A 72,089-nucleotide genomic window follows, 5' to 3' on the forward strand; every position below is an offset into this window, starting at 1 on the left:
GAAACTTCATTGACGGGAGCCATCACAAAATAGAAGTCAGGCTGGGTTACCTAAAGGGGTGTCTGAGAGAACCTCTCGTGGCTTTGAGACCATTTCTACGGCTGCAAGGCAATCATGTGTGATACAGCGGGGCTGTCTATCAGGGAGGGGTAGTAAAGTAGCTGGATTCAAACGGTTACAACGATGTAAGATGATGAGAAAGTCAGCTCATAAGTGGCCTGTCACCGTGTAGAGAGTTGCTGTATCCTTTGAACTTGTAGAATAGCTGACACCGCCTGGGGAACATAGAGATGAATAGGGGAGCCTAACATGCACACTGGCTTTGTCAATCAAGGCGGCAGCTGCAGCCACTGCACAGAAGCATGGGGCACACCTAATGCCGCAGGAGCTAACTGGCATGAGAAACATGCTACAGGGATGTATCTTGAGAAGCAGAAGATTGTCCTAGAATGCCTGCAGCAGTCCCATTATTTTCATGGCAGTATAGATGAACAGGTCTGTCAAAATTAGGTAAGCCAAGAATTTGGAGTGTGGACAAACCTAATATTAAAGCTTCAAAGGAGATTGATTAATGCCTCTGAAGGGCCAGGAAATAGACTCTGTGTTGTGATCTAGGAGAAGAGCAGACAGAGGTTTAGCAAAGGCTGCAAAATTAGGAATCCATTGGCAGCAGTAGCCAGCTGCCTCCAAAAGTCCACGTAACTGTTTTTTTCATTTGGGGGAGGGGAATGGACAAAATCGACTTAACCCCATCACATTCACCATTGTGAATGAATTCTAGGTCGAGCGATGATGTTAACCAGATATTCTAACCACGGTGTGCTGATGTGACTCCAAAAAAAAATGTTTTTAAAAAGTATTTGGCAAGACCTTTATTGAAATGAGAGATGTTTTTGTTTAACCACAAGAACCTCAGTAAAAATTGGGACTATTATTTCTGGAGATTCCAGAACTTCCTTTGGAAACATCCCCCAACTCAAAAGAAAGTCTGATGTAGCCTCGTAAAAATCCATGTTGCAATAGGTGCTGTGTCACTGAGAACCACCGAAAAGACAGAGTTAAGGGCACAAAACGAGCTGCAAACCATATATGGAGAAACCCTTTTCTTCACACTTGTGATGAACTCATGTTCTGCTTTCCGTTTTCTCAAAGCTGAAGTCGACTGTGCTTTGTAAAACCGGCTCACCGACCCTCGGGACCTGCAGTGCCTCTGGATTCCAGCCTCCGGGTCTCCATGCCAGACAGTCTGAGCATGCGAGTCACACTTGCTGTGACAGCCTGTGTGGTCTCCAGTTCTTTCTCTCCAGCAAATACTTTGCCAGATATCGAAAATGAAGATTTCATCAAAGACTGTGTTCGAATGCACAACAAGTTCCGATCAGAAGTGACTCCAAAAGCCAGTGATATGCTATACATGGTAAGAAAAACATGAGGGCTTGTGGCAGAAGTCAGTCAAAAACAACTAATGTGGATTGATTTTGGTGGTGAATCCTTGGTAATCCTGACCAGTGCTCTCGCGGTGATGAAGGTGTGCTTTAAATTCACCACCTGCGATCAAAACAAACCCAGTTTCTCTCTGCCTACTCAGTTCTTGTTATAAAGCAAGTATGTTTTACTTCTCTTTTTGGACACGTCCTTTGCACACGTCCTCAGGTGCAATTTATGTCTCTTTTTTGCCTGTTAATTTTTGTGAGGTTTTTTTGGTTTCGTTTTTTGTCTCTAAGTTGACTTTTTTTTGTTGCCGGCAGAGTACTGACTGTCTCAGGGAGGCCGCAGGGCGTCTGGGGGAAAGGCTAGGATTTTGATTCAGTCAGGCTTGGGTTTGAATCCTAGGTCTGTGGCTTTGGCCTGGTTTTTAACCTTTCTGAGCTTCTTACGATAGGGGCTATCGTAGGTATGAAATTACAGAAAATATGTGAAACCAGCATGTTATTTTGCAACATAATAGACCTTCAGTGAAATGTTGTTCTGTGTCACTCACTTTGATTCTAAATTCCTCGAAACTAGATTATCATGTCTCCCACTAACGCTAGTCAAAACTTGAAGACCACAGTATGATCCTCCACATACGGAGGACCTACATGTTCGTGGTCCTTCTCCATTCTGGACATCGTGCCTCACCTCCCATGCAAATTCCCACTTTGCTCACTGCGGTTACAGCGTTGGGTAACAGGCTCCATTCTTGACCCTCCTAGTGTTTCGTATTTATTTCTGCAGACTTGGGACCCAGTACTAGCCCAAATTGCAAAAGCATGGGCAAGGAACTGTCAGTTTGCACACAACATACAGCTGAAGCTACCCCACAAGCTGCACCCAAATTTCACTTCACTGGGAGAAAACCTCTGGACTGGGTCTCTGTACCTCTTTTCTGTGTCTTCAGCCGTCACAGACTGGTACAACGAAATTCAGTACTATGACTTCAAGACTCGGAAATGTGACAAGGTCTGTGGCCATTATACTCAGGTAAGTATCTGCCTTATATTCTCTGGAAGCCGTCGTTTCAAGGGTGAGGAGAAAGCTGGAATCTGGTGTTAAGAAAAATATAGAGTAAGCTAGTGTCCCTGTAAATATTAGAGAGTAGGGGTTACAGGCTTACTTTAAAAATAAATAAATGGAGGGCTTCCCTGGTGGCGCAGTGGTAGCGAGTCCGCCTGCCGATGCAGGGGACACGGGTTCGTGCCCCGGTCCGGGAAGATCCCACGTGCTGCAGAGCAGCTGGGCCCGTGAGCCATGGCCGCTGAGCCTGCGCGTCCGGGGCCTGTGCTCCGCAACGGGAGAGGCCACAACAGTGAGAGGCCCGCGTACCGCAAAATAAATAAATAAATAATAAATAAATAAATAAATAAATGGAACAGACTCCAATACCAGAGGAGATAGTGCTTGAAGAGTGTAGTTACATGGACATAGGTAAAATGTGAGGCCCACCAATCTGCACAGCCTTTGAATAATTTTGATCACACCTGTCTTCCCGTGGTATTTTGTGCCATTTGTGAGCAATCAAAGGACCTTATGAGTAAATGGATTTATTCCAGGTACGAGTTCTCTAGGAAATTTGAGTCAATTGTTCTGGGACTATAAAACTGGGAGAAATAAGCCTCTCAGACAGAAGCATCAATAAGAATTGAAGGGGACTTCCCTGGTGGTCCCGTAGTAAAGACTCTGTGCTTCCACTGCAGGGGGGCATGGGTTCGATCCCTGGTCGGGGAAGATCCGCATGCTGTGCAGTGTGGCCAGAAGAAAAAAAAATTGTGGTACTAATAGTTGATGCTTCCATATCCTCTTAGTCTTTCAAACATGGACTAAGAATCTATGATGTGCCACATGAAGACGAAAAAAAGTCCCAGACCCAGTGGAGAGGTCAACATATAAATTTGTACAAATAATCCTGTAGCTACCCTGTACCCACATCTACAGTATTAGTGTCAATAGCCACATTCAGAGCTTCTCGATGAGATTTTTTCTTTCTTGCTTTTTTTTTTTTTAAATTCAAGCTGTTTTTGGCTTCCTAACTCTAACTCACATTTGCAACATGGTGGAAACAAATCCCTAGGAAAAGTCTTCTATAATCTTCTTAATATACTGCCTCCCTGTACTGGCCACATTTTATTTATTTTATTTCCTGGCGGTCCTTGTCAAACCAATAACTAAAAGTAGTGAACCTATGTTTGACTGGTTTTAACGTAGAAAAAAATTGTTGAAATGATGTCTGAGAGCAAAAGCATTTCTAACAAGCCAGTTAACTTGGAATATTAGGTGTTTTTAAGAGCAAAATGTTGGTAGAAAAACTCAATATAGTTCAGCCTTATAAAGATACTGACCTCACTGGTGGTGGTATAGATGAAACACGTTTGGCACAGTTACAGGAAATTGTTAGAGGGAAAGGGTTGATGTCAGTGAAATTTTCATCTTAAGGTTATTGTAATCAAGGAGGAGCTATGAAATCATCAGTAGGCTTGGTCCCTTTCTTGGAAATATAAGTAAGGTCTCCCCTAGACTTGCCCAATAAGCCATCAATTTTGGTTTATATTAACAAATAAACCAGAAAATAAATTTCATTGGATTCCCACAAATCCTAAAGGGCAAGAAAGCTAAATCCAGAGTGCCTACAAGTGGTATCTGGTGCCATTATGCACTATGGTATTAATCTCCAGGAGTAATTGTCAGTCTGAAGGTGCTGACTCTCAGTCAGTGTTTAAGCTTCTCCCCTATTCTAGGCACTTTGTAAGGTACAGGTCATGCGTTTTAGTCCAGACTCCTGAAAAAACAGAGCCTGAGATAATAGCTTAACGTGCTAAGATTTTACTCGGGAGTACGATCGCAGAGAAGTGAGAGGGAGGAGAAATGGCTTGTGGGGCAGGGAATGAGGGACACAGCTGGGAATGGCCCCTGACCCTTAGGAGGTGACTTTTATTTGGAAGAGACGTGTGTAAGTGGATGTGTTATAGCGTATAGCTAGTGCAGCTCGGAGAAACTGACAAGGTGCCATGGGAGCAATGGGGACAGAGCAACTGACCTGGCCAAAGGGAGGTATGGAGACACAGGACTTGTTCACACAGCAGGAGACATATAAGTTGGTTCTTAAACTGAGTGAGAGTTTGTCAAATAAAAAGGAATGTAAAAAGAACTCCAGGCAAAATTAACAAGGTGTAGAAGGTGTACAATGTGTACAAATGAACTTGGCATTTCAGAAGAATGGCGAGCAGCTTAACCCACCAAATACACAGTGATCCAAAGACTGTTAAATTGACAACAGTCTCCTAAACCCTGCAAGTTAAAAGATACTTCATGTCCATCATTCCAGGAAGTCAAAACAAGAGGAGGAAACTTCATTATATGTCATAGAGGCCTGAGATCTCAGAGATGGCCCTTCCCAAGTTAACAGAGCTTACTTGTAAATCTTCCTCTTGCATCTAGGGGAAAAAAAAGAGGGCTAATATTTGGGACATAAAACATTTCCTAAAATCCAGTTCCTTTCAGACAGGTAGCAGAGCCAAAGTGAGTGATCCTAACCTGTTCTCTTTAAGAGACCACTACAGTCTACCCCCCAACTCAAATGAGGGAGAGGATGTCCAGGGACCTCTGGGTCTGGGAAGAGACAGCACCAGCAACTACTTTTTAAATGAATGTGGTACTTCGTTCTCTACATGTAAGATCTCATTCAACTCTCACCACACACCTCGAAGAGATGCTATTATCCATAGCTGAATAAACAGGCCCAGAGGGGTCAAGAAGTTGTTATCCCAGTGTCATTTAGCTAGTAAGAGGAAGAGTTGGGATTCAGATATAAGATATGTTGCTTATCTAGTAAAGTAGTAGTACTTAGTAGTCATTGAACAAAGTTTAGATTTCTTCCATGAGCTGTTTTTCCATCAATGGGAAGAAGGCTCTGACAGCTTGATTGAAGACTTCTTGTTTTTATCTTTGCAAGAAATCTTGCTAGGAGGTCCAAGATTACTCAGTTGCCATTTTAAATTCATGCTGGAAATTACCTCAAGTGGGTATTTATAACTTCCCACTTACCCTCATGTTAATTGTTAATAAAAAGCAAGCTATTTTCAGATTTTGGCCAGTGAGCAGTGGTTGTACAGAGTAAAGACAATAGATGCAGATGCATTTTTTTTTTTTTTTTTTTTTGGCTGCATTGGGTCTTCTTTGCTGTGCGTGGGCTTTCTTTAGTTGCGGCGAGCGGGGGCTACTCTTCACTGCGGTGTGCAGGCTTCTCATTTCAGTGGCTTCTCGTTGCAGAGCACGGCCTCCAGGTGTGTGAGCTTCAGTAGTTGCAGCACCCGGGCTCTGTAGTTGTGGCATGCGGGCCCTAGAGCGCACGGGCTTCAGTAGTCAGGGTGCGTGGGCTCAGTAGTTGTGGCGCACAGGCTTCAGTAGTTGTGGCACACAGGCTCTAGCTGTGGTGCACAGGCTCTAGCTGTGGCGCACGGGCTTAGTTGCTCCGTGCATGTCCACTGCATTGGCAGACGTATTCTTAACCACTGCACCACCAGGGAAGTCCCCAGATGCATTATTACTTCATTAAAGTGTGATATTTCTTGACATGTTAACTCAACGCTTTAGTTCTGTCTTCACTAGAGATTTAAATTGTGGAAGAATTCTGGTGTATTGATATGGAAGATTATTTAGCTTAGATATTTTGTTGCCGACAGTTCATCTTTGTAAAGTTTGGGAATAGTTTGACTTAAAAAGCTGGGCGGTGGACTCCTCTGGTGGTCCAGTGGCTAAGACTCCACACTCCCAATGTAGGGGACCATTTTAAATTCATGCTGGAAATTAACCTGCTCAGGGAACTAGATCCCACGTGCCGTGACTAAAAGATCCCGCGTGCCACAACTAAGACCTAGTGCAGCCAAATAACTAAATAAATATTAAAAAAAAAATAGCTGGGTGGGCAGCAGCTCAGGTTTGATAGTGCTAATAATGCCCACTAGATGGCACTATTGATCTCATTTCTTTTTATCCCCACCCGTTGAAATTTTTATTTTTACACCCTCCCAGAACGAACGGAAGTGTGCGATGTTTCAGTTTGTCTAGCTGATTTTGTACATGTTGCATATTACTGATAATGAGTCAGATGGACTCATACTGAGAATTGAAAGGGGAAGATGGTGTATAGGGGTTGTTAGCTAGAAGGAAGAGACATGCCTGCCCCCACTGGGTTGGGTTCCCCAGATGCAATGTTTTTGTTAAGTATAGTTTCCTGATTCTGCTAAAAAGGAGAGCACTCTGGAAGCATCTCGCTTAGGGCATGGACTGTCCTCACAGCACTTTGTGGTCAAGTAGCATTAAGTTCCACCCCTCATCTAGGAAAAATTGGGGCAGTATGTATTTATAGATTTGTTATGAGGTTAAACATGTTGCATGTAACATGCTGAACACTACCGGCCACTAGGAAAATTCTCAGTGAGTAGCTCTTAATTTTTTTAAATTCTTTTTGTTTACCATATGAAAAAATGAAAACATGCAACAGGAATCTACCTGATTAAAAAAAAGTTTCAAAAGTTTTAAAGCAGAAGAAAATTAGTCATAAGAGAATAAAACATGAACATCTGCTGAGAGCTTGCTATGTTCCATAAGCTGTTCTAATCACTTTCTTATTAGCCCATTTAGAATGTCAAAATAAGCCTGTGGAGTAGGTGGTGTTACCCTCATTTAATAGACGAGGAAGCTGAGGCCAAGGTCACACAGTGGGTGGCTGAGCTGAAATATAAACTTGGTCTTTGTAACCCCAGAGCCCACAGAGTTGAACCCAGAAACTGAATGCCCATAAAGCTATTAAAAAGAGGCCAACTTGAATGGATGGATAAACTGATAAATCCATGCAATAAATATTACTCGGCAATGAAAAGGAGAGTGACTAGTAATGAATTCAACAACATGAGTGAATCTCAAATGCTTATGCTTAGTGAAAGAAGCCAGATTGAAAAAGCTACATTTAAACTGATTCCACTTATGTAACATTCTGGAAAAGGCGAAACCACAAGGACAGAAAATAGATTAGTGATTGCCAGGGGCTGGGGGTGGGAGCTGACCACAAAGGGGCACAAGGGAGCTTTTGGGGAAATGTTCTAGGTATTGAATGTGGTGGTGGCTGCACAACTACATGCTTTTGTCAAAATTCATAACCTAAAACGGATGGCCTCTATGTTAATTACAACCTGATTTAAAGAGAGCCCAACTAAAACACAAGACGAATGGTAACTAACATTTGCACTGTCTTGGAAAAGAGAGATCAGAAATGTAAAAGAAAGTAGAATAAAAGAAATAACATAAAGCATTAAGTGTGTGTGGGAGGAACCCAAAGATTAAGAGTACTTGACACTTGAGATACAACACTGGAGGAAAGTGCTCAAAGACCAGAGGATCAGAATATAAAATGATTGACTCAGGCGATCGTACTCCCAACATGGCCCGTTAGCATGCATAAGAATCACCTGAGAAACTTGTTAAAATAGAGAAACTTTTTCGCTGAATAATGTTCCAATATGTGTGTGTGTGTGCCTGTGTGTATGTGTGTGTATATAAATATACTACATTTTCCTTAAGGAAATCCTGTCATTAGCATGGATAGATCTACAGGTATTATGCTAAGTGAAGTAAGTCAGACAGACAGAGTCAAATACCATATGATCTCATTTATGTGTGGAATCTTAAAAAAATAAAACGAACTCTTAGAAAACAGATTGGTGGTTGCCAGAGGTGGGGGATGAGTGAAATGGGTGAACGTGGTCAAAAGGTACAAACTTCCAGTTTTAAGATAAATAAGTCCTGGGGATGTAATGTACAGCATGGTGACTAGAGTTAACAATACTGTATTATGTATTTGAAAATTGCTAAGAGTATATCTTAAAAGTTCTCATCACAAGAAAAAACTTGTAACCATGTGTAGTAATAGGTGTTAACTAGCTATTGTGGTGGCCATTTTGCAATATATACAAATACTGAATCACTGATTCAGTATTGTACACCTGCAACTAATATAATTTTGTATGTCAGTTATATCTCAGTTTTTAAAAAATACAGATTTCAAGGACAATTCCAGTGACTCTCATGCAGTAGGACTGAGATGGGCACAGAAATCTGCATTTTAAACAAAGCACCCCAGAGGAAGTCACTTTGAGGATCTATTCACTATGCAGTGGATAGAAATGAAGAAATATAAAAATAAATACAAAAATGATTGGGAAATTAAAGTACAAGCATCAAACCTGAGAATGAATGGCCATAAAACTAGGTGCTCTCGGGGAGATAGAGGCCTGATTTACTTGGTTACCTGGAGTTCCCTGCAGGGGATTCCAGGGTGTGAGATGGGAAGGGAGACACCCCACCCACCTCAACCAGGGAGGGCCGTCCTTCACCAAAGGAGAGCACTGATCCTCTGTGGGAGACCAGTACCTGCCTCCGCAGCTCCTCCCCAGTTGTCACACAAGGAGGAGGACAGAATGGAAAGTGTCCCGGCCCCCCCCCCACCCCCCGACACTGCCCAGCCCTCTCTAGCTCCTCCCCCACCTCCTACTCCATCCACGAGCCTTGGAGGAGCTGCCTCCATCCTAACCCTCTTCCCCTACTCTACACTCTCTCCCCAGAGAGCTGTTCTTAATTGATTTTTTTTTTCTTTTTTTTGAGTAAATTTGACCTTTTTCAGCAGACACACCAGCCTTGTCTCAGTTCTGTGAGTCTTTCCCACCTCGGGGTTGGTTCGCACAGGTGTGCCCTCCGCTGGGAATCTTCTCTGGCCTCCCGGACCAGCTCACTTTCAGCTTCGGCCTCACTAACTCAGAGCAGGATCCCTGCTGTAAACTCCCTGAGCGCCCTCTGCTTCCCCTTCACAGAGCTCAAAACCCTAGCCTAATGGTTTCTTGACTGCTTTTCTCTACATTTTGTGAAGGCACCCACTGGCTCCAGCTCATTCATCTCCCTGTATTTGGTACAAGTAGTCACAAAGTTGCTAAATATATATATATGTAAAAATAATTTAAAATTCTATTTTGTATTACTGTAAAAAGGAGTGCATTTAATTGCTGGCTTAAATCCACACTAGATTTTTTTTTTTTCTTGTGGTACCCGGGCCTCTCACTGTTGTGGCCTCTCCCGTTGCGGAGCACAGGCTCCGGACCACACAGGCTCAGCGGCCATGGCTCACGGGCCCAGCCGCTCCGCAGCATGTGGGATCCTCCCGGACTGGGGCACAAACCCGTGTCCCCTGCATCGGCGGGCGGGCGGACTCCCAACAACTGCACCACCAGGGAAGCCCCCACATACTAGATTTTTAAAATACTTTTTTCTTCAGCCTTCTATTACAGCAGACAGTCTCAGTTAGGATGAGCTGTGTAATTTGTGTGGCCTAATGCAAAATGAAAACGTGGATCCCCTTGTTCAAAAATCATGGGAAAAGTGCCACTGAAAGTGCTAAAATGCGTGCAGCACTGAATTAAACCACGTATGGGGCCCTTCTGATCACAGGGTCCAGTGGGACAGCACATCCCTCTCCTGGAAGCTGGCCCTGTTCTTGCTTTCCCTCCTATGCCACTAGCCACTCCCTTTCAATGTTTTGCTGGCTGTTTTTTTTTTTTTTCTTTATCCCATGCTCTCATTTAGTTGTTTATTATCTTTGCTTACAAGATCTAATCCATTCCCACGTCTTCCAGGTTTGTGTCTCGAACCATGCTCTGTCCTCTGACCGGCAGATGGTCATCTGACAGGCATCTCAAGAGTAGCAGGAACTGAACAGAACCCCTTGTCTGTGTTCCCACCCACTTCCTCCTTCCCTCATTTTCCCCGTCTCAGCAAATGTTGTTCAGACCCAAACATTAACTTGATTTTTCTCTCTCCCTCTTACCCCACCCTCAAACCAAAAGCAAATTCTTTCAGCTTTGCCCCTAAGCTGAACCGTGAACCTGGTCAATTCTAGGGAACCCCACTACCATCACCGAAGTGAGAGTCACCATCTGCTCTTTCCAGTACCAGTGAAGCAGTCTCCCGAATTCCCTCCCTCTTTTCACCCTTGTTCTCAGTCCATCTAGTTTAGCAGCCAAAGTGACCTTCCTAAGACCTGAAAAAGGGACTCTCCCTCCCTCCACTACAAGATTCCCCATGAGCTGCTCCTCTCTGACCTCATTGCCTGTGATTTTCCCCAACTCCTGGATCCCAGCTCCGCTTGCCTTTATTTATTTATTTTTGGCTGCGTTGTGTCTTCGTTGCTGTGTGGGCTTTCTCTAGTTGCGGCGAGCGGGGGTTACTCTTCCGTTGTGGCGCGCGGGCTTCTCCTTGCGGTGGCTTCTCGTTGTGGAGCACGGGCTCTAGGCGCACAGGCTTCAGTAGTTGTGGCTCACGGGCTCTAGGCGTGCGGGCTTCAGTAGTTGTGGTAAGTGGGCTCAGTAGTTGTGGCTCACAGGCTCTAGCTGCACGGGCTTCAGTAGTTGTGGCACACGGGCTCCGTTGTTGTGGCTCGCGGGCTCTAGCGTGCAGGCTCAGTAGTTGTGGTGCACCGGCTTAGTTGCTCCGCGGCATGTGGGATCTTCCCGGACCAGGGCTCGAACCCGGGTCCTCTACATTAGCAGGTGGATCCTTAAGCACTGCGCCACCAGGGAAGCCCCTCTGCCTGCCTTCTTTCTGCCACTCTTGCACGCAAGCAAACTCCACGCCAGGGCCTTTGCCCCAAGGGCTCCCTCTGCACGGATGCTCTTCCTCCATCAGTTGGTCTCCTGCATGTTTTGAGCGCTGCCTCTTCATCATTCAGGCCTCACCTCAAATGCTGCCTCCACACTCGAGACGCCTTCCCTGCACATCCAAGTGAAAGCAGCCCTCTTTCTCCCCAGCAGTCACTCTCTATCCTGTTAGCCTGTTTTATTTCTTCATTGCACTAGCTGTCAAAATTAGCTTAGTTATTATTTATGTTTATCTCTCTCTCTCTCTCTCTCTCACACACACACACACACACACACATACACACTTTCCAACCAAATTCTGACTACCTAAAACTTCCCTGGCGGTAACTGCTTTGCCTAAGTAGAGTTAACATGCCTGTGTTTACGAAGGCCTAATCATACTCAAGTGTTCATTTTAGTATCTCTCTCTTCTTAACAATCTGTATTTTCTTTCAGATTGTTTGGGCAGATAGTTACAAAGTTGGCTGTGCAGTACAGTTTTGTTCTCGAGTTGCTGGCTTTGAAAGTCTTCGCAATGGAGCACATTTTATATGCAACTATGGACCAGCGTAAGTGCCCAAATTAACCTCTTTCTGGGAAAAGAAAAAACTATTTTAAAAGTATTTATCTTCATTATAGAAAATAAATCTGGGTAATAAAAAAAGTTTAAAAGAGAAAATTAACGTTACCCTTAATTCCTCTGCCCAGAGATTTACACTGATACCTTTTTCTTTGTATGTGCGTTTGTGTTTGTGTGTGTCTGTGTATACACCTTTATAAACACTACATAAACACACACACACGAACACATTTTTAAGAGTAGGAAAACTAAAATGTTTTCAGGGACATAGGTTAATTGGATATTGTAATAACACCACAAGATGGGAAGATTAATATTCCATTTAATATTTATTAACTTATTAAAAACTTTTCAAAGCAGAACAAAAACCCACTCTGAATTGAATTTCTCAATTTATATAACTTATTTCATTTACTTTTGACAGTTTTGTTTTTGAAACAGACATCATTTTTCTCCCTTTGGAAAATGGGAAGACACATGACATTCTCCTCCAACTTCCTTTATATATGTGTGCTTATGCATCGTACACATACTTAGAAAACGGAGATGATGGAAATACACGTTTTCTATTTTTTACTTAAAATTACATATGAGCACTTTCCATGGCACTGAAGTTTTAAACAGATTACAATAATTAAAAACAATGCCATAACGTTTGTATAAAGCTTACTATGTACTAAGCACAGTTCTAAGTGCTTCACATATATTAAACTTATTTAATCTTCATAAATAGTCTGTAAGTTCTATTACCCCTGTTTTGCAGATAAGACAACTGAGGCCCTGACAGGCAACCAGGGAAACTAAAACTTCCTACTTCTTTATTGGGCAGAATACTTTAGGTCCCTTTGTCTTTCTGTGTTTTTATTTTATTGAAGTATAGTTGATTTACAGTGTTGTATTAGTTTCTGGTGTACAGCAAAGTGATTCAGCTATACACGTATGTAAGTTTGCATCTGCTAATCCCAAACTCCCACTCCATCCCTCCCTGACATCCCCACCGGCTCTTGGCAACCACAAGTCTGTTCTCTTTGAGTCTGTTTCTGTTTTGTAGGTAAGTTTGTGTCATATTTTAGATTCCAAATACAAGTGATAGTATATGGTATTTGTCTTTCTCTTTCTGACTTACTTGACTTACTTTGATAATCTCTAGGTCCCTCCATGTTGCTGCAAATGGCATTATTTCATTCTTCTTTTATGGCTGAGAAGTATTCCATATATATAAATACACACCACATCTTCCATCTTCTTTATCCATTCATCATAGATGGACATTTAGGTTGTTTCCATGTCCTGGCTATTGTATATAGTGCTGCAATGAACATTGGGGTGCATGTATCTTTTCGAATTATAGTTCTGTCCAGATATATGCCCAGGAGTGGGATTGCTGGATAATATAGCAACTCTGTTTTTAGTTTTTTGAGTACCCTCCATACTGTTTTCCATAGTGGCTGCACCAATTTACATTCCCAGTGAGGGAATGTAAACCCTCACTGTTGGAGGGTTCCCCTTCCTCCACACCCTGTCCAGCATTTATTACTTGCAGACTTTTTAATGATGGCCATTCTGACCGGTGTGAGGTGGTACCTCATTGCAGTTCTGGTTTGCATTTCTCTAATCATTAGTGATCTTGAGCATCTTTTCATGTGCCTATTGGCCATCTCCATGTGTTCTTTGGAGAAATGTCAATTTAGATCTTCTGCCCATTTTTTGTTTTTTTTTGTTGTTGTTGCTGTTATTGAGTTGTATGAACTTGCCTTCGTCGGTTGCATCATTTGCAAATATTTTCTCCCAGTCCATAGTTTGTTTTTTCGTTTGTCTATGATCTCCTTTGCTGCGCAAAAGCTTGTAAGTTTGATTAGGTCTCACTTATTTTTGCTTTATTTCTATTACCTTGGGAGACTGTAGATATCTTTGTCCTAATCATTCCCATCTAGACAAAAATCAGGCCTTTCCAGTAGCATGTTTCTCCCAAGATGAATTCTATTTCCCTAGAAGTAACAACTGCCTTGTTTTTAGCTTTTTTTTGAAGTAGCAATTTTCCCCTCTTCTTTAAAGTATGGAATGCACAATTAAAGTATGAAGCAGCATAAATGACTGCATCAAAAACATTCTAGAATTTAACGACTCAATGAGTACTGTGCTTTTTAACAATGAAAGATACTCCAATGATTAATGTCCATTTTGGATATCTTTTATAATTATCAGAATCTCTACTAGATTCCTTTGACTATTTTCCACGGGGTAACATAAGCATAAGGGTAAATTTGAGACAACCTAAATTAATTTGGAGCCAAACGAGATTTGAACATATCTTTTTAGTTGGAAATGAGGTTTTAATAAAAATGTCTCAACTCTGAAGATTAACGCATAGTATTAAGGGAGAGGTGTCCATGAACTTGGATTAGAAAAAAGTTACATCTTTTTCAAAAGTAACTTCTATTGAAAGTAACGTTTATGAAGATAACACTCCAATCATTATCAGCAATAGCTGTGACTGTACTGCACTACCTGTATCTTTATCACAGATATGTTCATATCACTTTCTAGTTTGCTGCACCTCTCTCAAAATAGTTTTTATCACTACCTTGAAATTACTGTAATTATTAGACTCCCTGCTAGCTCTTACCTAATACTTGAGAAGTACATATTAGTATATCACAAATATTTTTAACATGTTAATAACTATTTCAACTTAATTTGTTTCCTTTATAATCCTATGAACTTTATTTTCGGTATTTTTAAACTATTTTGAGAAAGGGCCCATGCGCTCCACCAGGCTGCCACAGGGTACATGACATGAAAAAGTTAAGAACTCCTTTCCAAAAGTAGTGTTCCAAAAAAGATTAGAGCAATGGCAGGTTCACTGAAATAAATGTACAGCCTTTCATCATTACTACTCCAGAGATATTCATGGGGATATAAAATGTTTGGTTATTATTTCATTTTCTAATCTGTGATCTTGGTCAATTACTTACATTCTGTGCCTCAGCCTCTAGCTATGGGGATTAAAAAAATTATAGTATCTTCCTCATAGGGTTATTGTGAAGATTGATTCATTCGAGGATACTTAGAACACTGCCTAGGACACGAAGAGTATTCAGTAATTATTATCTATTATTCATATCACATCTTTTATGTGAAAACAAATTGCATTTTAGAAACTCCCCCATATTTCTTGTTATATATATATATATATTTTTGTGTGTGTGTGTGTGTGTGTGGTACGCGGGCTTCTCACTGTTGTGGCCTCTCCCGTTGCGGAGCACAGGCTCCGGACGCGCAGGCTCAGCGGCCATGGCTCACAGGCCCAGCCGCTCCGCAGCATGTGGGATCTTCCCGGACTGGGGCACAAACCTGTGTCCCCTGCATCGGCAGGCAGACTCTCAACCACTGCGCCACCAGGGAAGCCCTCTTGTTATATTCTTTTGGAAAGCCCTTTCCCCAGCCAAATGGCTCCCATCCAATAAAAACTATGGAGGTTTGCTAGACTGAGGAGAACAAAAATGTGGGTCATGATGGCTTTTCTAAGACGGACAGTTTTTTGGATGGCAGTGATCACATAGGCCAGACAGTAAGTAGAGGGAGTACTGCTCTGAAATCAGATCTAGGTTTCTTTCTGACTCTGACATCTGTACCTTGTGATTTTTGGCAAGTTACTTTATTTTTTAGAGGTTTAGTTTCCTTATCTGTAAAATAGAAATAAAAATAACTTCTTCCCCGAGTTGTCTTAAGAATTAACTGAGATGATTAAGACATAGGTTCCTAAACACAGGCACCTAGAATGAACTCTGCAAATATTAGCAGGCTTCCATTTCTGCTTCCCCCTCTCCTCTTCTCTTCCCAACCCTCTGAATCTGCAGACTTCCATCCTAGAATTTAGCCAAGGACCATAATAAATTGTAATTGGAAAAAAAAAAAAAAAAGAAACCAAAAACTCTCCTAATGGACAGTTTTCCTCTACTTCACAGAGGCAATTACCCAACCTGGCCATATAAAAAAGGATCCACATGCAGTGCCTGCCCCAGTAACGACAACTGTCTGGACAATCTCTGTGGTGAGTAAAAGGAGCAATCTACCAATAATACAATGTGTTCAAAACTCTTGTAACTTTCTACAGAGTTAAGAATGCAGACATTTGCTTTATCCTAACAGCTATTTTCAGGGAAAGTGGCATCAGGGTTGCAATCAAACCAGTGGCTTACTGTCCTGGGAATGAATATATGGTTCAAGAGAAATTTAAAGAAGCAAATAATATTCTTTAGTTAGCGCTAATCAGACAAACAACAAACGACTCTGATGCTGGGAAACTGTAGACCCAAGATTTGCTAATTTCAGCAAGATCAAAAATTTGTATAACAAAGTTAACCAAAAGAATTCTGAATTGTGTGATACTACCTGTCCAAGCACTCAAGACTTGCATTTTCATCTTTAGAATCAGATAAATAAAGCTGCAACGTGGCACTTTTTACTAGTTAGACAGCATTTAATGAGGAACAGTGTAGGCCAATGAAGCTACATTTCCAAGGATGTTTTACATAACTTTGAAATATTAATACACAATTGGCCAAGAGTCTATTTATGGTTCCTGTCCCAGACACATTCCTTTCCATCTCAGTATGTTTTTTCTTTACTTTTTGCCATGGTGTGAAGGAAAACCTCAATCAAGCTACTGCAGTTGTGCAAATCCTCTAGGACTTTTGTGTCCAGATCTGTAACTAACTGAACCCCTCAGGGCTGCAGGGCTGGGGCGGGGTGCTAGGAGCAGAAGGAGGGTAGAGTAGAATGAGTTTAACTGCATAAATTTTTGTTTGGCCAAAGTGTTGCATTGCTTACACATTTCCTAAGGTCCTTTCCGGGTTTAAAATTATAAAATTCTTTTCAACTGCTTTTCCCTTCCTCCTGATTTGTAAACAGTGAGTTCTCATTTTTACTCCAGCTACAGAGACGCTTTTTCTACCACCTTTCTGAGCCAGTCATTTCTCTCCAGTTCAACCATTCTTTCCCTCATAATTAGTTTTGTTTAGAGAACTCACTAACATGTAGCCATAGTGCAACAAATCCCTTCTCAGAGCACCAATGTTAACTGAATTTTTCATGTTACTCCAACACTACGAAAGCATGTCTTTTTTTTTTTTCCAAGTTAGGCAGTATGACATAAGAGTTAAAACCACAGATTTTAGAGTTCAATTTCCAGTTCCACCATTGTGACGCTGGGCAAGTGTCTGGACCTGTTTCCTCATTAATGAAATGTAGACGGTGGCACCTCTTCACAGGTTTCGTGAAACGAATGAAAAAAAATTATATCTAGACCAAGTGCCTGGCATACAGTATCACTCAGTAAATATTATCTATTATCCCCAAATTCATCCTTCCTGTAATCTCAGATCTTGAGTTTACTCTTGGTATTTTGGTGTCTTCTTTGTGCCCAAGTTTTAGATGATATGTTTTTATGCTCATGAACAAGACTCACTCATGCTTCTTTAGAATCTGTGATGAAAACTGAGACAATAATTTTAAATTATGTAAAAAGTAATTTAACTTGCCACTGGTTAGCTGTTTTTCCCACTAGACTCTGAATTCCAAACAGGCAGGAATTATGCCTATCTAATTCAACTTTGTAACCAAAGTGCCTAGTCTAGAAGGCAAATAATTGCTAATTTGCGTATTTCCTTAAAAAAATCATTCTCTATAAAAATCTAGACAGTAACACCACCACCAGCACAATGATAACAAGAAGAAAACTGCTGGAGTTTTAGCTTTTAATCTTAGAGATCTAGCCTGAAATGGTCTCTAACCTTGTGGGATAAAATTCAGAAAATTAAGGCTGTAGTCCAATAATGAAAAGCCCCTGGGCTCTTAAGAGAGACAAAGGAAAACGCACGCTAATTTGCAGGAGGGTAAGGGTTAGAGGATAAAAGCTTTTATTTATCAGATTTTGTCTCTGACAAATTGTGGCAAACACTGGAGGAAAAAAATCCCTTTGTGGTCTTCTAGATACTGGTAGGTTCAATAAATACCAATGGAGGCCAAATCAGGATGGTTCTGCAAAATGTGCTGGGCACACCAATGGTACACAAGCTGATTTTTAGCTAGTGCATGGATGACATTTGTTTCAATGTTCAAAAGTTGAATGTTTAACATTTTAAAAATATATATATGTAAGAAAAAATATAACTAGCAAGCATATCATTCCTTGATTTCATGGATATAACTGCCAGGAAAAGTTAAAGAAGCGGAAGCTTCATCGCAATTCACCACAGCAAAGCCCAGTCAGTCACAGGTATGATGACCAGGGATGCTCACGAGTACCAGAGGGTCAGCTCCTTGATGGATTCCACCATAGGAGTGCAACAGCAGCTGGCATAGAACCAGTGTAAAAGAGGTGTCTGACCATTTAAAAAGTATAAGGAGGCTATGGCAGATGTGGAATTCTCTTCCCAGTGCTCTGAATGTCAAAATCTTAATAAAGCTCAGTGGAAGGAGAGGAGTAAATACGACTTTGATATCCAAATGCCCTACTGATATACTAATGACAGACTGGAATGTATGAGAGAGGCCACTGTCTCTTCATTACTGACCATAGATAGTATCATTCTTCTCAGGAGAAACTTACTTTCAGGAAAATATTTTAATAAATTGCTCACACTGATTATTACTAATACTTATTTTTAAGTGTTTTATTTTAATTGCATTTATTTTATCTGCCAGTTACATTATGTAAAACGATTTTCCATTTATAGTAGTAGTATATAAAAAGTTTATATATAAAGGTTATATAAACAAGTTGATTGAAACAGTCAATGGTTATAATTAAGAGACTTGGCTTTTTAAAAGAAAACAAAAGCCTCACCAGTATCTATTCTTTTAATTCTTTTCTTTCTTATTTTATAGCTAACCCACAACGAGACAAAGTGACACGTATGTATATAAACCTTAAATTGTATAAGATCTATCTGAGCTATGTTACTGCATTATGAGGAATAACATTTAAGAGTATATTTTATGTTTGTTTCACAGGTTACTACTCTGTTGTGTTTCCAGACTGGCCAATATTTCCACGTAACAGATACACATCTCTTTTCCTCATTGTTACTCCACCAATCCTAATACTGAGTGTTACAATTATCAGTTTGGTCAAGCACAAATACCCTCATTTAGTTCTTCTGAACTAATACAATCCAGGGGGGGGGAAAAGCCTCATTCGTACATGGCTTTAAAAAATAAAATTGGGTGTTATTTCTAATTTGCAGCAAACCCTTACTCAAAAGAAGAAATGGTTCAATTTCCTAACATTAGAAGGTAAACTCATCTTTACTTTCCACTTTTTATGAAGAAGCATTGTTTTCATGCTGCCACAGCTGTGACTTTCAGTGAGTAACCTACTCCCCCGTGTGCCTTAGCTTCTAAATATGTAAAATCAGTGAGCTAGATTTAGGCGAGTCCTGGCCCTCATCAGTAAAAAGCGTTTCTATGTAACCTGTTGCCTGCTGCTTCAACTCCAAATATCTGGTTTTCCCTGTTCTCTTGCAAATTTGATGTCTTTCTGGTTTACTACTTCCTCAGACTCATATTGGAATAGTAGTTAAGGGAATTAATTTAAAAGGCCTTGCACTTTTGGATTATGGATTACTCTTGGAACAAAATGTAAAATAAGATTACAAAAAGGGATAAACCTAAATGTTTACTTGTTGCCATTAGAGCACTGAAAAATCTATTTTCCTCAAAACCAAATGCTGGGACATGATTATATTTAAAGACTAACCGATGGCCTCAGACATTGGATTTGATGGATAATTACAGTAGCTACATTGCAAAAATCTTTACATAAACAACCTTAAGAATTACCCCTAAAACCATGCCTAGATAAAACGTGCCTGGAATAGATTAGGTGCAATGCATATAAACACAGATATACCACCTTCTAGTATAAAAATTTTCAAAAAACATGGAGAATACAATAATTTATAAAGAATTGCTGTTTATGTAAAGAACAAAACAAACTCAGAAAAAAGTGATCAGGGTATTACTTCTCAGGGATAAGGCAACTAATGCCCTAGTATCTCAAAATCCTTTACAAAAGGAGATAGCTTAATAAATTCTAGCTCAGGGATTTTTGTTTGTTTTATGTATGTTACTTTTTTTTCTTCTTTTTCTTTTCATCTGCTTCCATTTTAAGCTTAACTTCTTCAGCTGTAAGGGCTCCCAGTTTCTTACTCTTCGCTTTCTTAACCTTTTCCTTGATGGCTGCCACATCAATTTTAGTTTCAGTAGAAGCTAAATAAAAACAATACATGTAATTCTTTAGATTATACCAAATAAAACAAAGAATGCATATATATAAGACAATAATTTCAGAGTACTGTTACAATTGAAAGATCATGTTATAAGATATAAAACACTTGCTTAAAGGGAAGTTAGAAATTTCTTCTAACTAGGAGAAAACAAAGTACTTTAAAAATACATTAGTGAAAATATACACGAAAACGGCATTACACTTTAACTTAACTATTTGAACCAATTACTGGATTCAACTATTAAAATTACATTTTCTCCCTTAAATTGTTTTAAGATTCTTTTTTTCCATATTGGAACTTTAGAGTATTCCTTAAAAAACTTAGTTTTCCGAATATTCAATTAATGACTAGTAGTATTTCATTTAACAAGATTTTGATAATAAAGACCATAATCTGAGAGTATCTGAAGGTCCTCCTAACAGAACCCAACCCCATGTATTTAACACAAAAAGTGTGAACAAAACAGAAAAGCAGTGGAAAAAAACACAACCTTTTCTTACTATTTAAAGAACAGCACTCAGGACATAAAGAACCACAAGATAAAATGTCATCAAACAACCCAGCAACTTGAGAGCAGACTTAAAGCCTCCACTAGAGTGGAATAGCTACACTTTAATCAGTAATAAACTGAGATTAAACTAGCTATTGAATACCTTCAGAGTACATAACTGACAGATTGTACAAACTAGAAAGTATAATGCTTATGATATTTTTATATAACCAAGGATCTGAATAGCAGAATACAATACTTTTAAAGCTGTTAACACTGATATAAATTAACAAACTAGTACTGTTACATCTGGCTTTGACCAACAGGTCATGTGCAATGCTGCTGGGTGACCTCCCTCCCCTCACTGTGCCACTGACTACTTTGGAGAGTTAGTTACCTTACAGAGGAGTACACGTGTTACTAGTGGAAAAGAAAATGCGAAAGAGAAGACGGATCAAAATGAGGCTAGGAATGAGAAGAAAAGGCATCAGCGTGTTTTCTCTTGAGTGTCTTTAAAAGCCCCTGAGTAAGAAAGATCGTCCTGCTATTTTGTTGGTATCTTTTAGCCCAAGTGATGAGAAATCCACGTTAACCATACAGGAATCAAATTTTAAGCCACAGATCACACAAGTAAAGAAAGTACAACTTTTGATAAGCTCTTTTTAAAGGGCATGATAGCAGAGCTCAGGGATCTTACTGTTTTATTTTTACAGAAGATTCACTGCTCTGGTTTATATCTTTCACAACAGAGTCCTTCCTCAGCACACAGGTCAGGAAGGGACTGTCAATCTGGGATACTGTTAAATAAGCATTAGCTGCTACTAAATTATAAATTATCTCAGTCACCACCGCTTTTCCCTAGGATTTGTGACTAATGAAATGCTAAGAGAATTGATGAAACGCATGGTTATTTCTTAACACTCAAAGAGCTTCAGACAAATCCACTATGGGTTTACTTTTCCTCTAACAGACTTACAGCATACCAAGAGTTGGAAAACAAGCATTACCTTCCTTAGGTTTCACAACTGGTTTTTCTTTAGGTGGAATAAACGCTTTGTTTCTTTCCTCTTGTCTCCTACTAAGAGCTTCTGCTTGTTTAGCCTACATCATTAAGAAAAAAAACTACATTAAAAAACGCTTTTGTAGTTAAATAAGAATTCAGGTATCTATAAACTTTGCAACTAGTGTTGTAAGCTAGACATGATCTTACCTTTATTGCTTCCATTTTCTGTCTCCTCTTTTGACTTGCCTTCAGAAAGTATTCACCAGTAGCCAATTCTTTATCAATCTGTTGAAATCAGTATTTACAATACATCATAAATAATGTAGATGAGAAGTCAATTCCTAAGAAATTCACAGTGACCCTGAGGTAAAGACAGTGGGGTCAAAACTGATTACTCTATAAAGGTAGCAACATAAAAAGAAGGAAATGTCCTCTAAGCTGAGGGGAATATATATGCACAAAGGCATGTAGGTAGGAAAGTAGGTGATGTGTTCATGGAATACACAACAGACTGCTTGAGGTGGGGTGGAAGGTCAATGATTCAGAAAAGTGTGAGAGGAAACTGGAAAGACAGTTTTGGGGAGGCATGAAGAAACATGAATGACAGGTAAGGGAAGTGGGATATGATTTAGAAATGACTGAAGGTTCCTGAGAAGAGTGAAGAGAGCAAAGTAGCACTTTATGAAAGGTACAGAAGAAAGGAGAAGAGAGAAAAGGCTGTTTTTAAAAAAAAGGCTGCAGCATACAAAATGAAAAGCAAGAACTGTCAGGATGTGGAGACTAAGTACTAATTTGCAGTAGCAAATTCATTAAGTAGTCAACATATAATTAATTGGTCTACCTAAGGCAGTGTTCTACTAAACTCTAATACTAAGCTCTCTACACTTCCTAACTCACTTAATCCTCATTAACAATTCTTTGAGACAGGAATGATCATTATCCCTATTTTCTGTACAAAGAAACTGAGGCATGGATGGGGTTAAATAAATTATGCCCATAATTACATAGCAAGTAAGTGACAGAATAAGTCAAATGAGACATCGCTGATTCAAGAAGCTTACAGTCGTTAAAAAAAAAAGATAAAACGACAACTACTTACAGTACAGGGCTATACAAAATATATCAGGTGTTACAGAAGCATGGTTTAGTAACTGGAATACTGGCTTTCCCCCAACTAACACTTTCCTTCTGGCTTCACTTTGTTTTCCAAAATAGACCTCAAGATCCAACACTTCCATTTTTACTATGATCATCATTCCTTTTTTACCTTTGACCTTTCATCAAACCTTCCTGGAAAACTACAAACACAGGGCTATGGGGAAAACAAGATATAGTACACAGAAAGAGATGGGTTTACATGCTAAGCACAAAGAACTCGTAAAAGGGAAGACTTTAACATACAGCCAAGGAAGGGAATAATGAAGCAAGACACCTCAGAAGACAGGTGACGACAGAATTCAAAGAACAGAAAAAGAAAGGATTGATGCAGATGGAAAAAAAAATTGAGATAAGAGGAAGTTGAAAGAGTTCTTGCCTCATAGTCTCAAATACTTCTAGTAGATGACATTGCATTTTATTTTACTGGAGTAGGAGGGTGGCTAAAGAATTAAGAGGACACAGAGATGCCAGAGAATACTGAAGACCTATCTGAGATTGGAAACGTGAATTTTTAAGGGATATAATCCAAAGATATGACTTTCTTCAGCTATGTTCAGTAGCCACGTTATGGGAAACAAGTCAAGTTTTAGGACTGATCTAAGTTTTAGTTTTGTTGGGCAGGTGTGATTGATAGAAGAAAAGGGAGTATGAAAGAAAACAGTGATGGGCAGGAGAGAAAAGGAAATTTTAGAAAGGGAATGATGCCAGAGGACAGTTGACAAAATTAGAGGCATTCATGTCTTAAAAAAAGGATAGATATTAGACTTAAGATTTCAAATCCAGAGCAATCCTGTAGTACATGGTCACATGAATGATGCTAAAGCAGAGCAGAAAGCATTGTGGACTAAATCGTTGCATTTTTTTTTTAACCATGGAACATTTATAGTGGCTACAGATACACAACTGACACCACCTACCTTGACGGAGTTTACACTCACAGTATGAAGCTTCCACTCACCACCCCCATACAATTAGTTCAAAATAAGCCTATTCACACTTACCTTCAGTTTCTTAAATCTCTACACACCCAAACGTACATACACAGAAATTCCACCCTCAAAGTTTCCGACAAAAATAGATTAAAATGGTTTCCCCCTCATGTAAAGAAATTCAACATTTAATACTGACCTGACTTTCTGGCTGTGGTGGTGGGAATGGTGTATACTCCTTCTTAACAGTTTTCTTCTTTGGTTCCTTGCGTTTATTCACGTTTTTGTGCTTGAACTGTGGCAAAAATCTTTCCCAACTTTGTGATCTTAACTCAGAATCTTTCGCCAACTCTCGTTTAATCATTAAGGTCTTCAACCATGGCAATATATGAACAAAGTAAACTTTTAATTAAAAAAAATTTTTTTTTTGATGTGGACCATTTTTAAAGTCTTTATTGAATTTGTTACAATATTGCTTCTGTTTTATGCTTTTTGGTTTTTTGGCCGCGAGGCATGTGAGATCTTAGCTCCCCAACCAGGGATCGAACCTGCACCCCCTGCATTGGAAGGCAAAGTCTTAACCACTGGACTGCCAGGGAAGTCCCAAACATTTTTAATTTTAGCAGTCGTATGTTTTGCAACCTAAGACATTATCAACATTGTTCCTATAAATAGTAAAATTAAAAGGAACAATTCTTAGTCTCTTCAGTAGGATTAAACCAATTCTGGAAACAAAAAATATATAATCTCAAACATGCATAATTAACCAAGCATCAGAAAACCATTAGAAATTTAGACAGAATTATTAAAATAAACTGAGATGAAAATAAGACTCAGTTTTTCAACCATTATTTCATTAAAACCTTTAAAATTCAACCTAACAATTAGCAGGGAGAGTTCTTAATTAGTGATGTTTCCTACAAGCAGGAAGCTAGCACCCTGAAATATGACGGAAAGAAAAAAAGTTTCTCATGATCAACAAAACGAAATGTTTTCACACTTCCCCTACTCCATCTGAATTTTATAGACACTGAAACATCAGAGGATGCAAACGAGGCATCAGATGCAAGATGTCCCAATGTAACTCAAAATCGTTTTTTCACCTCAATCTAAGAGTGACTTTTCAACTTAACTTCATTAAATTCAAGGATTGTTTAACAAATATCCATCATAAAACAACTCATTATACCGTGGTTACATTTCCAAGAATAATCAAGAACTTTATGCATACACGGATATAACAGATCTCTCTCGAAGAGCCTATAATTTGAGTGTTAAATTCCAAAATAGGTTTTAATGCAATCTCAAATATTCCAGACTTTACTTATAGAAAAAGGCAGAATTCAGAACTTCCCCAGTGGGCCAGTGGTAAAGAATCCACCTTCCAATGCAGGGGACACGGGTTTGATCCCTGGTCAGGGAAGATCCCATATGCCACTGGGCATCCCATATGCCACCGGGTGCCTCAACTAGAGAGCCCATGCGCCCTGGAGCTGGCGGCCACTAGATAGAAAACCCGCACACCACAACCACAGAGAAGCCCGTGCGCTGCAACAAATGATCCTGCGTGCTACAATGAAAGATCCTGTGTGCTGCAACGAAGACCCAACACAGCCAAACAAAAATCTTTTTAAATAAATTAATTAATTAAAAAAAGAAAAAGGCAGAATTGTAAAAGATCACATCTTTAAATATAATATGTGGGCTCAAACCCTAAGAAAACTGGATTGGTACCATCTACTACAAATCCTATGAAGCTTATTTTATTTGTATTGGAAGTGAATCACTACATTACACTGTCCCCTTCAATAGCTTTCAAACTGTACTCCAAAGAGGCCTAAACTTCCAAAGAAGTAACTATAGGACTGCGATAGAGTTGCGTGGGCTGAACTCTACCCCAATTTACCCCAAATAGCTCTGCTTTATCTGTTTTGTATATTAGGCTTTCATAAAAGATTTACTTTCAAGAAAGGTTTCTGTAGCTAAAAACAACTTTGTAGTAGTATACAGTGAACACTCACTTTAATGTTATAAATTGGATGAATATTCTTCATAGTGTCTAGGACTACTTTTCGAACCTGAAATTTGCAAAGAAAAATGAATCAGTCATGTATAAAGATTTTAGTGAACTAGGTAGACGAGGATTAATATATCACAAAATAGCCTATGAACCAGGCAATGGCTACCAAATTGGATACTGTAGTCCCTTCAACTGTTCTGAGTGGCTTCTAGGTCTTTCATAATAGTCAACCTCCCTTGGATACAATGAAGTCTCTCAACTTTACTGATAAAAAGCTATACACAGAATTAACACAACACTCTGGAGCTGTAAAATTTAGGGGGAAGAGGGCTGGATTTAGAGTTAGAATATATGCACTCAAATAGTGGGACTGCCACTTCATACGACAAAGGCACTTAATTTTCCTATTCCAGCTTTTTCATTTGTAATATGGAAATAAAACTACCTTAAGGATCTGTCATAAGAAGTAAATAATATACTTAGACTCTACAAAACTGTGACATATTCAAAATATTTAAGTTATTATTGCGCCATGAGAAAAAAGCAGATAACTTATGAGAAAGAGGTCCAATAGAATTAAGGTTAAAGGCCCTGGAAAGCAAGTAAGACCTCACTGCCAGATACAGATAACAAAAGCCTCAAAAGGAGTTAATAGAAAGAGTATCTGCTCCACAGATTTTCTCATAACATCTGACAAGCTAAAGAAGATGTTCATAAAAACATTAACATTCAAAGAAAATATATCTTAAAGGAAGTTTTCTGAGCCTGACCTCTACTGGCTGAATACATTACTGCAAAGAACAAGATCTGTTCAATTCTCCAGTCATTAAAATGCATGTAGGGGCTTCCCTGGTGGCGCAGTGGTTGAGAGTCTGCCTGCCGATGCAGGGGCCACGGGTTCGTGCCCCGGTCCGGGAGCATCCCGCGTGCCGTGGAGCGGCTGGGCCCGTGAGCCATGGCCACTGAGCCGGCGCGTCCAGAGCCTGTGCTCCGCAACGGGAGAGGCCACAACAGTGAGAGACCCGCGTACCGCAAAAAAAAAAAAAAAAAAAAAAAAAGCATGTAATTACTTCGTGTTTCTTATGTTTGCTACAGACTGAGACCTTAAATGCCCACTTAAAATTCGAGTGGAGGGAGTAATGACGTGCAGACCTCCTAATTCAGAAATGGATCTCTCTTCAGTTACCAAAGGTTGGCCGTAATATGTTAGGGTCCAGGAAATTACATGAATTCCCTCAAATTACATGAAGAATTTACCAATGGAAAATCAAACAAAGCATATTCTAAAAATATATATATAAAACTATATTATCCAATGAACTATTATATTATTTCATTTATTCTCTGTGGAAAATTAACTGAAGAGAATAAATAGTTCTCACCTCTTTTAAGCCACTAAAAGGTCCAATGGCTGAAACCGTGTTTCCCTGTACCATAATGTAACAGTTTGTTAAGAGTTCCAACGCCTACATCAAAAGAGCAATAAGTTGAAATTCAGTACACTTAAAAACTAACAAAAGAGGAAGACATACTTTTTCACTAATAAAAAGTACCTTCAACGTAGATCCTTTGGGACCAATAAGCCGTTGTCTTCTTTTTACAAATCTTTCTTTATTTCTTACTAAAGAACCTATTTTAATGATGTCACATGCAACATCATCCTGAAGAATTCGTACTGCCTTTTGGGAAAATAAAAAAGAAAACTCCATCAATATTCTTGACAAGTACATATCTTCTGCAAGCCAAGAAATTTAAGCACAGTTAAGCACAAAAATGAAAACTTTATGGTGCAGGAGGAGACGCAGTGTTATATGTTGTCTCTAATGTTGAGGCAAATAAAGCAAAGTCTCTGTAATTCTTAATTTACCTGTTCAAATGAAACACTCCTTGCTAACAGTTTTATTAGGTCTCTGGCCCTAATGATGATATATGGATCAAATGTCTTCTTTGTTGTACAGACAGTCATGCTGCCCTCGATCAGGTCCAGGGTTGCATTAACATGCTACAATACAAAAAGAGCAAACAAGCAGTTGTCTGAAAATGAATTCAATTTTAGATAATTACAGAGCCGATCCTAACCAAATTAATAGTTTGTCTGCCATTAAGCTATCTCAAAATTCATTAACTCTCTCCTTGAAGAAGCTAGAAAGTTAATGTAAATAACTGATTACTGTTAGACTTCAAAGAATATAAAAAACTCAGGCAATTGAAAACATTTATAATTGGCTTTAGAATAATTTATACTTATTGGAATAAAGATTATCTCTAGTTTAAAAAATATATATCAGTCAAAATGAGGCTACATTTTTAAATTAAGGTAAAAATGTAAAGCTATATAATTTCCCTACCTTGGCTGGATCCAGCTCTAATCTCTAATCTGCTCCCTAGAGTGAGAATGGACTTTCCCTTTCAAACTTTTTTCTAGCTGGTTTGTATTAGCTAAATACAAAGTAAAAACAAATTATCATAGGTTTAAAAATAAAAGCAGTGATTATGATTACTACAGTGATTAAAACTATGCATTAACTTTCAAATGGAAGAATCAGATTTCAACAAAGCAAATAAAAATGCTGTTTTCTAACTTGTGAGCATAATCTGAAGAATATTTCAATATAGTGAATGACGAACAATTAAACCTCAGGTTAGGTGTCTATAAGTTTACGAAAAAACCCCCAAAATTGAGTCTAATCTCCGATGTAGACAGCTGTAAAACACGCCTGCAGTTTGCTAAACCACCCTCATACCTAATGCACACAAATGACTCTAGAGCAGTGCCACAGCTGACAAATACATTTTCTATCAATCTAGTGTACATACACAGGTGAACCAAAAGCTTCATTAAATGATACTTATCCTTACCACATGTGATACACTGATGTATTTTTTTCTAAAGGCTCATTATATCCACTAAATTGACTTCTTGATTCACTAAGGGGTCTCAATCCAGTTTGAAAAATAAAATCAAATACACTGCTCTAGGGGCACGGCAGAGGAAAGTTAAACAATGCCAGGAGTATGCCTCAGCTCAAACTGTACGGGTTCGTGGCAACCATTATAGTAGCAGACATTCTGAAATTTGGAGTTCACAAGTGAGTTTCAGACCATCTGTGAATCCCCTAAATATTTAAAGGCATGTGAATTTTTCCAAGTAATCTATTATTCACAAAACTAAAAACAAATCAACTGTAAGGATAATTATCTAGTCTGTTTAAAATATCAAAGGAATCAAATTAACCAGCTATGGTAGCACCTTTAAAAAAAAAATCCATCAGCACACATTCAGTTACTTAAAAGATATAAGCAAAAACAAAATCTCAAAGAAATACATAAGATATGCATACATGTTCACTCAAGGCTTTCTGTACCAATGGCCAGCACTCTTTCAAGTAAGCCTCTCTATATTTTGGAAACAAAGTTGCAAAACTGCTCTCCTCCAAGAGTCCTCTGGGATTGTCCTCTTTGGAAAAAGCTGGCTCCTTCCAACCATCAGGAACAGTGAGGAGTTCTGATTCATCTACAAAGGGGGAAAAATCTATACATCAGATTTAACTTCTTTTGGACACTTTTTGAACACTTGTATGCATACATTCACAAGCTTCCCAATACTCTCCTCGCATTTCCTTTTCCCCTGCTTTTTATATTATTCAACAGTCCAAGAACGTGCCTCTGTCATTATCACCAAAATACTGTATTAAAATTGTATGTATTTCAGTCGCCTCAGAAGACAAAGTTCCTTAAGGGCAGGGACTCTTCTTCGATCCACACTTATTGGCATACACCTGGTACATATTCAACACTTACAAACTTCTACTGCACCACACTATCTTAGAGTTGAAGATCCAAACACCATTTTGTTTACATTACTATTTTAAATATAAGTAACCTTTCAGACTCAGTGAAGTGCAGCCTATGTGTATATATATACGTGCATGTGTGTGTACATAAAACTTTCAAAAGCTTGATCCCAGTGTACCCTTTCAGTTAATATTCACTAGTACAGGGTTTTAGGTTTTCCAAAGACCTTTCACGTGCGTTATTTCTGTATTCTCTCACTACTACAAAAGGAAGGAAGAACTGGTATTATTATTCCCATTTTATAAAAGATATTCAGTTCAAAAACTTTAAGTGACTTGTAAGGGAATATGAAGCTCAGTCTAGGTCTCCTCTCACTAGAACAAAATGCCTCCTAAGGGCTATAAATTATTTCCCATATCATTTATCAAAACTCCTGGTCCTGGATTTTAAGAACCTCTTAAATCCAACAGCTGTACTTTAATTCAGTACTACTCAAAGATATGATCCATAGGCCTGAAGCACCAGCATAAACTGAGAGTTTGTTAGAAATGCAGTTCTTGGGTTCCATCCAGACCTACTAAATGTGAACCTCTGGGATGAAGCCCAGGAATCTTTCTTAACAGTCTCATGACGAGATTCCTATGCATACTAAAGTTTAAGAAGCAGGTCTTATAGTTCATGTTATCCACTCCAGTCAGGTAAACTTGCTTTCTGTTTCTTAGGTAAACTTGCTTTCTGTTTCTTATACTCACATCCACTTTGTTACTTCTGGTTCAAATCACAGAGAATTAGCTAGTCTTTATTTATCGTTCACTTCTCAATATCCCCCCCCAAAACCCTCAAATTCTACAATAGTGATTACTTAAAATGCATATCTGACCAAGATCTTACCCAATTTAAACACTTAAATGATTATGAATTTTAAAAAAACAAAGAAAAAAAAAACCCACTGGCTAAGGAAATCAACAGGAGTTTCACAATGGAGGAAGTACAAATAGCCCCAAAACATGTAAAGATGTGTAACCTCATTAGTAATCAGGAAAGTCTGATTTAAAAACACAATCAGATATGATTTCACACTTAACAAAATGACAGAAATGAAAAATTCAGGTAACAGCAAGTGTTAGTGCTCATCTACTGATATCGGGAGTGTAAAGCAGCACAACTCCTTTGGGAAGATTTAGCATTATTTGCACATGCCCTACCCTACAATTCAAGGATTCCAATCCCATGTAAGGTACATAACCAGAGAAACTCTCTAACGTGTCAACAAGGAGGTATGTACACAGATATTTATACCATATTGTTTATAATAACAATGGGAACAATAAAATGTCCAGCAACATTAAAATGAAAATACAGAGATTGCCTCATCCACCAGAGGGCAGACAGCAGAAGCAAGAAGAACTACAATCCTGCAGCCTGTGGAACAAAAACCACATTCACAGAAAGACAGACAAGATGAAAAAGCAGAGAGCTATGTACCACATGAAGGAACAAGATAAAACCCCAGAAAAACAACTAAATGAAGTGGAGATGGGCAACCTTCCAGAAAAAGAATTCAGGATAATGATAGTGAAGATGATCCAGGACCTCAGAAAAATAATGGAGGCAAAGATCAAGATGCAAGAAATGTTTAACAAAGACCTAGAAGAATTGAAGAACAAACAGAGATGAACAAAACAAAAACTGAAACGAAAACTACACTAGAAGGAATCAATAGCAGAATAACTGAGGCAGAAGAACGGACAAGTGACCTGGAAAACAGAATGGTGGAATTCACTGCTGCGGAACAGAATACAGAAAAAAGAACGAAAAGAAATGAAGACAGCCTAAGAGACCTCTGGGACAACATTAAACGCAACAACATTCGCATTACAAGGGTCCCAGAAGGAGAAGAGAGAGAGAAAGGACCAAGAAAATATCTGAAGAGATTATGGTCAAAAACTTCCCTAACATGGGAAAGGAAATAGCCACCCAAGTCCAGGAAGTGCAGCGAGTCCCATACAGGATAAACCCAAGGAGAAACATGGCGAGACACATAGTAATCCAATTGGCAAAAATTAAAGACAAACTATTGAAAGCAGCAAGGGAAAAACGACAAATAACATACAAGGGAACTCCCATAAGGTTAACAGCTGATTTCTCAGCAGAAACTCTACAAGCCAGAAGGGAGTGGCATGATATACTTAAAGTGAGGAAAGGGAAGAACCTACAACCAAGATTACTCTACCCGGCAAGGATCTCATTCAGATTCAACAGAGAAATCAAAAGCTTTACAGAAAAGGAAAAGCTAAGAGAATTCAGCACCACCAAACCAGCTCTACAACAAATGCTAAAGGAACTTCTCCAAGTGGGAAACACAAGAGAAGAAAAGGACCTACAAAAGTGAACCCAAAACAATTTAAAAAATGGTCATAGGAACATACATATTGATAATTACCTCAAACATGAATGGATTAAATGCTCCAACCAAAAGACAAAGGCTTGCTAAATGGATACAAAAACAAGACCCATATATATGCTGTCTACAAGAGACCCACTTCAGACCTAGGGACACATACAGACTGAAAGTGAGGGGATGGAAAAAGATATTCCATGCAAATAGAAATCAAAACAAAGCTGGATTAGCAATACTCATATCAGATAAAATAGACTTTAAAATAAAGAATGTTACAAGAGACAAGGAAGGACACTACATAACGATTGGAGGATCAATCCAAGAAGAAGATATAACAATTATAAATATATATACACCCAACATAGGAGCACCTCAATACATAAGGAAACTGCTAACAACTCTAAAAGAGGAAATCGACAGTAACACAATACTAGTGGGGGACTTTAACACCTCACTTACACCAATAGACAGATCATCCAAAAGAAAATAAATAAGGAAACAGAAGCTTTAAATAACACAATAGACCAGATAAATTTAATTGATATTTATAGGACATTCCATCCAAAAACAGCAGATTACACTTTCTTCTCAAGTGAGCACGGAACATTCTCCAGGATAGATCACATCTTGGGTCACAAATCAAGCCTCAGTAAATTTAAGAAACTGAAATCATATCAAGCATCTTTTCTGACCACAATGCTATGAGATTAGAAATGAATTACACGGAAAAGAACATAAAAAACACAAACACATGGAGGCTAAACAATACATTACTAAATAACCAAGAGATCACTGAAGAAATCAAAGAGGAAATCAAAAAATATCTACAGAAAAATGACAATGAAAACACGACAATCCAAAACCTACGGGATGTAGCAAAAGCAGTTCTAAGAGGGAAGTTTATAGCTATACAAGCTTACCTCAAGAAACAAGAAAAATCTCAAACAATCTAACGTTACACCTAAAGGAACTAGAGAAAGAAGAACAAACAAAACCCAAAGTTAGCAGAAGGAAAGAAATCATAAAGATCAGAGCAGAAATAAATGAAATAGAAACAAAGAAAACAATAGCAAAGATCAATAAAACTAAAAACTGGTTCTTTGAGAAGATAAACAAAATTGATAAACCGTTAGCCAGACTCATCAAGAAAAAGAGGGAGAGGACTCAAATCAATAAAATTAGAAAGGAAAAAGGAGAAGTTACAACAGACACCGCAGAAATGCAAGGCATCCTAAGAGACTACTACAAGCAACTCTATGCCAATAAAATGGACAACCTGGAAGAAATAGACAAATTCTTAGAAAGGTATAACCTTCCAAGACTGAACCACGAAGAAATAGAAAATATAAACAGACCAATCACAAGTAATGAAATGGAAACTGTGATTAAAAATCTTCCAACAAACAAAAGTCCAGGACCAAATGGCTTCATCACAGGTGAATTCTATCACACATTTAGAGAAGAGCTAACACTTATCCTTCTCAAACTCTTCCAAAAAACTGCAGAGGAAGGAACACTCCCAAACTCATTCTATGAGGCCACCATCACCCTGATACCAAAACCAGACAAAGATGTTACAAAAAAAGAAAGCTACAGGCCAATATCACTGATGAACATAGAAGCAAAAATCCTCAACAAAATGCTAGCAAACAGAAACCAACAACACATTAAAAGGATCATACACCATGATCAAGTGGGATTTATCCCAGGGATGCAAGGATTCTTCAATATATGCAACTCAATCAATGTGATACACCATATGAACAAACTGAAGAATTAAAAACCATATGATCATCTCAATAGATGCAGAAAAAGCTTTTGACAAAATTCAAAACCCATTTATGATAAAAACGCTCCAGAAAGTGGGCATAGAGGAAACCTACCTCAACATAATAGAGGCCATATACGACAAACCCACAGCAAACATCATTCTCAATGGTGAAAAACTGAAAGCATTTCCTCTCAGATCAGGAACAAGACAAGGATGTCCACTCTCACCACTATTATTCAACATAGTTTTGGAAGTCCTAGCCACAGCAATCAGAGAAGAAAAAGAAATAAAAGGAATACAAATTGGAAAAGAAGAAGTAAAACTGTCACTGTTTGCAGATGACATGATACTATACATAGAGAATCCTAAAAATGCCACCAGAAAACTACTAGACCTAATCAATGAATTTGGTAAATTTGCAGGATACAAAATTTTTTTTCTTGTTTTATTTTGACCCCATTTACTTTTTAAATTAAATTTTCATTTAAGATCATTGTACATTCACATGAAGTTAAGAAATACAGAGGAGTCCTGTATTGTTCACCCTGTTCCCCCCAATGGTAAAATCTCACATAACTATAGTACAGGATATTGACATTGACACAATCCTTTGATATTATTCAGATATCACTAGTTTCATGCATGTAATCACCACCACAGTTATGACAAAAAGCAGTTTCACTGCTTTTTCACTGCAAGTACAAGCCATTGGTACTTGAAACAACTTGGATGTATCTTCAGAAAATACATCCAAGTTGTTGCAAGTACCAATGGCTTGTTCTGAAGATACATCCAAGTTGTTGCAAGTACATCTGAAGATACATCCAAGTTGTTGCAAGTACCAATGGCTTGTTCCTTTTTATTGCTGAGTAATATTCCATGGTATGGATGAACCAGTTTGTTTAACAATTTACCCACTGAAGGACATTTGGGTTGTTTCTAGTTCTAGGCTATTACAAGTAAAGCTTCTGTGAACATTCACATACAGGTTGCTGTGTGAATATAAGTTTCATCTGTCTGGGATAAATGTCCAAGAATGCAATTGCTGGGTCACATGGTAATTGCACATTTAGTTTTATAGGAATTTGCCAAACGCTTTCCCAGAGTGGTTGTATCATTTTTAAGGTCCTATTAGCAATGTATGAATGATCCAGTTTCTCCACATATTCTCCAGCATTTGCTGTTGTCATTTTTTTTTAATTTTAGTCATTTCAATAGGTATGCAGTGATATCTCTTTGAAGCTTACATGTGCATTTCCCTAATAGCTAATGATGTCAAACATCTATTCATGTGTTTATTTGCCACCTGTACATATTCTTTTTTTCCACACACACACTCTGTATTTTATTTTTACAAGAGAAAAATAAACTGACACCAAGCATTGTAAATGGATGACCACAACAAAAGCAACAATGATTGCAATTACCAAACATGAAACACACTCATACTATGTCATAATATTGACCTTCACTCCAGTAATCCTCCACTGTAACAGGTCCTTTACTTTGCAGTGAAAATTGATTTGTATATTTTTTGCCTCTGAGTCCTTGTGGGATTTTTTTTTTATTCAAACAGAAAATTAATGCACAGAAATCTCTTGCATTCTTATACACTAATGATGGAAAATCTGAAAGAGAAAGAAACCCTCCCATTTATCATTGCAACAAAATACCTAGGAATAAACGTACCTAGGGAGACAAAAGACCTCTATGCAGAAAACTATAAGACACTGATGAAAGAAATTAAAGATGATACCAACAGATGAAGAGATATACCATGTTCTTGGATTGGAAGAATCAACATTGTGAAAATGACTATACTACCCAAAGCAATCTACAGATTCAATGCAATCCCTGTCAAATTACCAATGGCATTTTTTATGGAACTAGAACAAAAAATCTTAAAATTTGTATGGAGACACAAAAGACCCCGAATAGCCAAAGCAGTCTTGAGGGAAAAAAACAGAGCTGGAGGAATCAGACTCCCTGACTTCAGACTATACTACAAAGCTACAGTAATCAAGACAATATGGTACTGGCACAAAAACAGAAACATAGATCAATGGAACAAGATAGAAAGCTCAGAATTAAACCCACACACCTATGGTCAACTAATCTATGACAAAGGAGGCAAGGATATACAATGGAAAAAAAGACAGTCTCTTTAATAAATGGTGCTGGGAAAACTGGACAGCTACATGTAAAAGAATGAAATTGGAACACTCCCTAACACCATACACAAAAGTAAACTCAAAATGGATTAGAGACCTAAATGTAAGACCGGACACTACAAAACTCTTAGAGGAAAACAAAGAAAGAACACTCCTTGACATAAATCACAGCAAGATCTTTTTTGATCCACCTCCTAGAGTAATGGAAATAAAAACAAAAATAAATGGGACCTAATGAAACTTCAAAGCTTTTGCACAGCAAAGGAAACCATAAACAAGATGAAAACCAACCCCCAGAATGGGAGAAAATATTTACAAATGAATCAACGGACAAAGGATTAATCTCCAAAATATATAAAGAGCTCATGCAGCTCAATATTAAAGAAAGAAACAACCCAATTCAAAAATGGGCAGAATACCTAAATAGACCTTTCTCCAAAGAAGACATACAGATGGCCAAGAAGCACATGAAAAGCTGCTCAACATCACTAATTATTAGAGAAATGTAAATCAAAACTACAATGAGGTATCACCTCACACCAGTTAGAATGGGCATCATCAGAAAATCTACAAACAACAAATGCTGGAGAGGATGTGGAGAAAAGAGAACCCTCTTGCACTGTTGGAGGGAATGTAAATTGATAGAGTCACTATGGAGAACAGTATGGAGGTTCCTTAAAAAACTAAAAATAGGGCTTCCCTGGTGGCGCAGTGGTTGGGAGTCCGCCTGTCGATGCAGGGGACGCGGGTTCGTGCCCCGGTCCGGGGGGATCTTGCGTGCCATGGAGCGGCTGGGCCCGTGGGCCATGGCCGCTGGGCCTGCGCGTCTGGAGCCTGTGCTCCGCGGCGGGAGAGGCCACAGCAGTGAGAGGCCCGCGTACCGCAAAAAAAAAAAAAAAAAAAAACTAAAAATAGAATTACCATATGATCCAGCAATTCCACTACTGGGCATATACCCAGAGAAAACCATAATTCAAAAAGACGCATGCACCCCAATGTTCACTGCAGCACTATTTACAATAGCCAGGTCATGGAAGCAACCAAAATGCCCATCGACAGACAAATGGATAAAGAAGTTGTGGTACATATATTCAATGGGATATTACTCAGCCATAAAAAGGAACAAAATTGGGTCAGTTGTTGAGACGTGGATGGATCTAGAGACTATCATACAGAGTAAGTCAGAAAGAGAAAAACAAATATCGTATATTAATGCATGTATGTGGAACCTACAAAAATGGTACAGATGAACTGGTTTGCAGGGCAGAAGTTGAGACACAGATGTAGAGAACGTATGGACACCAAGGGGGGAAAGCCGCGGGGGGTGGGGATGGTGGTGTGATGAACTGGGCAATTGGGATTGACATGTATACACTGATGTGTATAAAACTGATTACTAATAAGAACCTGCTGTATAAAAAAATAAATAAAATAAAATTTAAAAAAAACGAATACTAAACTTACTTTGGGTTATTTGTATGGAAATGTGTTAATATAAATGTTTCGGACATTACATGAAATTCCTAAAATCTTATATGTTCTGGTATAATTTATAGGTCATAATTCTAGTTATTATTTTAAAATGTATACCTCAAAAATAACTAAATTTCCCTGTCAATTGCATTATTATGAACTTTCATCAAATCTTTAACCGTGGTCATTTTTTAAGTCTTTTGTCATTTACAGACAGTTCTGGGTGTACTCTAATGCTTTTGCAAAAATGTTCCTATAAAAGGGTTTCATCTTCAAGGAATTCATGGAAAAGACTCTGAGAAGTACAGGTTTCTGGTAACTGACTATACTGCTGAACTGAAGGAATAAGCATTTTCAGAACTCTAATAGAAAACTGATGAATTCATAAAAGTGCTAACAAAAGATCAAGATGAAAAAAAATTAATTACATGGGACCGAATGAACTGATGAGGATGATTATAATTTTTGTGACTTTCTGTTTGAAGAAGAAAAAAGAGACTGTAAAACGTTGTTGTTTAAATTATATTGCTTTTGTGGATTTAAAGTGGGTTTATAATTGTATATTATAATATATTTAGTATAAAAATAGAACGTTAAAAAAAAGAGACACATGCACCCCAATGTTCATTGCAGCACTATTTACAATAGCCAGGTCATGGAAGCAACCGAAATGCCCATCGACAGATGAATGGATAAAGATGTGGTACATATATACAATGGAATATTACTCAGCCATAAAAAGGAATGAAATTGGGTCATTTGTTGAGACGTGGATGGATCTAGAGACTGTCATACAGAGTGAAGTAAGTCAGAAAGAGAAAAACAATATAGTATATTAACGCATATACGTGGAATCCAGAAAAATGGTATAGATGATCTTATTTGCAAAGCAAAAATAGAGACACAGATGTAGAGGACAAGTGTATGGACACCAATGGGGGAAAGTGGCGAGGGGTGGGGGTGGGTGTGTGATAGAAAAAGAAAATGAAAACATAAATTAGCCTGTATTCATACAAGGGAACATCATACAGTAGGGAAAAGAATAAATCACAGCTACAAGTATTGCCCTGATTGAATAATAACAACAAAGTTTAGCCTAAGAAGCAAGACACAGAAGAATATCTACAATCCTTTCTCATTCATATAAAATTCAAAAACTGACGAAATTAAAACATTTTGTGCATAGGTGGTCAAGATTATGAAGAAAGGAAACAGAATAATCAACACGATTCAGAATGGTTACTTTAGGGCATGTAGGGGGCTCTGGGGGTATGGTAATGCTCTATTCTACTTAATGGTCTGAGTGTGCTCCTTTTGGTTTTATTCTTTAAGCTGCATATATACTGTCCTCTCTGCCATACGCTTAATTAAAACAACAACGAATCACGTTTAATATCTCCCTTATGCCTATACAATGAGAGTTCAAGGTTTTTAACACTTCCAATAAGTCTGGTTGAGCAGGCCCCGGGCTATTTCTCTGGCCTTTCTGTCAATCATACAGAAGTTAATGGATAAAACAAGATTGCAAAGCAAGAGAGCAATTAACGCAGTTGAAAGAACAGGAATTGTGTTGGCAATACTTCAGCAACCCGATAAACAACAATAATAAACGTTCCAAAATTTCTTCACTGGCTGAAAAACTAGCACTAAAAACACGCCTGGTATCTCCTTCTATCACCATGTCTGTCTCAGTCCTTCATTATCACTCTATCACTCGTTCACTCATATGCATAACGACCTCCTACTCCCACCTCATCCCACCCCTCACTCTGCCAACGATTTCCAGACACCGCCGCGAGTTTAAGGTCCCGAAGCGCCCTCCTCATTCTTTTACAGAAGACGCATCCAGCAAGACCCCTACTTTGGGGGTTTCCAGCAAAAGCAATTAGTTAGGAACACGCGCCGGCGCCATACAGGCCAGTCGTTCCTGCGAGTCCGGCCAACAACCCCAACCTTCAGCAATTACAGGCACTTAACTTCAAGGCGGCGTTACACGTTCCAAGGCGGCGTTACACGTTCCCAGCCAGCGAAAGGAAAAAACCCCAACTCAAAACCCCCAAACCCCAGTCTTTGGTTTTCAAACAACCTCACCTCGGCTCTCCGGCTTCGGCTTCTGGCTACGAAATTCACTTTTCCTAGACGCTGCAGCTTGTCCGTCCTGCTTGGAGGACGCCATCTTCAAACTGCTTCCCGGGCTACCGGAAGTGAACCCTTTCTTAAATCCTACCGGCTAAAATCCCCGTGCTCAAAGTGAGTTCCGCAGAACTCAGACGAGATCTGCGCAGTCTCCGTGTGTGCTTAAGCTAGAGCCCGTGTATTTGCGTACACTAATACGCTTCTCCCGCGGAGCCAATGGCGAGCCGGAGACTTCTCTTCCCGGACGCACCGCAACTACGGAGTTTCACAGCATGCTGGGAATTGTAGTTTAGCACTGGGGGTGAGTCGGAGACGGTTTTATCTATCATTTTCTCTTGGCCTCAGGGTCTAACGCGGAACGCATTTAGCCGGAGTGCAACCTGAATCGTACTGATATCACTCGTTCACTCATTCGATAAATATTTATATGATCGACCAATGTGTGCTAGGCGTTGGGAAGTGGTACGGATATGAGAATATACGGTCCATGATGGCAAGAAGCGACAGTAATAACTACCATTTATTGTGAGACTACTTTGTGCCGGGCACTTTATTTGCATTATTTCTAATCCTTAAAACAAAAACAAAGTTAAAACCTCTCTAAGGTTGATTTATTTTTGGAAAGTAAGCTTTCAAAGTCATTGCTTCTGATGGTTACTTTCTTGGATCGTGGCATTTCTCTAAGCCAGAGGTGTAGTAACTAAGCGACCCTTCTGAAGTTTTTCACCTAGCCTAACATTTCCCCAAATGACTAACTCCTGTGTATCCCAACACTGCATATATAGCTGACGTCAAGATGTGAGGTTCATCTCTACTACAAATCTTTATACTTCTCGGAACCTAAAAGTTCTTACACACGATAAAGGTAAGACTTCTTTTGATGAATGGTCTTATTGCTTGCCGTTTTAAAATTTTTCTGCAGCACAAATAGGGAAAGTGTTTGATAGGCTGAATTTCTTGCATTAGTGAAATGGGGAACGTTTATCTGAAAATCGCCCTCTTGTATCTTCTATAAAAGATTTTCTTTTATAAGATACATGAATAAAATAAACAATTACTTAGGGACAGAAAATCACAAGACACATAATTATGTAAAGGTTTTTGCTTTTATCCTGTGTGTCTTCTAAATGACAGGCAGTGATTTCATCCCTATATTCTTAGCAATTTGCTAAAATTAAAAAAAAATTTTTTTAAAAAAGGACAAATCCCTAAAACCTAAAATAGAACAAATAACAGCAGGTGAAAGTTATAAAGTGAGAAGCAACAGCTTCAGTGTTCCCAGAAACCCTATGAGGCAGGTTTTTGGTATCCTTATTTTAAGGAACTCAGTCACTAGTAAGTGGAGAGCTAGACTTCAGGTCCAAGCAGTTTGACCTTTAATAGCTCCAGAAAGGCTACTATACCAAAAGGATTAGTTGTTGCAAATATGTTAGCAGGAGGGCTCGGTTTTCTGCCTCATAGCTTTTGGACTTGAGCTGCAGTATCGACTCCCCTGGGTCTCCAGCCTGCTGGCCCACCCTGCCAAAAGCCCACATTTTGGACTGTCCATGCCTCCATAATCACCTAAGTAATTCTATATTCTGTGTCTCTGGAGAACCCTGACAAATATAGAAGTTTATAGTAGAGCAAATCCAAACGGCTGATGAACATGACACTCTACCTCACTGTCAGAAAAGCACAGAGACATAACAATAAAATATCACTTCTCACCCACTACATTGGTAAAAAAAACATACATATATATATAAAATATTTTTTAAATGATAATCTGCTGAAGGAAAGAGGACTCTCATATACTGTTGGTAGAAAGGTAAACTGTTACTGCCTTTTTGCAAAGCAACTATCAATATAAAGTATACAGGTAATGTTCCACAGTAATTCCACTCCTGGGAAACTGTCAACTAGAAATAAAGCACCATTCCATTAGGATGTATGTACAATGGTGTTGATTACTGCCTTGTATAGAACTAGTTCTGTGAAAGGTACTTTGGAGCCATACTGACTAGTTTGCCATCTACTAGCTATACAGCCTTGGGAAAGTTTCTTATCCACTGCTGTTCAGTTTCCTGCAATGGAGAGAATAACCTTAATTCAGTGACTTTATACACGTAAAGTGCTTAGAAAAAAATACTTTGCATGTGGTACACACTCAGTAGGTGTTAGCTATTATTTCTTTACTGTGGCAAAAAAGTAAAATCATCTTGACTATCAATTAAGGATATAGTTAAATAAATTGGCGTTGCCTTCATAACTGTGAGATATTATGTAGCCATTCATAAGAATTAATTAAATCTATGTGGAGAGATTACCTAGAGGCATTGAGGGATAAAAGCCAGATACAGAAAGATGGGATAATTATATATAGAGAGAGAGAATAATTATAATAATTATATATACATGTATATAATTATCCTACTTTTATGAAGCAAACCATTCATTCATTTAACAAATATTTATTGAGTATCTATAATGCTGCAGACACTTTTAAATACTTGATTCTGTTCTATGTTCTGGACATAATAATAATTATGTGTGTGTATGTGATTATACAATGAACGAAGATTTGGAAGGATACACATTAAGCTTTCAAGGCTACCTTAAGGATGAAGGTGATTAGAAAAGAAAAAGGAACTAGGCAAAAAGACTAAAAAAACTAGACGTCCATGATAAAACAGCAGGCATATGAATCTATTTATGTAAAACTGTCCATATGTGTGTGTGCTCCTGTGTGCTCATAAGGAAGTCTATGAAAAAACGGTCACCAAAATGTTGACTATGTTACCTCTCCATATAGAGACATTTCAAAGGATGGCAATTTAAATAGCAGTACAGTGTAAATCAGTCACAATTTACATCATTTTATTTTAACTTCTTTGGAAATCTGAATATAAATATGTACTCAGATCTCCAAGGTTATTTCCAGAAATTGCACAAACAACACTAAAAGGGGAAAGCAAAATTGCTGCCTCTAGAGTTTCTTGGCACAAATCAGGCTAGGAAGGTCTCTCTGGCAGGCAGACCCATTTTGGTTTTGACTTCTCCCTTCCTTGGACTGTTAAGCAACCTAGACTCACATACAGCTATCTTCCTATAGATGATACCTTTCACCAGTTCTTACCCTGCTTATTCATTTTCCCATGAAAAGCAAATTGGCTTCACAACTCTCCTTTGGAATTAGAGACCTTAATTCCCACAAAACTAACCCAGAGGGTAATGGGCAGAGAAGTCAGGATGTGTGGCTTAATGTCAGGGGTGTGCATTTATTTCTTACTTTAAAAAGCAAAAAAAAGTAGGCAAATAAGTGTGATTTTGTTTCCATTTAACATTTCTATACTCACTTATCAGAGATAAAAAATTTTTTTCACAGTAATCTATTGTGGGGCGGGGTTTTTTTTGCTAATTTTTAAAAAATAAGCAATCCAGAGAGGGTTTCTAAAATACAAAGCTTTGACACATTTTTATTTTCTAACATGGATAAGCTGCTTTCTATTCCAGTCAACCTCACAGACAAGTTTAAAATCTTCAATCAACATTTATCCATCGACATGAAAAACAATAGGTTAATAACTGTGGCTGTAAAATAAGGCCTCTTCTAACGCCAAGTGATTGCATATTAAAAAGGGACCTCATGATAACAGTTGAAAAGAAAAAACACAGTAAAGCAGCCCAGCTGTAAACTAATCATGTTATTACCCTATCTTTTAAAAAGTAATGTCAATAAAAGTGAAGTATTCTGCATGAAAACCTAGGAAACCTGGGAATCCAGGAGAGAGACCAAATTAGAGAAACATATTCATCCAGTCTTGGAATGTTTTCTGCTGTGCAGCAGAATGTTTCATGTGTCAGGGTGCTGGGAAGTATCTGCAGGATTTCCACCTCTTCCTGCAAGGCCATGCTTAGCTAACTCTCTGCATAAGGAGTTGTGGTGTACTGCCTGGGCTGCTAACCAGCTGTTGCATCTTGAGTAGGCACTCACTCAACCTCTGTTTCTTCCGTTGTGAAATGAAGGAGTTGAGTTAGATTACTGTTTCTCAAACCTTAGCCACCATCAGAATCACATGGAGGGGTGACCCCACTCCAAGTTTACAGTTCATCAGGTCCAAGAACTGGCAGCCCTGAGGACACTTACACAACCCCCAAATGCCAATAAGGCTAAGGCTGAAACACTCGGGTCTACAGGTGTTCTTAATTTCTATGATTCTACCTCAAAGGGCCAGTTGGGGTTTTACGCTCCTAATCAGGCACACAATGAAAACCAAGTTATTTTCCACTCTTTTTACCTACCTAGGGCAGAGCTTGCCTGGGGTCAAAAGCCAGAGTTTCCAGATGGCTGTTCGTTATTATGCTGGGATCCTCCATAGACAATCCTGCTCCATTTCCCTCAACTCTGCCCCTGTCCTTCTGGAATTCTGTTGTCTTATTACCCAAATGAACAATGGGACTTGTACATACAGTAGATGCTTGGGGTCTACACCACTCATTACTACTTGAGTATTAGTCTCTCCAGGCCCCAGCCCCACAAAACATCAATATTTCACTGGGAATCCAATCTAGCCTCTCCAACTGTTTCCAGGGCAATCTTCCTTCTTTCTCTTCCAGATTGTTCTTGTTGATAAGCAACAGCTTTTGATTTAATGTTCAGTTATAATATTCTCCCTAAAGGAAAGCTGGAACACATTTCATGATATGAGGTTCCACCATAGCAACAGAAGGCTTTATAATGCATGCATGAATATTCAAGACCTAATCAGTGGCATGTGAATGAATTGATACTGCTGAGAATTATTATTCTATGCAGATAGAACAAGCAAACTACAATCTTTTATTTGTTTACATGACACTGGGGGGGTATTTGAACTTCTCTAGGACGCAATTTCTAGTCATTTGTTAAATCTATATGCCTCTTCCATCCTTCAGATAGTGGAAACTACAGATGGCCCACAATGAAATGAACGTTTAGATGAAGTATTTTAAACATTTAATGGGTTTTTATTTAAACAGGTAATTTCGTGGTGTTAATAAGATGGTGACATTGCTTCTTCATTCTTTCAAATTCTCTAATTAAAAAGTCTAGCTACCTGACACACTTAGTCATGGAAACTCAGACTTTAACACTATATTTTGCCTTTGATCATCTATCAGAGATATAACCTCTTTTGGTTTACCAGTCCCTTTACTAATGTGAGGAAATCTATAAACCCTTTCCCCAGAAAGCACATATATTTGGGTACACATAACATTTCACCACAATTTGATGGGATGTTCACACATTCTTCATAGAACCCCCAGAGGATCAGGTTATTGAGTTAAGGACCCTTGTCTTAAAGCAGCATGGGAGGAGTGTCTCAGAAGCCTGGATCAGATCTTATGCGCTCTCCAGTTCCCTGCTCTTAGAGCTCCCCAGGAGAGGCAGGGGGTTGGAGGGGCTCCTTTACCTTGAATAGGCACATACCTTCTACAGTTAGAATTTTAGGATGCTTTAGTACTTGCATATAGGTATGTGCAAGTTTCCTTTGACTGCAGGTCATAGAAGCTCAAAGTAACAAGTGAAAAAGAGGATTTATTGTCCTACATACCTGGGAACTGGATCTAGGACTTCAACAATGTCATGGAGACATTCATGCTTTTTCTTAATCATGATCTTGAGACCTCTGTCTCCCTCCCTCCCTCCCTCCTTCCCTCCCTTATCTTTTGGCTCTGCTTCTTCTCTGTTGTCTTTATTCTGAAACAAAAAATGTCTACCAGCAGCTCCAGGATTAAATTCTCAACCAAAGAGGAGTTTCTTTCTTTCTAAGAGTTCCATAAAAAGTCCCAGGAAGACTCTCAGTTACCAGTCCCAGATCACATGCTGCAGCCAGCGGTGGATCATAAAACATGTGGGCTGGGAACAGGAAGGAATGATCGCTAAGGGGGGATTGAGAGCTGCTGCTAAAGGAAGGGGAATGGATGCTGGCCAGAGGGGCAAACACATAATGTGTACTACCATATGGAGAGCAAGTTACCAAGGGATTAATAAAATGTCAGGCTTTATCCATCATCTTCCCTCATTCTCATGTCACCATTTCATTAAAATAAGCCACACACTTAAAGAATGACTTAGACTCAGTCACATATAGGTGGAGGAATTATTAGCTAAAATTTTATTGGGGGAGAGGATAATAATTCTCTATATTTGCTGTGAGGTTTTAAAAATGCATTGATTGGTCTAATAAGTTGATTACTATTTCTCCAGGTACATGTGGTGATACTGAAAGGTTGATCTCCTGAAGTTGTGGTGACTTGGTGTAAACTTCTATAAAAGGATTATTCTCCCATGTAGCATATTTCCCTATGGTAAATGACTATATTTTTTTCTTTTAATTTTGAAAAAAAAGAATAAAAAAGGAAAATGCAAGGCACAATGCAGTTGTCGTCCAAGACCCCTCTACCTATAATTAATAAATGTTAGTATTTTGTCATCTTTGCTCCAGATTTACATAAATGTTTATACAATAAAATCTTACATAAATGCAAAATGAAGTCACTCTCTCCACAGTCCTATTTCTCTATTTTCTAGAAGCAATAACTATATAATTTGATTTTTTTAAGAAACTATTTCAGACTTAAAAAAAGCAGATAGACTAATATAACAGATGCTTTGTAGTCATAATTAAACTTAAGACATAAAATATTGCCAGTTAACGTCCCTGTGTATACACTTCCCTAATCTCATTCCTCCCCCTTTCCACCACAGGTGACCACTACGCTGAGTTTGGTGTTTATCACTTCCATGACTATTTTTGTTTCTATGGCTACTACTGCTACTACACATACACATACACACACACACAATTTTTAATCAAGATAAAGTAGACTTTAAATATTTTATATATGACATTTATATATTATACATTAATAAATTTATATTTAATTATATAATCATATAAGTATTTTATATTAGTTATAGGTATATAAAGTATTTACTATACATATACAAAGTTCTACACGTATAAATGCTGTATGTACTTGTACAACTTGCTGTTTTAGTGGAATAGTTTGTTTTGAGATTTACTTATGTTGAAGCTATGTAATTCTAGTACATTCACCCATGGTATGTTACATTTGAAATTAATCTGTAAAAGACATTGCAGCTTCTGGCTTTCTCTCTCTCTCTCTCTCTCTCTCTCTCTCTCTCTCTCTCGTGCTCCCCCTGGGGAAGCCAGCTGCTGTATCTTCAGCAGCTCCGTGGACAGACCCACATGGTAAGGAGCTGATGCCTCCAGCCATCAGCCTCCTGAAAGGCACTAGAAGCACATCTTGTAGTGTAGGCAACCTCTCCAGTGACTGCAGCCTCCTGAGAGACCCTGAGCCAGAAGCACCCAGCTAAGCTGCTCACGAATTCCTGACCCTCAAAGAAACTGTATAAATATTGTTTCCAGCTGCTAATTTGGTGGGGGGGGATTTTTACATGACATAACTAGAACGATATTGAAGCAAATCTAAGCATTCATCAAAACACCATATTTTGATGGAGTGCAGATGTGAAACTTTTTCTCAGGAGGAATAATTTTCCTTGATTCTTACCACTAGAGGGCAAAATAGTCACAAATGATGGCTTGAGGAAAGAATTGAAAGGCTTTTTCTCTTTCCATGGAACTACAGATGTCAGAGACACAGAAAAAAACCTTAGAGATCATCTGGTACAGTCTGTGAGGTCACAGATGAGGATTCTAATGCCCAGAAATATAAACTGACTGGTTCGAGGTCACACAGACTCAGGTCTAAATGTACAAACTCAGTTGCATATAATAACATGTAGACCAGGTAACTGTTAATCAATTCTGTTGTTTTTTTTTAAATTGCTAGGTACAGAATAGAGAGAGAAGGCTTTTTAAAATCCTCTGTATTTCAATTAACCTATTAATATCCCTAAGACCAAAAAATGTATAATTGGGTGCCTATTACGAGCCACTTAGCAGACCTTATGTACTATACGTCTTCTCATTTAATCTGCACAACAAAGCTTTGAAACTTATACTTATCAATGCATGAGGGACAGTATTTTCCAAGGACATATAGCTAGAAAGAAGGAAAACAAATTTGAATCTGGTACAAGTTAAATCTCACTACAATAATTTTGGCAGGGGTGAGGGGACAACTCAATCTTTGATTATACCAGAAGTTTGTTGCTTCTGGAAATCTTTTAGTACGTTAAGATACTTAGGTGGTTGCCATATAGCATTAAAGAGGAAAGAAAAGAATAATTTTGATGACTCTCCTTCCTTTCTTCCCCGAGGACACACTCTTTCTCTCTCTCTCCCCCCTTGCCTCGTCCCTTCTTTCTATCTGAGCAGCTGTATGATCTTGGTTAACCTTCCTGGAGCTTCATTTTGTTGCACCCCCTTCATTTCCAAAATGAGAATACACCTACCTCCTTCAGACTTTCAACAGGGATGCTGTGATGATTAATGAGGAAGTCTTTACGAATCTCATTTGATTTTGCTGAAGACAGGTGTTTACTAAAGCTGATGAGTCATTATAATGGTAATTAGTCATATTTTAGGACAGATGGGCAGATGTCTGGCAGCAGTGACTTGGCTGGAGCTGTCACCACACCAAAGCAATACAGCGCTGTCAACGTGTCAACTGCATCAAGTTAGGAACAAAAAAGAGTGCAATATCTGCCCAACTCACACACTGCTTGATCACCATCCCTGCCTGGTACATACTGGTGCACAGTCACAACAGTCCCAAGGCAGGCAGGCATGCAGACAACCCTGGAAGAACCACCTTATTACTGTGATATATAGTCTCCAAGGAGAGCCACCATTGATGCCTTCTCTCCTTGTACATGCACACCATTCCTCGTATATGCACGTCACACCAAGGGATTGAGCCTATTTCCCCTCCCCTTGAATCTGGACTGACTTAGACCAGTAGGTTGCTCTGGCTATGACTCTGCTTATTCCAGGTCACGCCTTCAGGAGGATGGCAGCTTCTGCTTCCTCCCTCTTGGAAGAGAGCTGCAGTGCAAGGAGTCACTAGGAAGAAGCTCAAGCTAGCCAAGTGGAGAGACAGAGACAGAGACATGCCAACCAGCTCTCAGATGTTCTAGACATCACATCTGACATTATGGACATGAGGAGTGAAGAAGCAATCTTAAACATTTCAGCTCCAGTAGACACCATGTGAAGCCAAAGAACTCTCCAGCCCAGACTGCAGAAACGGGAGAATTAATACATATTTAGGGACTTCCCTGGTGGCGCAGTGGTTAAGAATCTGCCTGCCAATGCAGGGAACATGGGTTCGATCCCTGGTCTGGGAAGATCCCACATGCCGTGCAACAACGAAGCCTGTGTGCCACAACTACTGAGCCTGCGCTCTAGAGCCCGTGAGCCACAGCTACTGAGCCTGTGTGCCACAACTACCGAAGCCCACGCACATAGAACCCGTGCTCTGCAACAAGAGAAGCCACCGTAATGAGAAGCCCGTGCACCGCAACAAAGAGTAGCCCCCCGCTTGCCACAACTAGAGAAAGCCCGCACTCAACAACAAGACCCAACGCAGCCAAAAATAAATAAATAAAATAAATAAATTTTCAAAATAAATAAACAGAGACTTCCCTGGTGGCGTAGTGGTTAAGAATCCGCCTGCCAATGCAGGGGACACGGGTTCGAGCCCTGGTCCGGGAAGATCCCACATGCCGCAGAGCAACTAAGCCAGTGTGCCACAACTACTGAGCCCGCATGCCACAACTACTGCAGCCCGCGTGCCTAGAGCCTGTGCCCCACAACCAAGAGAAGCCACTGCAATGAGAAGCCTGCACACCGCAACAAAGGGTAGCCCCCGCTCGCCGCAACTAGAGAAAGCCCGCGCACAGCAACAAAGACCCAACGCAGCCAAAAAATTAAATAAATAAATAAATAAATTTAAATAAATAAAGCTGAGAGGGGCCTAACAACAACCAAAAAATACATATTTGGTACTGGGAAGCCATTTTGTTTTCAGGATGTTTGTTACCTGGCGATAGATATTTGAAGCACCTATCACCATTTAAAATAGGGTTATATACCTCTTGATACTCTCTTTGCTAAAGGAAATAGAATATTCTTTCAGAGAAATGCAATGAGAAAAGTTTCAGTTGGGTAAAATGGAGGGGAGTAATTCCTCTTTAGAGGATAGATTTTGGCCTCATAAAAGTTCTGTTATAATAGAGCATTTATTCCTTTCTGCATTCATTCACTCAATAAATATTTGTCGAATAAATTTATTGTCTGTTGTATATCTGGTACAGTTCTGGGCATGGAGTACATAGTGCTAAATGAGACACATATAGTGCTGACATCCTAATTGGAGAAGACAAACAACAACTACAAAATAAGATTATTGCAGCCAATGATAATGCATCTGAGAGGGGGTAATGTGATAGCATTATCATAATCTTTCCAAGGGTCACTTCCTCATGTATCTGCAATAAACAGAAATAAAGAAAGAGTTCCCCCTAAGCTTGTAATACAGTTTAATTATCTGCAACCTAATTAGCAGTTTCTTGGTGTGGGTACACACTCACAATTTAGGGCATTCCCATTTTAGACTTCACGTCTGTAGCTTGGCTAACACTGAAATAGATCTGATAAGAAAGGGTTTTTTCTGCTACCTTATCACTTTGGGGGAGGTGAAGGTGGGATGTGCTAACATTGAAGGAATAGGTGCTCTGAAGCCCAGGCCGGGTCTATTAACACAATCTGAGCCATGGCCACTTCTGTGCTCAAAGAAAATAAGTTTGAATTAGGAAAGAAACAAGGAGCTAGATATTTGATAATCCTAAAGTTCTGGAAGGTTTAACTTACTGATTTTCTTCTAAAGGAAGGGTACTTTTCACGAGAGAATTCAAGTGGAAAAACCACTCTTCTCTCATACATAACATGGCTCTCTGCTATCCTGTGAGTCTGCTCTCAGGCACTTCCTTATTCTTTTAAAATTAGCAGTGACTCCTTCGAAAGCAGTGATTCTGACTTACTTTCTTTGCTTCTTCAGCCTTTCACGCAATATCCCTCCCACAGCACATGCTTAATAAATATTTGTTCAACGAGCAGATATTGGATGAAGAGACCAGTATCTGCATTTGAATCCTAGCTCTGCAACGTACTAGCAGTGTGACCTTGGTCAAGTTACTTAAGTTTTCTATATTTCCATTTTCTCAATTGTAAAGTAGGAAACATAATATTTACATGATTGGTTGTAATAAAAATTAACTACTCACATACATATAATACACACATAATGCAATTAATGCAGAGGTTACATGTGGTTGAAGCTAATTAAATGTAGTTCCTCCCCAAAGAGGGTATTTGCCTTTAGATAAAATCTGGGAAAAGTGGAGATCACTGCTATGATCTGAATGTTTCTGTTCCCCACCCCCCAAGTTTATACATTGAATCCTAACCCCCAAGTTGATGGTACTAGAGGTGAGGCCTTTGGGACGTGATTAGGTCTAACCAGGTGGCTGGGATTAGTGCCCTTCTAAAAGAGGCCAGAGAAAGCTACCCTGTCCCCTTCTGCCATGTGAGGACACAGCAAAAAGACATCTGTCTTTGAACCAAAAAAGCCGGCTCTCACCAGACACTGAATCTGCAAGCGCCTTGATCTTGAATCTCCCAACGTCCGCAACTGTGAGAAATCAATTACTGTTGTTATGAACCATTCGGTCTATGGTATATTGTTATGGCAGCCCAAATGGACTAGAAGGATCACTATTGCTAGAATTCAATTTGAGTTTTTTTTTAATTTAAATGGTGACTTTTCAAACTCTGCTTTCACCTAAGATAAATTTCTTATTTGGCCGCTACTACTTGCAATATATGAGTATCTATTATAATTTATCAAGTCACTATTTTGGAAACAATAATATTAAGCTTTAAATCGACCATGTAGTGATCAAAGTTTGCTAAGGCAAAAGAGTTGGAAGGACAGAAAAACAAAGCAGCAAACCTGACTCCTTTTACAAACTACAGTCTAACACCAGAAGAGCTAATCTTGAAATGTCTGTTCATAGGAAACTCACTGTAAAGTCCCATGATGTTAATGGGATAAGCAATATATCCTTGCCAAAAAGACACCCAGGTAGATATTTTGGAAAAATGTGTCTTCGATTAAAGGCTATTACCTGAAGAGAAAAAATGACACAAATAAATAGTCTTTGTCACTGTTTTGTTTCTCTCATATTTGTGGAATACGTGAAAATGGAATTACTGATACAAAATTTGAAAAATTCAAATGAGGTGATTATTATAATTTTTAAATTATAAGCTTTATTTGGCAAGGTGAGAACATGCAAGAGCTGAGATTCACCAGTATTTTAAAATGAATGATAATGAGAAAAAATTATGACTAGGACAATCAGCTTAACATTAAAAGCCACTTGTTTTAGACTGTAACTTAACAGGAAACAAAATGATGATATTCAGTTTATGGCATAATCTCTTTAAGTGGCAGAAACTATAGCCTTTAAGAAGATTCAAACCTTTTCTTCTCTAACTACTAGGGAAAGACTTATCTGTTCTCAGGAATTACTGAAATAAGCATTCTGATCTTTCAAAATCTGTATGATTGCTAATTCCATGGTGCTTCATCCTGCATGAACGTAAAGGTTTGTAAATAGATTTAGAGATTAAAAAAACTAAAAACAGAGCTACCATATGATTCAGCAATCCCACTCCTGGGCGTATATCCAGAGAAAAACATGGTTCAAAAGGATACATGCACCCCAATGTTCGTAGCAGCACTATTTACAATAGCCAAGACATGGAAGCAACCTAAATGTCCAGCGACAGATGAATGGATAAAGAAGATGTGGTATATATATATATATATATATATATATATATATATATATATATAATGGAATATTACTCAGCCATTAAAAAAGAATGATATAATGCCATTTGCAGCAACATGGATGGACCTGGAGATTATCATACTAAGTGAAGTAAGTCAGACAGAGAAAGACAAACATCCCATGATATTGCTTATATGTGGAATCTAAAAAGAAAATGATATAAATGAACTTATTTACAAAATAGAAATCGACTCACAGCCTTAGAGAATGAACTTACGGTTACCAGGGGGGAAGGGTGGGGGGCAGGGATAGATTGGGATTTGGGGATTGACATATACACACTGCTATATTTAAAATAGATAAACAGGGAATTCGCTGGCAGTCCAGTGGTTAGGACTCCATGCTTTCACTGCCCACTGCTGAGGGCGCGGGTTCGATCCCTGGTCAAGGAACTAAGATCCTGCAAGCCACGTGGCATGGCCAATAAGTAAATAACCAACAAGGACCTACTGTATAGCAAAGGAACTCTGCCCAGTATTCTGTAATAACCTAAATGGGAAAAGAATTTGAAGAAGAATAGATACATGTATATGTATAACTGAATCACTATGCTGTACACCTGAAACTAACACACTGTTAATCAACTATGCTCCAATATAAAATAAAAATTTTAAATAAATGTAAGCTAAAAAAAGTGAGATAGCAACAAGTGATTTGTCTTCCTATAACACATCCTTACTTGGGTAACAAATGACTGAAAGATTTCCAACGACTCGCGTGCCTTGCTGACTAGGCAATCTGCACTCTGAGAGTTTTCTCTGGCTCTCAGTATTCTAGATGGCATCTCTGTTTGGGATGAAATTAGAACGATTACCTCTGTAACCTTAAAAACACTTTGCCATCTTCCAAAAGCAAGCCGTTAAAAACATAAGATAAACAACAGACCCCAAGGATATGGCAAAAAGAAAATGAGGTGTTTTTGTCACTGGGCTCCAGCTGGCTACAGGGTATAAGCTAGAAGAGTTCATGAACTGGTTATGCGTTCTGTACCACACCACACAGATCAATGATGATCCCTTAGGATTTACCGTGACAGACATTATTATAATCTCTTTAACTCTGCACTTAAAAGTATATGTTTGGCTCAATTTCTACCCAGAATTCCTGGGTCTGTGTCAGTGTCAGGTAACTAGTACCTTCTCAGAGAATGGAACATTTTACTTAAGATCTCTCTATTTCCCTTCACTCACAGATTCACAAACAGGGGGTACTTAAATGCTCCTCAGTCCTGGGAAAGTGGGTGATGAGGAAGGTCAGGAATGGAATAGGTAGAAAAATCTTCCCTAGTCTAACACTGTATCGGCTCTTTACCCAATTTCTGCTAATGATCTGAATCACAATGTCCTTGAAAATACTGGTGTTTGGGAAAAACTGATTTCAACCTCTATCTGGTGTTGCTTAGCCCCTTCAGACCATCTAGTCTTCCATTTACTGACTCCATAAAAAATACATCAAGTATTTACTTTATCCCCAAAGTTGTACCAGCCCCTAGAAAAATACTGCATTTAATAAGATGGACATGGTCTGTGCCTGCACGAGAGTTTACAGTGTAGAGGTGAAGGGTACTAAACAGATGTTTGCAGTTAAGTGTTGCATATACACTGTGGAAGTGTTCCCACTTCTTCCAACTGGTAGAGTAGAAAAGGACACCAAAGTTATCCTCGTCTGGGTATCCTGGTGCAAATAATTTCATGGGATTCAATCAATTTCTTCAGATGAAAGTAAGAGGGCTTGGACTAAATGAATTCTAAATGTTCCTTCCAGTGAAAAGGTGCTAGAATTCTATTCAAATCTCTTCAATCCCAACGGCATACTCAAGGTCTTTCTCTTAAAGGATAATTTGAGAACTTCCTGGGGACTAAGGACAGACAATAGTTATGTCTTTGGTCATCCCTAGAGTGGCAGTTGTGAAGCTCCAATTCAGAATCCTGAGATGCTCAACAACCTCTTGTGGAAATGTTCCGGGAATAAGGTCCCTGTGGTACCCCATACGGTTTTACTTTCTGTTTCCCAAAGGACCCCTTTTCTGTATATGTACCAAGCTGGGTGGGGACACTACTCTCTTCTGGTTCATAGTGAGCTGTCACATGCCCCAAAGGTGCCACCTCAAAAGGTTGCACCCTATCATTTTCTCCCTGAAGTAACCAAATGGATTAGCAAGAACCCAAATTATCTCCTTAGACCTTTCATTTACCAAAATACGTGATGAGTCATACACACAAACAGAGACAAAGAAACATCCCTATGCTCTCCATCGTTTCTGAGGTAAACATGCAAATGATTTCTGTAGTCAACGCCATCGTATGGCTCTTCCAGTACCTTTTCCAACCCTTCTCTCTTGTTTTCTCCATTGTTGAGGCTAGAAAACAAAAATGTTCAACTCTCAACCTTTCTCTCACCTAAGAGTAGCTATGTAGCTCAATTCTGGCTTATGAGATGTAGATGGAAGTCCCTGGGGACTGATGGCTTCTTGTTGCTTTACTTTCCCCTATTTTTCCTGCTCGAAACATGCCTGTGATGGCTGGAAGTATAGCAGCCATCATGAAACCATGAAGATGAGAGTCATCACTAAGGTTGATGGAGCAGAAAGAGAACAAAGTTACTTCTTTGCTGACATTTAGAGATGCTGCCTCAGCCTTGGACAGTCTACACTAAACCTGATATTTTAAATGTCTTTTGGGTTCTGTTTCTCACATATTAATATCATCCTAACTTACCAACATCTAATAATAATGCCGATTATATACAGAAGGGTCATATATAGAAACTTCAGAGTGGCCTGGTGTACTTAGCAAGAGCCTGAAATTGATCAGAACATGCTTGCATGTGTTTGGCTGGTGTAAAATCATCTTGGTTCTTTCATAGCACTTTATCTTTTATGTATGAGATTTTAGTCAATAAAAATTGGAATATCTGAACTGAATGGAAACAAAGCTACCAGCACCAACCTATCTCAACAAGAAGATAAAAATACTTTTAATTTTGAGAAGCTCAGAGTTGTGACCACTCTGAATTCAATGGTGAGGTGTTGTGCCCCGTTTTGAGGAAGAGTCTGAGCTTGAAATATGTGTTTTTAAAAATGCAAGGCTGCCACAAGTTGCATATTATGGGACATATTAAATACAAGTTTCCACTCTGGAGAAGACATTTGTCAGGTCTTTAAACATCTGAGGAATAGGAGCAGCTCCTTGTGTCTTATTAAACAAAATGTGTTTTGAAAATATTAATATCTCCACTCTAGGCTCTAGAGTCAGACTACCTGGCTCAAATCCTTGCTTAAATTTTTACTGGTGGTGTGATTTTGGACAAGTAATGGAACTTCAGCAATGCTCAGTTTCCTCATTTGTATAAAAGAGTAATAACAGCAATTACCTCCTAAGATTGTATACATTGTGCAGTGAACTGAATGTTTGTGTCCCTCCAAAATTCATATGTTGAAATCCCACTCCTAAATGTGATGGTATTAGGAGGTGGGTCTTTGGGAGGTAATTAGGTCATTAGGGTGAAGCCCTCTGGAGTAGGATTAGTGCCCTCATAAAAGGGACCCCAGAGAGCTCTCTCAACCCTCTTTCCATCAAATGAGGCTACAAGAAGAAGATGGCCATCTGCAGCCTAGAAGAGGGTCCTCACCAGAACCTCACCCATGTTGACATCCTGTTCTTGATCTTCCAGCTTCCAGAACGTCAATAAATAAATTCCTGTTGTTTCTGAGCCACCCAGTCTATGGTAGTTTGTTATAGCAGGACAAACTGGCAAAGCCATATTGTATGCAGGTAAATTTCCAAGTATTATCTATTATTATAATTGTCAGGATAGAAGCTTTACTTTGAAGGTTTGTTTATATTTCATTTTAGTTGATATAAAATTTCTTTGTGTGTGTTTAATGTATATCAGTCTTTATGTGGTCATCAGTTATATTTTTAATAGATGAAATATAAGCCCACTACACTTGTTGAAGTCATTGGAACTCCTTGGAGGCAAAAAATATTTTTGTCCAGTGTCAAACATAGTGTCTGGCATATAGTAGGCATGTAACAAACATTTGTTAAATAATCAACTGAACGAATGCTAGGAAAGAAGGTAAGAGGAATTCCCATGGGCAACTTTTTATCACATTACATTTTTGAAGGGCCCAATACAAGAGCTATCATTAAAGCATCAAGCCCGCAATGTCTCTGTGTACTAATTTCTGAGTTCCCAGAACTTGTTTTCAGCTACAGTATTATTAGCATTATGAAAAGGCCTCAAATTGCCTGGGTTCTCTTTGTTATTTATTTATTAGCATTGTTTGGTTTGTTCAAGTGGGATAGCAGTGGTGTGGGAATTAACTTTAAGCCACTGAATTATTCATTAAAATCTAATGTTCTCATGCAGGGAAGAACAGAAACACAAAACAAGAACCAAATTGCATCAACTCTCAGTAAGCTATTTTTGGGTTTCTGCTGACACCACACATACAACCTAGGCACCTAATTAACAATAGATTAATACTTTAGATAAGAATAACCTGAACAGAAACTCTTGAAGGTAAAATTAAACAAAAATCATGAAAAATTATTTGGTTAGCCACAGGCCTTCTATGAAGTTTTTAGGCTATATTTGTTGGTATTCATTGTTCATGAACACAATCTAAAATTGTAGATGAAAATATAAACTAAGAGGAGTGAGTTCAACTGTTGACCCTGATTACCCTAGTTATGCAGGGGTTAGCCAGAAACTCTTGCAAAGAGACAATAAAATGATGATTTCAGATTCTGTCACTACAGAACAGGAAGAATAAAGAAATTCCTGAAGATACTGAATTACAATTTTCTGAACTTCAGATTAGATAAAAAGTTGATGTCTGCCACTTTGTTGACATAGGACATATTCTTAGGTACTCTATATACATTCCTAATTGCATTAATTTTGTTTGATTACAAGTTTAAATTAACCCCAAATAGTCACAGCTTAAACTAGATAGTTAATTTCTCTTTCATGTAAAGGGGTCCAGAGTGAAGCATTCCGCGATTGGAGTAGATATTCTTGATAAACATTTATCTCCAAGGCTAGGGAGAAACTCGTGTATTTTAAATAGAATTTTGGCAGATCAGGGTGATCCCATGTGATGGTTTTGCTATGTTTTGATTCCAATGAACTCTATGTGGCTCTTAGCTAATTCCAAAACTCACATTCACCCTGAAATAACAAAACTTTGTCACAATTTAGAATATTTTTAAAAAGTAATATAGAATACTATATCAATTTAGGGAAGATGTAACAGAGACATTAATATAAAAAGAAAGCAGGTTCAAAAATATGTTCAGACATACACACACACGTGTGTGTGTGTGTGTGTGTGTTCCTGGACCACAAATTGGAATAGACAAAGACATTTTTTTTTTTATATATGAGCCTACAATTTCTTTTTTATTGTATCCATTCAACAGATATATTTGCCTTCAAACATCCTAGGTCTGCAATGAGCAAGTCACCTGCATATATATATTTTTTTTTTTTTGCAGCACGCGGGCCTCTCACTGCCGCGGCCTCTCCCGCCGTGGAGCACAGGCTCCGGACGCACAGGCCCAGCGGCCATGGCTCACGGGCCCAGCCGCTCCGTGGCATGTGGGGTCCTCCCGGACTGGGGCACAAACCTGTGTCCCCTGCATCGGCAGGAGGACTCCCAACCACCGCGCCACCAGGGAAGCCTCACCTGCATATTTTTTAAGATGTAGTACTGGCCCTAAAGGAGCTCTAAATCATAAACATAGAATTCCAAAGACATATGCTATGTTCCAAGTGGCAAGGGCTATCCCAGAAGTAAACACGGATTGGGGGGTGGTTGGTAGAGGAATCCAGAGGGGCTTGTGGCTTTCTTTGCCAGGTGATAGGAGAGAGACAAGGGCTGCAGAGAAGGGGATCTGGCAGAGCTTGAGAGTCTTGGGCCAAATGGCAGGGCACCTTGCAGCCATAATTTTTATTCAGCCAAATCACGTCTTTAATCAGTTTTGCCAGCAGCACCTTTGAGGCAGTTCAACCACCCCCAAAGAAAGAATTCCTAAATCTGGCTTATGGGGAGTGTATAGGAAAAGCCCATCAGTGCTTAGCAGCCAAACATCTCTTTAGCAAGCATGCAAGGCTGGAGCCTCACTGCCAAACGAGAGGCAGCAGGGTGTGACCAATAGAGACAAAAATACTGAAATAGCCCTGTTCTTCATGCCCTTGTCTGCATCCTCATTTAAAAGAAGAAAGTAAACTGAAAACTCTCCAAAGATAAATTCAACTCAGCCATTTATAACTCTCTGCTTTACCCTGAATTTGCTAATATCAATAAGTTGTCTGTGTCCTTTGACATTTTCACTAATTCAATTTATTAGGAGACTAGATTTATCTACCTACAATTTTCAATTCCATTCTGACCATTTTCTGTACCCTCATCATCTTCAGAGACAGCATTACACAGGGACACAGACGTGCACCCAGGCTGAAAACATGGTTTGCTTATTCTTCTACTGATCAAAGCTCTTTACCAAATATAGCTTTAACTCTTGGGTAATGTATGTAATATGTCCAGAATAAGGCATAAGACTCTTTTATAAGAATAATTTTTTCCATTCTTTCTTTAAAAAATCCAATATAATGTTGAATAGAAGTATCACACAGTTTTTAAACATCCTCTGATTAATCAAATATATGCACACATGTGTATAAATATATTTCATTTAAAAGTCAATGTCTGTTTAGATTTTAATTACGCAATGTTTTAGACACACAGAAAAGTACAGAAAAAATAAAATTGTCACCTACTAGCCACTACCTAGAATAACATTTTGTCATATTGGTTTTTGGAATTCCTAATCCTTCATGCCCAATGATTATCACTGTCCTAAGGCTGGCAAGTGTCTTCTCCATGCATGTCTTTACATTTTTATAACATATAAATACACCCATAATATCATACAGTATTGTTTAGTGCAATTTTAATGAACATAAGTATTGTACTGAACATATTTTACAGCACGCTTTTTTCTCAATATGCATCCTCATCACCATTTTACCAATCAGACAGTCTCAAAATAGTATTACATTGCATTGCAAACAACTTCTCCCAGTATACAGCTTTTCTTTTCACTTTTTTGTGGCATCCTTTGATGAACAGACATTTAAATTTTAATTCAATCTAATTTGTAACACTCTTCCTTTATGATTTGCAATTTTTGTGTCTTGTTTAAAATTTTTCTCTCCATAAAATATGATTATAAAATATTCTCATTTTTTTCTCCTATAGCTTTCAGGGTTTTATTTTTACATTTTGGTCTTAATTCACCTTGAATTGATTTTTCTGTGTGATGTAAAGTGGGAATCAAATTGTATTATTTCCAAATGGAAAACCATTTGTCCTAAGACTACTGATTCCACTATCCTTTCCTGTGGCTTTGCAATGCCTTCTCTGTCATAAATCAAATTTCCACACACGGGCTTTCAAGTCTGTTTCACTGGTTTACGTAGCTATCTCTGTACTAACACTGTACTTTTTAAAAACATAAATAACAATATGTAGTAGTGAGATTTTCTGCATCTTAATCCTTAAAAAAAAATTTGCCTGGGCTATTCCTGCTAGCCACATTTTAATTCTAAAAATTAAATGTTTTAGAATCAGTTCTCTAGTTACAGACACACACACACACACACACACACACACACACACACACACACACACATATTGGGATTTTATTGTGATTGAAGTGAATTTAAAAATAATGGAAGGGACTGACATCTTTATGTATTGAATTTTTTATCCATAAGCATGGTATAATCTTCCCACTTAAGTCTTCTTTAAGGTCTTTGCATAATATTTCCTACACTTCTGCATATTTAAAGAGGTATTCCAAGGTATCTAGCAATTGTGTTATTTTATTTATTTATTTAAATTTATTTATTTGTTTGTTAATTTGTTTATTTATTTATTTTTGGCTGCATTGGGTCTTTGTTGCGGTGCACGGGCTTCTCACTGTGGTGGCTTCTCTTGTTGCAGACCATGGGCTCTAGGAGTGTGGGCTCACCTAATAGTTGTGGCTCGTGAGCTCTAGAGTGCAGGCTCAGTAGTTGTGGCGCACGGGCTTAGTTGCTCCACAGCATGTGGGACCTTCCTGGACCAGGGCTCAAACCTGTGTCCCCTGCATCGGCAGGCGGATTCTTAGCCACTGCACCACCAGGGAAGCCCTGTGTTATTTTAAATATCTTTTAAAGTTACATTTTCTGTATTGTAGATAGTTAGGAATGTAATTAATTTTAACATATTAATATTGTATGTAGCAAGCACTCAAGACACTCATACATTTTATTTGTAGATTCTCATGGGATTTTTACGTAATCAATAAGGTAATCTCTTTATAATGGTAGTTTTGTTTCTTTCTTTCCAATCCTTAACCTTCTATTTCTTTTTCTCACCATGCTGGAGTGGACATCCAATATAATGTTGAATAGAGGTATCACACATTGTTTTATAATATCCTCCAATTATCCAAATACACCACACACATACATACATATATGTTTATTTTAAAGTCATTACCCATTTAGATTTAATTACATGTTTACCATTTCTTTGCTCACTACTGCCACACTCACATTCCAGATTCAATTCCTTTCTCACTGAAGTAGAGCTCTGAGTAATTCTTTCAGTGTGGGTGTGTGAGCGCTAAACCCCACCTCTTAGCCTTTTTAGATAGTGTCTTTATTTTATTCTCACCCTTGAGGAAACTCCCTTGGGTATAGAATTCTAGGTTTACATATTTCAGCATTTTATGGATATTTTTCAATTGTCTTTCTGCCTTTATTCTTTTTTAATTGGGATATAGTTGCTTTACAACGTTGTGTTAGTTTCTGCTGTACAGCTAAATGAATCAGCGATATGTATACATATATCCCCTCTTTTTTGGATTTCCTTCCCATTTAGGTTACCACAGAGCATTGAGTAGAGTTCCCTGTGCTATAGAGCAGGTTCTCATTAATTATCCATTTTATATATATGTCAATCCCAATCTCCCAATTCATCCCACCCCCCCTTTCCTCCCTTGGTGTCCATACGTTTGTTCTCTACATCTGTGTCTCTATTTCTGCTTTGCAAATAAGTTAATCTGTACCATTTTTCTAGATTCCACATATATGTGTTAATATACGATATTTGTTTTTCTCTTTCTGACTTACTTCACTCTGTATGACACTCTCTAGGTCCATCCACGTCTCTACAAATGACCCAATTTTATTCCTTTTAATGGCTGAGTAATATTCCACTGTATATATGTACCACATCTTCTTTATCCATTCGTCTGTCAATGGACATTTAGGTTGCTTCTATGTCCTGCCTGTTGTAAATAGGATTAAAGACCTAAATGTAAGATCTGCCTTTATTGTTGCTGATAGCAATACGGCTCTCAGGCTAATAATTGTTTCTCTGTAGCTAATTTGTGCTCTTTCCTCTGGTTGCTTTTAAATTTTTCTCTTTATCATTAGAATTTTGTAGTTTCACTACAGTGTATCTATATATGGATTATTTTTCTTTATTCAACTTAAGACCTGTGTGTTTTCAGTCTGTAAACTCATATTTTCATTAATACTGAACCTCTTCTTCTATTTTCTCCTTAAATATTATCTCTTCCCCACTGCTTCTTTTCTCTTTCTGGAATTCCTATTAGAGTTTTGTGGTTGTCATTATGTACTCCATTTCTCTTAACTACTTTTTCATATTTGGTATCTCTATGTGTCTCTATTCTTCATTCTAAACCAGTTCCTTAGAAATGTCTTCCAATTCACTATTTCCCTTTTTAGCTGTATCATTTTTATAAGTATTATTTAGTTATTTTTTCCTCTCTCTTTTAAGTATCTCATGTTTTGCTTTTGGTCTCTAGTCTTTCTTTTATCTCTTAAATATATTAAATATTTATTTTACTGTCTTTTTAGATTGTTCTAGTGGTTCAAATTCTTACAAGGTGTTAATCCTCTTAATGGTTGTTATCTACTAACTTTCCCTCATAACAAATGTTACTTGTATAGTTAGTAATTTTTTCCTATTGTGGACTCATTTTCAATTAAGGAATTTTTTTCTCCTCTGGGAGTCTTGAGCATTCTGTGTTTTTGAACTGTTGGTTCCAAGAAGATTTATATTTGTCTCTACTGGTTACCTCAAGGTGTTCATTGGTCCAGATCACATCATTATTATTCTTCAACCTAAAGAATCCTACACAAAGCTAGTAATATATATTTGGCTTCCATGTCTGTGTCTGAAACAGGCTCTTAGTTTTTCCAATAGACCCTTTTTCCCACTCAGCTTTAGGCTAGTACAAACTTCCCTGTCACTCATCTAGCAGCCTTGCCAATGTTCCATATAAATGTCAAGGCATTTTCAGTTACAGTATCTCAGTTCACAACAAAAGATCAAATTTACTATATGTCATAATGTGGACACTAACAATCCTAACTGCCAGCTAGGATCCCCTGAGGTATCCGATCCCAAGGCTGTCACACTACATGTAAGTTTTCTCGTCTGATGACTTAGAATTTCCCTTTCAATTTAAAAAAATCAGGTATTTATTAGTGTATGTGCACAGACTTGTCTGTAGGTTGTGTTATATTTTGTCTAGCATTTCCATCTATTTTTAACAACAGGGGTTCCACACTAGGTTGGTCTGCATTGCTGACAACTTTTTAAAGACAGGGAAACTTAGACTACATAGAACATTCCATTTGTGAAACTTTTTGTAGTTCTCCCACAGTGCTAAGATAACTTGTATACACAAGCAGAATCTCAACCACGTGCTTATTAATAACTGTCCAGACCTATAGGTTCATCTCTAAATCCTGGTTCTCAGCTAAAAAAGGCTCAAAGTTTCTTCATAAATAAATGTGTTAGAAAGGCTATTTATATTGTAATACTACAAGTATTGATAATACATTATAGTAACTGTTCATCTTATGAAGATATTTGAAACATAGGTCTTAGGTAACTGGAAGTAAAATAAGTAAACCAATAAGGATTGCTTCCAACACGTCGTTATTTCCGGGAGAATAAATGGTTTTGGTTGAATATCATTTGTAAATAAGAGACAGACAAGATCTTCTCCTGCTTTCACTGATAAAGTGTCTATCTCATTAAAAATAATAGGTTTTAAAAAAAAATTCTAATTTCCACAATTGTCTATTTAATGTAAAGACTCCTAAAAATACTGATATAATTTTGTTATTTAAAATCCTTTCTTTTTATATCATAAAATATGTAACTGTCCTTGTGCCACTCACTGCAGGAACACAAGAATAAATGACGGTTCTCTTGATCAAAGAATGGCCCAATCATAGAAACAAACATGTAAACAAATGATTATGTTTTGACAGATGTAACACTAGAGGTACATGATCAAGAGTCATGGGCTCTTAGAGGAAGAGGATGATTCTGTGGAAGACTTCATCAGAATATGAAGGCTTGCTGTTTACTGCAGCCTCCTCTGAGCCAAGAACAAAATTTCGTACATGGTAGTCAGTCATTCAACAAACTGCTGACAAAAGGAATGAATCCATAGGGCAACACATAAATGTGCAATAGTTAGGAAATGTAAATCTCTCATGTCCACTAAGCTATCCCATTCTAGTCTACGAATATTTACTGAAGACCTATGGCACGTGACCACGGTGCTGCGCGCCGCCAGAGTTTGGCAGCTGAATGACTTCTCCTTAAAAGGCAACAAAGCCTTTTCAGGACAGTGCTGTTCACCCTCCGAGTCAAAATGAAGACTGGCAGCCTGCTGGGAACAGGACTTCTAAAACGACAAATATGTCTGGAAGGCTGTGGTCCAAGGCCATTTTTGCTGGCTATAAGCGGGGTCTACGCAACCAGAGGGAGCACACAGCTCTCCTGAAAATTGAAGGTGTATATGCTCGAGATGAAACTGAATTCTATCTAGGCAAGAGATGTGCTTACGTGTACAAAGCAAAGAACAATACAGTAACTCCTGGTGGAAAACCTAACAAAACCAGAGTAATCTGGGGAAAGATAACTCGTGCTCATGGAAACAGTGGCATGGTTCGTGCCAAATTCCGAAGCAACCTTCCTGCTAAGGCCATTGGACACAGAATCCGTGTGATGCTGTACCCTTCAAGGATTTAAACTTACTGAAAAGTAAATAAATAAAAGTGTGGATTTGAAAAAAAAAAAAAAGAATATGAAGGCTTAAGCTATATTTTTGAAGGCTAATGAGTGAGGGACTAGAAGAATTCAGTACCATTCAGCCTGGAGTATGAAGTGGGGAATGGTAGGAAAGACAGGCTGGGTCATGGAGAACAACCTTGAATTCCATGTGAAAATTTTCACATTTTATCCTAGAGATGGTGGAAAGTCATTGAAAAATTTTAGGCAGGGGAGTGATGTGGTCAGATTTCATTTTAGGTAGATGATAAATCTGAGGAGTCAAACCTAAGAATAAGGAAACCAGTTAAGAGGCTATTGTAACATTTTAGGCAAGAATGTTCCCAGTCTATAGAAAGTGCTGTAGCAATGAAGATAAAGGTGGAGGGAATAGAACTGATAAATATTTACGAAGCAAAATCATCAGAACTTGGAGACTGATATAATCAAGAATGTGAGGGGGGAAAAGACAAGTCTCAAGTAACCTCAGGGCATTTGGCTATAGTGATGTAGTGGGCAATGGTACCATTAACCGACATTAGAAAACAGAAGGAGAAGCAGATGTGGGGAAACTAATGACCATTAAATGCTTAGCAGACTCAAGATATATATCCTTAGTGCATAATAGAGAAGGCAGGGCTAGACAATGAGATTTTTGCATCATTAATATATTGACCATGGCTAATACCACAAAGAAGCTGAGTATATCTGAGGGGAACATGCAGAGTAGAAATGACCTGGGAACTGGATCTTAGAAAGTATCATTGTTTGAGAGCAAATGAATGATGAGATGAAAGGGAACTGTCAAGAGTGGGAGGAAAGTCTTATAAGCCAAAAAGGCAGAATTTCAGAAAATGAAAGTGTGTGCATGTGTGTGCACGTACTTCTAATGCAGGCCCCATTTAGGTATTTCTAAGATATATCTATTCACTATCCTCACTCTTTCTAAGAACTCCTGATGGACAGCAGGGACTCTTTATCTGGAAATGCAAGTATTAAAAGCAAATAGCTAAAACCTTGAAATTCTTGGGTGCAGAATTAGAAAAGAATGAGAGTTTCATTATGCAGCTCTTTTTCTTATCATCCAGCAAGACACTACCATTACTGTTCATAGATATTGTTAATAGAAGAGCTAAAAAGCCATTCTTGAAGGGAAAGACATTCCCTTTACTCCTATAGTAGCCAACTAAATATCCAAGCTATTACACAAATTGAAAACCAGGAGGCAAATTTTAATTAAAAACATTTATAGCAAGTGGAATACCAGCTGCTAGTTTCTCTCACCCCTCGTGAATGTGTTTTGCAGCTGGCCATAATTCTCTTATTTCAATCAGCTTAACCAATAATAACAACTGTTCATTAGGCAAGGGACATTCTATTATCACCCATGTGATATGTAGTTACTGGTAAAGACATCTTTAATTGAATAAGTTTTTAAAAGAACTACACTTTGATTTGAGGAATCATTGTTTCCTTAAATAGGCAGAAAGTTCCTTTGACCTCAAAAGTATCTCCATCGTCGTAAGGCTCAAACATTTCTACAAATTTTCTAATCTATTCATTTAAAACTATAAGAACAACAGCAATCAGAGAAGAAAAAGAAATAAAAGGAATCCAAATCGGAAAAGAAGAAGTAAAGCTGTCACTGTTTGCAGATGACATGATACTATACATAGAGAATCCTAAAGATGCTACCAGAAAACTACTAGAGCTAATCAATGAATTTGGTAAAGTAGCAGGATACAAAATTAATGCACAGAAATCTCTAGCATTCCTATACACTAATGATGAAAAATCTGAGAGTGAAATTAAGAAAACACTCCCATTTACCACTGCAACAAAAAGAATAAAATATCTAGGAATAAACCTACCTAAGGAGACAAAAGACCTGTATGCAGAAAATTATAAGACGATGAAAGAAACTAAAGATGATACAAATAGATGGAGAGATATACCATGTTCTTGGATTGGAAGAATCAACATTGTGAAAATGGCTCTACTACCCAAAGCAATCTACAGATTCAATGCAATCGCTATCAAACTACCACTGGCATTTTTCACAGATCTAGAACAAAAAATTTCACAATTTGTATGGAAACGCAAAAGACCGTGAATAGCCAAAGCAATCTTGAGAAAGAAAAACAGAGCTAGAGGAATCAGGCTCCCTGACTTCAGACTATACTACAAAGCTACAGTAATCAAGACAGTATGGCTCTGGCACAAAAAGAGAAATATAGATCAATGGAACAGGATTGAAAGCCCAGAGATAATCCCATGCACCTATGGTCAACTAATCTATGACTAAGGAGGCAAGGATACACAATGGAGAAAAGACAGTTTTTTCAATAAGTGGTGCTGAGAAAACTGGACAGGTACATGTAAAAGTATGAAATTAGAACACTCCCTAACACCATACACAAACATAAACTCAAAATGGATTAAAGACCTAAATGTAAGGCCAGACACTATCAAACTCTTAAAGGAAAACATAGGCAGAACTCTCTATGACATAAATCACAGCAAGATCCTTTTTGACCCACCTCCTAGAGAAATAGAAATAAAAACAAAAATAAACAAATGGGACCTAATGAAACTTAAAAGCTTTTGCACAGCAAAGGAAACCATAAACAAGACCAAAAGACAACCCTCAGAATGCGAGAAAATATTTTCAAATGAAGCAACAGCCAAAGGATTAATCTCCAAAATTTACAAGCAGCTCATGAAGTTCAATATCAAAAAAACAAACAACCCAATCCAAAAATGGGCAGAAGACCTAAATAGACATTTCTCCAAAGAAGATATACAGATTGCCAACAAACACGTGAAAGGATCCTCAACATCATTAATCATTAGAGAAATGCAAATCAAAACTACAGTGAGGTATCACCTCACACCAGTCAGAATGGCCATCATCAAAAAATCTACAAACAATAAATGCTGGAGAGGGTGTGGAGAAAAGGGAACCCTCTTGCACTGTTGGTGGGAATGTAAATTGATACAGCCACTATGGAGAACAGTATGGAGGTTCCTTAAAAAACTAAAAATAGAACTACCATATGACCCAGCAATCCCACTACTGGGCATATACCCTGAGAAAACCAGAATTCAAAAAGAGTCATGCACCACAATGTTCATTGCAGCTCTATTTACAATAGCCAGGACATGGAAGCAACCTAAATGTCCAAAAACAGATGAATGGATAAAGAAGATATGGCATATATATACAATGGAATATTACTCAGCCATGAAAAGAAATGAAATTGAGTTATTTGTAGTGAGGTGGATGGACCTAGAGACTATCATACAGAGTGAAGTAAGTCAGAAAGAGAAAAACAAATACCATATGCTAACACATATATATGGAATCTAAGGAAAAAAACATGGTCATGAAGAACGTAGGGGCAAGACGGGAATAAAGACACAGACCTACTAGAGAATGGACTTGAGGATATGGGGGGGGGGAAGTGTAAGTTGTGACAAAGTGAGAGAGTGGCATGGACACATATACACTACCAAACGTAAAATAGACTGCTAGTGGGAAGCAGCCACATAGCACAGGGAGATCAGCTCAGTGCTTTGTGACCACCTAGAGGGGTGGGATAGGGAGGGTGGGAGGGAGATGCAAGAGGGAAGAGATATGGGAACATATGTTTATGTATAACTGATTCACTTTGTTATAAAGCAGAAACTAACACACCATTGTAAAGCAACTATAAGAACATCTTAGACCGCATTAAACAAAACTAAGAAAAACATAACAAGAAGGGGGGTTGGGAGGAGCTGAAGAGTGTATACAAGGGTGAATCTGATGCAATATTTGTGGTGTTTCTTAAGACCATGTTACTACAGATATTAGCAACCTCTTTCATGAATGCAAAACACCACTGAGTCAGGGTCTAATCACAGCTTTTTGTTTGTTTGCTTGTTTTGTTTTATTTACAGAGTTGCCAGTGTTTCTGTGCCTTGTAAGACATTCTATTCTAGTTAGTGAAAAACAGAAAAGTCAGACAAGAATTCAATGAAATGAACGGAAATTGCTTAAACCAATGACACACATTAGGAAGAGGAACTCAGCAAGTTTAAGACATGCATTAAGAGAGGAAACTGATGATTCACTTGAAGGGGACCCACAGTAGAGCCTGCTGTTCAGAGCTTTTTGGGTGAAGGCAACATTGCCCTGTTATTTATACAGATCTGATTAGTATGATTTAATAACGGAAGGAAAAACTCTTTTCTTCAAGAAAAATATACAAAACAAGCAAGTGTATATATATATATATATATACACTTGCTTGTTTTGTATATATATATATAAAAAGCAGATTCTAACAGAGTTCATGGTCCTGTTGTCAGGGGAGAGAAGAAAAAGCTGAATTGAAACTTTATTCCCATAAACAGATCAAAAGTACCCATAAATGGGACACACTGATGATTTTCAGTGTGTTGAGGGTTCCTTTGATATACTACTTTCTAAAAATGTTCCCAGCTTCCACTTATTAGAAACTATTATTTATGGAATTCAACTAGATACCAGAGGTCAACTTAATCCCTTGTTGTATTTTCCAAATGTCTTACAAATTAAACTTTTTTTCTTACTTGAAGCACCGAAGGGATTATAAAAAGAACACCACCCAAAATGAATAAAAAAATTTTTCTGACTTACATGTACCTTTTAGCCAAAACAGAAAACAATGAAGGATATTTTAAGGTAGCTTTCTTTTCCTTTGTATTTAAGTATGATGCTTCTTAGGAAGGAGCAACCTTTTTTTAAAATGAAAGGAAGTAGACCCGAATTGTAGAGGATAAAAGACAGAAAGCCAGAAGAAGGAGACTGGGAACTGAACCATCTGAGTCTGAAGCACAGACTTTACTTTGGGGGGGGGGGGGCTCAAAGTATTTCTCTTTTTTTCAATTTTATTAAAAAATTTTTTTTTGATTTCTACTCCCATTTTATTTACTTATTTATTTTTGAGTTAGTCATTGTCTAATTACTCTTTTTAAAATTAATTTTTATTGGAGTATACTTGCTTTACAATGTTGTGTTAGTTTCTACTGTACAGCAAAATGAATCAGCTATACATATACATATATCCCCTCCTTTTTGGATTTCCTTTCCATTTAGGTCACCACAGTGCATTAAGTAGAGTTCCCTGTAGATAAATAATGGTTATCTATTTTATACATAGTATCAATAGTGTATATATTTCAATTCCAATCTCCCAGTTCCTCCCACCGCCCCCCGCTTCCCCCTTTGGTATCCATATGCTTGTTCTCTACATCTGTGTCTCTACTTTTGCTTTGCAAATAAGATCATCTATACCATTTTTCTGGATTCCACATATATGCATTAATATACGATATATGTTTTTCTCTTACTGACTTACTTCACTCTGTATGACACTCTCTAGGTCCATCCATGTCTCTACAAATGACTCAATTTCGTTTCTTTTTATGGCTGAGTAATATTCCATTGTATATATGTACCACATCTTCTTTATCCATTCGTCTGTTGATGGACATTTAGGTTGCTTCCATGTCCTGGCTACTGTAAATAGTACTGCTATGAACATGGGAGTGCATGTATCTTTTTAAATTATGGTTTTTCTCTGGGTATATGCCCGGTAGTGGGATTGCTGGGTCATATGGTAGTTCTGTTTTTAGTTTTTTAAGGAACCTCCATACTGTTCTCCATAGTGGCTGTATCAATTTACATTGCCACCAACAGTGCAAAAGGGTTTCCTTTTCTCTACACCCTCTCCAGCATTTATTGCTTGTAGATTTTTTCGATGATGGCCATTCTGACCGGTGTGAGATGATACCTCATTGTAGTTTTGATTTGCATTTCTCTAATAATTAGTGATGTTGAGCATCTTTTCATGTGTTTGTTGACCATCTGTATGTCTTCTTTGGAGAAATGTCTGTTTAGGTCTTTGGCCCATTGTTGGATTGGGTTGTTTGTTATTTTGATATTGAGCTTCATGAGCTGCTTGTATATTTTGGAGATTAATCCTTTGTCAGTTGCTTCGTTTGCAAATTTTTCTCCCATTCTAAGGGTTGTCTTTTCGTCTTGTTTGAAGCACAGACTTCTTATAGCTGCTCTTTCACCTTCACAAAGACCCCACTCAAGCTCTGAGGTTGTCAGTTGCAAAAATCTGATTAAATTTGTAGCCAAGAGTCTTTCTCTTTACCAGTCTTTATTTTAAGGGAGGGAAAGGGACTTGCTTCATTTTCTATTTCCAAGTAAAATGAATGACTCTAGATGACTTTAAAGCATTCTTCTTGCTCTGATTTTCTTCTAAAACACTGAGTGCCTCCACTTGACTGGCTGTACTAAATTTACATGGCAGGCACTGAAATAGTAAGTCAGTCAGTAAGCCAAATTTACTTCTAAATGGGCCAGAAACTTCATTTTAAAATAGACGAGAATTGGCAGGAAATAGGAGTGAAGTCAGTGCAATTTACAAAGAAGGGCATCTGATGTTTTTTTAAGATAAAAGTAGAAAAACAAAATTAAGGGGAATGAGACAGAGGAAGAACTTGTGACAATGGGATGCTTTTGTTATTTCATTTATATGCTTAGAATAACTGACTTGTTTGAAGCAATCTGACTTTATTTTTAGTGCAAAGAAAAAAATACAAATTTAGGGCTTTGAGATGGTAACTTAACAAGCAGAAATGATGACAAAAGAATTTTTCAGTTTTTCTATTACATTTGGCTTGACCTCCCCGTTGAGACTATTTACTGGCTGCTGTGTAATCCTCATGTTGATAAAGGGACATGCTCATGATTTTCTGATCCGATCAGGTCAGAATAATTAAAGTCTGCAAGTACAAGTCATTATCTCTGCTCTAATTCCATAAACACCAGGGGGATTATCAATTAAAGATGTCCTCTCAATCTGCTATGAAAAAATGTACGTGTTGGAAGCCAGCTGAATTTTGATTATACCAAATTCCCTGTTTCCTACACTCTCTTCCACAAACTGTTTTTCAACCTTGGATGAACTTTTATAAATATGCCACCCATCTTGATTCATGAAATTGTAAGCAAACCATAATACATGGAGCAATGAGGGATATGATTGTACCATAAGGCTATACATCTCCTGTTATCAGATTAGTGTTATACGACATTAAAGATCTGTTTTTTTTCCTGTCTCTTTACATGTTTATTTTCTTTTAAACCAACTTGGACCTGCGTGACTTGTGTCTACTTTAGCTCTATCACATTTATCCTTTAACTGCATTGTTTCAAAAAATGCAAGCCATATTTTAAAAAGGGTACTCATAGAACTTCTGTAAGAATTTTCTTAATGGCTTAGCAGAGAGAAAGAGGAGGGAAAAAAGAAAAAAGAGGTCAGTTAGAAAAAAAAATCAAATCATTCCTCTGTTTTCCTTTCTTACTTCTTTCTTTTCCTTCTGGCTTCAGAGACTGTGGCAGGTAAAGGGGCTCTTAGATTCGTTTTTCATATAACTCATTCTTTCTGAACCTTGTACAAGCAAAAAGTATATTTTACTCACTCACTAGTAGGAAAAGTATCTTTTTAAAAAATTATTCATTTATTTATTTTTGGCTGCGTTGGGTCTTCTTTGCTGTGCACAGGCTTTTCTTTAGTTGCGGCGAGCGGGGTCTAATCTTCATTGCAGTGAGCAGGCTTCTCATTTCGGGGTCTTC

At 38.3% G+C, this 72,089-nt stretch overlaps 3 protein-coding genes across 3 annotated transcripts; 2 read left to right on the forward strand and 1 right to left on the reverse strand.

Moving 5' to 3' along the window:
- Positions 1-1,173: 1,173 nt before the first annotated feature.
- On the forward strand, positions 1,174-18,979 carry GLIPR1 (GLI pathogenesis related 1). The gene is made up of 6 exons (XM_082850159.1): positions 1,174-1,417; positions 2,218-2,463; positions 11,613-11,725; positions 15,705-15,790; positions 18,628-18,654; positions 18,754-18,979. Exons 1-6 carry the CDS (start codon positions 1,235-1,237, stop codon positions 18,906-18,908), a joined length of 810 nt encoding a protein of 269 aa, XP_082706285.1. The 5' UTR covers positions 1,174-1,234; the 3' UTR covers positions 18,909-18,979.
- Positions 18,980-19,126: 147 nt separating this feature from the next.
- On the reverse strand, positions 19,127-39,417 carry KRR1 (KRR1 small subunit processome component homolog; the record flags this gene model as incomplete). The annotated part of the gene is made up of 10 exons (XM_082850158.1): positions 19,127-20,010; positions 21,528-21,621; positions 21,731-21,808; positions 23,810-23,980; positions 25,632-25,688; positions 27,013-27,096; positions 27,184-27,309; positions 27,498-27,632; positions 28,972-29,144; positions 39,333-39,417. The coding sequence occupies 10 exons, from the start codon at positions 39,415-39,417 to the stop codon at positions 19,868-19,870; spliced, it is 1,146 nt and encodes a 381-aa protein (XP_082706284.1). The 3' UTR covers positions 19,127-19,867.
- Positions 39,418-64,030: 24,613 nt separating this feature from the next.
- Positions 64,031-64,444, forward strand: LOC309969119 (large ribosomal subunit protein eL33). Its single transcript, XM_082850694.1, has one exon. It carries the CDS (start codon positions 64,064-64,066, stop codon positions 64,394-64,396), a length of 333 nt encoding a protein of 110 aa, XP_082706820.1. The 5' UTR covers positions 64,031-64,063; the 3' UTR covers positions 64,397-64,444.
- Positions 64,445-72,089: the final 7,645 nt, after the last annotated feature.

The sequence above is a fragment of the Leucopleurus acutus genome (genome assembly GCF_964270905.1).
Source record: "Leucopleurus acutus genome assembly, chromosome: 11".
Lineage (NCBI taxonomy): Eukaryota > Metazoa > Chordata > Mammalia > Artiodactyla > Delphinidae > Leucopleurus > Leucopleurus acutus.

Coding starts and splice junctions, on each gene's coding strand:
- LOC309969119 (XM_082850694.1), top strand. CDS start 64,064: ATGTCTGGAAGGCTGTGGTCCAAGGCCATTTTTGCTGGCTATAAGCGG.
- GLIPR1 (XM_082850159.1), top strand. CDS start 1,235: ATGCCAGACAGTCTGAGCATGCGAGTCACACTTGCTGTGACAGCCTGT. Junction 1,418..2,217: donor CCAGTGATATGCTATACATG/GTAAGAAAAACA, acceptor TTATTTCTGCAG/ACTTGGGACCCAGTACTAGC. Junction 18,655..18,753: donor ACAACGAGACAAAGTGACAC/GTATGTATATAA, acceptor TTTGTTTCACAG/GTTACTACTCTGTTGTGTTT.